The sequence below is a fragment of the Vicia villosa genome, linkage group LG4, assembly GCF_029867415.1.
Source record: "Vicia villosa cultivar HV-30 ecotype Madison, WI linkage group LG4, Vvil1.0, whole genome shotgun sequence".
NCBI classification, from domain to species: Eukaryota; Viridiplantae; Streptophyta; class Magnoliopsida; order Fabales; family Fabaceae; genus Vicia; species Vicia villosa.
In genome coordinates, this window is record NC_081183.1 from 172,626,909 (window position 1) to 172,698,997 (window position 72,089).

Below are 72,089 nucleotides of genomic sequence, written 5' to 3' on the forward strand. Positions count from 1 at the left end.
GGAACTCTTTCCTCGCAATCAGGCTCCACTATCACAGGTAAGACATACGGATAAGGCATGATGAGACGTTGAGCACGAGCGCGTACCCATCTAAGGTAAGGCCCCAAAGGAATGGAGTTTCTTTGTCCCAAGCTTTTGTTATCAATTCTATTTACCATATCCCAAGCTCGTATGAACTTCCGGCGGTGATTCTGAGTGTCATCTTCATAATCGAACACAATCCCTTGTATAAGCATATGGTGAGGACCATCTCTTCGAGCGTAACCAAATTGTCGTAAAGCCAAGCAAGGATTATAAGTGATACCCCCTCGTATGCCAAGTAAAGGCACATTAGGATATTGTCCACAACGGTCGATCATGATGAAACTTTCCTTGGATAAAGACAACCAACGGATGTCAGAATGTGAAAGTGACATTATTCTCTTGTGCCACTTCAACCTTTGGTCGTTCCTCATTACTGAGCGAGGCAAGTGCGAAATAAACCACTTAGATAACAAAGGTATGCAACACATAAGAGTCCCTCGTTTCTTCATAGTACGAGTGTGCAGAGAGTGTAGGATATCTCCAAGCAAGGTAGGAACTGGATTGCGTGTCAGAAATATCTTTATGGCGTGCACATCAATGAACTGATCAGGATTAGGGAACAACACCAAACCATAGATGAGTAATGCTAATATGTCTTCGAAGGCTTGATAACTCATGGACTTCAGAAACATGCGAGCTTTCCCAAGTAAGAACTTAGCGAGGAATCCCTGGACTCCACTTCTGGTTTCCCCAATGGCCCTCAATATCAGACTTTTTAAGATGTAGAGCAGGAGCGATGACTTCCAATTTTGGAGTTTCTTCCAAACCAGTGAACGGAATCTGATCTCGGATAGTGAGTCCAAGTATGTCAGCAAACTCCTCCATGGTAGGTACCAACTGATAATCTGGGAAAGTAAAGCAATGATGCTCGGGATCGAAGAATTGAAATAGTACACTCATCATTTCCTTCGTCAAAACCTGAAGTAACTAAACTGGGCAAGAGACCATGTCTTTCAGAGAATCGGGAACCTCCAGGAATCTCTAATACCAATTCTTTCAGTTCGGAAGGTATCTTCACAAAGTTAACTCGAATGGTGTTTCTAGTCTCCATGACCTACAAAACAGAACAAAGATGAATTCCTTGGTCCTCGAATGGTTAGTCATGATGTTATGATGCTTATGATGTTTATGATGTCATGATGTCAAGTAGATAACAAACACAAACAAGTCACACAATTTTGCCTTAAGGTTAGGCTTGCATGTGGTCTGGGGGCGCGTACCCTCCCCACTGAAGTTTAGTCGGTTCAAACCTGTCCTATATACAGATCAGGTTCTAAGGAGCTCATATCATTGACCTTTCTCGAAGGCGCTTATCTCAGTTCGGCAATCGAATCGCCAACCGAAAAGGTCCTGAAAGTCCAGTCCATATGAGTGTAGCTTCGAGTATCAACCAACTTCAGTCGGAACCAAAGCCGGCCATCTCGCTACTTTCTAATAGGCCAAAGTCAAGTTCGACTAAGGTTCTAAGGGCAAATTAGTGCTTAATGACACCACGCGGCAGCCAAGCATTTCCTCAGGTCGGATCCCGAGGAACACCAGGACAAACCAATGTGTCACACTAACGATGGCCATCAGATCAACCACATCAGTATACGCTGTGCAGTCTCCTTGATCTCATGCCATATACCTAAGGTACTCAGATCCGGGTTAGGATCTTTCACACAACAGAATACCCAAAACAGCCCTGCAAAATTAAATCAAACAAAGCAAACAATAGAAAACATTTAAATGAATCCTAAACTTTTAAGGTAACCCCTCTTTTATCGAAAATTAATCCCCAGCAGAGTCGCCAGTTCTGTAACACGGTGAACTGACTTTTTAATAATCGAAATGTCGCGGTTAAGCATGAGTCGCCACCCGACTTTTATTTTATCCAAACTAAATCAGAAAGGCAAAAAGAAACAGAAAAAAACCTTTTAAAAGAAATCTAAGTTCGGGGGGTAATTTATGCAAAGGGAAGGTGTAAGGCACCCTTTGCATCCATGGTTTTCCATGGGCTCTTAATTGCTTTGCTTGCTCGTTTGTTTAGAAAAAGTAGATGAAAGAGATAGGGACTTTAGCTTGTGAATAAGCGTTGCCCTTTTGAAAAATTATGAGAAAGAATATAATAAAAAGGTTTGAGCATTGCAAGGCAATTAGGGGCAATTACCTTAAACTCAGATGATAGGTCTCTTTTTTGCCTTTCAGAATGAAAGGGTCTATCCTTGCCATAAGAGGGCAGGAAGCCTTTCGTTTGGAGGTTGACGGGTCGTCGAAGCATCCTTTGCCATAAGACTGTCCCATGCCATAGAGGGGCAGGTAGTCTAAGGCAAGGATCAGAATAAGCCATTTTCGTAGGCAGCCAGAAGATACCTCAGCCTTTTCGTAGGCAACATCCGAGGGTCGAGGTCATTTGTGTATCGAAGGCAGCATCATTAGGGTCGTGACCTTTTTATCGAGGCAACATGGCTGAGGTATCTCGAATTCGAGGGACGAGGCTTATTCTGCAAAAACACAAAGGCAACAGGCAACAGGCAACAGGCAACAAGGCAACAGAGAGGTTACCCCCAAAAGAGTGCGTGTGTGCAACAATCACGTGGTTAATTCAGTTATGTTATCTTGTAAATTAGTGATTCTAAATTCAATTCATGGTTGTCACTCCCTATGTTACTAACCACGCAATATAACAAACGCAATATAACAAATACGGGGAAGGGAAATTGCAACCAGCGGAGGAGAGGGGAATTGAAACCAGCGGGATATAAAAATAAAAGGCAACAGGTTTAACACAAGTAATAATTGAAAATAGGGTTTAGGGTTACCAATACTCGTAGCTTTGGCAGTCGACAAACCCTGAAGATTTGGAAAAGAAAGAACAAACAGAGGGGTGAGTGCATTATCGGTTCGGAGGCAAATGAAGTTAACCCTAAAAAACAAAAGAATAAAGAATTTTAAAAAGTAAATGAACGAAGAGTACTTAGCTTGGCATTTGCCCTGACAGGGTTGGTGGGCCAAGGTTTGCCTAAAGCATTGACTCTGACCATTAAGAACTGAAAGAAGAAACATCAAGGCTTGAGTGTATAGGCAGTTCATTGGTATTTAAAAATAAACTCTAATTTTAAAATGGGGAAAATAAACAAACGGAGAGAATAATTTTGCGTTAAATATATAAAATAAATAAATAAAGAGAATTGAATCGGGACTTAGCTTCGTAATAGGGTGTGGCGTGTTATCGGGAGAAACCCTGTTGGTAACCCTGAAAAGGCATAGAAAAGAAATATAAAATCAGTGTATGGCATGATCTCGTAAACCCTGATTAGGGTACGGATTTAAATAAGAAACCACAAATGATTTAATTAATTATTGGTCTTGCGACCTAATTAATTAAATCAGGATCAGAAGATTAAATTGAATGTAAAAATATTTTTTATGAATTTTTATGAATTAAAATAAAATATGTATGAATTTTTGATTATATAAGTGATTAAATGTAATTTAAATGAAAGAAATTAAATAGATATAATTAAAATAAATATTCAGGATTTTAAATACTATATATAAATATAATCTAATAATATAAATAAGGATGATAAAAATAAAAAAAAAATATGTAAATAATATAATTATAAGAAAATAAATAGATATATGAATATAATAATGAGAATTTAGTAAATAATATAAGTAAATAAGTAAAGAAGAAAATAAATGATAAAATAAGAATATATATTAAATAGTACAAAAAGAAATAAGTTTAAATGTTATTATTATAAAAAAACAAAGTTTTTGTAATTTGAAAAGAAAAAAAAATAATAAAATAAAATAATAATAAAAAGAAAAAGAAAAAGAAAACTTAGCGAAATAATCCGGTGTTGCGCCTCTACGGTGGTTCATGGTGCGCCTGCAAGTTTCTGTGCATTGGATCTGCTGGATGATCAGATGGATGGACGTGATGGTGAGGGAGCATCGTACGCGCATACAGGGAACACACTGAATCATAAAAAGCCAAAAAACAGACGGCGCCCGCTTTTCTGTTTGAAAACAGCCAATAGGATGCTGCCACGGTATCATCTTCTTCGCTGAAAAAAACCTAAACGCGTAGCTGCGAATTTGCTACGAATCGGGCTCGTAGCGAATCAACCTGCAAAAACGAAATTCTTGTACACACCATATAAATTTGGCGCGACCTCATGGACGTGATCGTCCAGAGCTCACGAGTTTAATGGTACTCATTATTAGCCCTAATTTTACCTAATATGGAAAGCCCCAATTTCAAGCTTTTGGAGCCCTTCAATGGCGTTAGGCTCAGATCAACATGTAAACCCAATTCAGTTTCCAGAATCCATTAGAACATCATACTAAACACACATATACAATTAAAAGCTATGAATGATGCGTATATTTGATGAATCGAGTTTAAAGAAAATTGAACAAACCGAGAGTTTTTGGGGTCGATTCTGGACTCTACGAATGATGATGATGATCTGAAAAGCTTTGGCAATCTCCACTGAACGTGTAAGGACCTTTGAATCTCTCTGAAAATCCTCCTAACTCCGAAACTGTTTTGAAATTTTCTTCAACCTTGCACTCGGGTTTGTGGCTCTTGAAGGCCGAAATTTCGTAACCCTAACTTCTGAATTGCCTCTATACTTATAAGAGAAGGATTAGGTCTAATAGTTTTGAACTCAATCCAAGTGAATCTTTGATTGGCACTCAAGAAAAATTTGATTTCTTAAACTTTCTAAATTTGGTTCAAATCCAATTTTTCCAAACAATTATCCTTAGAACGAATTTTGTACATTTATGGGATACTATTGATTGTTGAATTGATCAAAAAATATATTTAAACCAAATCTTTTTCAAATTTCTTTGATTTATTGATTTAAACTATATTTTTAATGAAAAAAAATCAATAAAAAATCAGATAATTGTTAGAAATTCGTGGTACTAGGATTAGAAACTCTTGGATACTTGGGAATCATGATTGAGTTAAAATAATTTGGGCAAAATATTTTAAATTCTTTTACATTTTTCTCTCCAAAATAACCCAACTTTGACAAGGCCTATCTCCCTCAATTTTTGAGGTATGGAAGTGTTCTAAGACATTTTAGAAACCTTGGAGAGTCCTCTAACCAATGTCTTTGGTCTTATATCAAAATCCTTTTCCATTCTCATTTTATGTCCTTTTGAAAAAGGTGTCTTTTTGTTGACTTTTGAAAAGGACCTCTAATGTTTAAGGCCATATCTCTTAAACCATTGACCTATGGGCTTTGATTCTTGGACCATTGGATAGAGGAATGAATTCCCTTCAAAATGAGCTTTGGTTGGAATTTTTCTGATGAAGTATGAATACTTGGTGAATTTTCAAAGTTTGGTTGACTTTTTCAGTTCATGCCCAAAATAGTAACCTTTAACTTTTGACTTTTCTGATCTTTTCTTGTATCATCATGATCAACCCTTGATCAAATGATGATTTTAGGGTTATGAGGATGTTGTTGACCAAGTATCTTGAACTTTGACTGTATTTGGACTTGAAATGACTATTTTGCCCTTGGGGATCGACTGTTGACCTAATCACGATTTGAGGGACCAACTTGTTCTGTTTGACTTGAAACTTTACATGGAGATACTTTGGGATATTAGGGACCTTATTGAACCACCTTGAGCCATTGATTCAATGATTTTCCCTTGAATTAGTCAAACCCTAGTTTAGAGTTTCTATGTAGGAGACTGTGTTTTGGAGCTTTGTGTTTTTGAATAGCATGGGCAAATTTTGGGGTATGACAGTATGTAACTCAAAAAGCAATAAAAGGGAGTGTCTTGGCAGAACATCTTGCCCACCAACCACTCGAGGAATACCAATCTATGAAGTTCGACTTCCCAGACGAGGATATTATGCTAGTAAGAGACTATGAAATACCGGGACCCGATGAGGGACCCGAACCGGGTTTGGTATGGAAACTCATGTTCGACGGTGCTTCAAATGCACTAGGACATGGCATAGGGGCAGTATTGACATCTCCCGATGACCGACACTTACCCTTCACTGCAAGACTATGTTTCGACTGTACCAACAACATTGCAGAATACGAAGCATGCATATTGGGGTTAGAAGCTTGCAATCGACCTAAGAATCAAACTCCTTGATGTATACGGAGACTCAGCATTGGTAATCCATCAGGTCAACAAAGAGTGGGACACTCGAGATGTAAAGCTAATCCCATACCGAGACCTTATACTGGAGTTGACAGCTGAATTTGATACTATCACCTTTACTCATATCCCGAGGGAAGAAAATCAAATAGCCGATGCACTAGCAACGCTTTCCTCTATGTTCAAAGTGACCTGGCCAAACCATGAACCACGAATAACCGTTAGGCACTTCGACGAACCTGCCTATTGTCTCACGATCGAGGAGCAGTCTGACAACAAACCATGGTACCCACGACATTAAAGAGTACCTGGAAAAACAAGAATACCCGGAGAATGCCTCAACAATTGATAAAAAGACGCTGAGGAGACTTGCATCCAAGTTCTTCTTAAGCGGAAGCATCCTATACAAAAGGAACTATGATTCAGTGTTATTGAGGTGTGTAGATAAAAACGAGGCCAAGGAAATTATCAGGGAGGTACATGAAGGAACCTTCGGAACTCATGCAAAACAGACATTCAATGGCTAGAAAGATACTGCGGGCAGGGTATTACTGGTTAACGATGGAGGCCGACTGTTTCCAATATGCAAGGACCTGTCACAAGTGCCAAATCTACGCTGACAAGGTGCACGTACCACCAAACCCGTTGAACGTTCTGAGTTCACCATGGCCATTTGCAATGTGGGGAATCGACATGATAGGGATGATAGAACCTAAAGCTTCGAACGGACACCGATTTATATTAGTCGCCATAGACTACTTTACCAAATGGGTCGAAGCTGCCTCTTACACCAACGTAACAAGACAAGTAGTCACTCGGTTCATCAAGCATAATATCATATGTCGGTATGGGATTCCAAGCAGGATTATCACCGATAATGGGTCAAATCTGAACAATAACATGATGAGGGAGCTGTGCGAGGAGTTCAAGATTGAACACCACAATTCTTCACCATACAGGCCTAAAATGAACGGCGCTGTCGAAGCTGCAAACAAAAATATCAAAAAAATAATACAAAAGATGGTGAAAACATACAAGGATTGGCACGAAATGCTGCCCTTCGCCCTACACGGTTACAGAACCTCGGTGCGTACATCTACAGGGGCAACTCCCTTCTCCCTAGTCTACGGTATGGAAGCTGTCCTCCCAATCGAAGTGGAGATCCCGTCATTAAGAGTCATAACTGACACAAAGTTAGAAGAATCGGAATGGGTAAAAACTCGTTTCGATCAGCTTAATCTCATTGAAGAAAAGCGACTGACAGCTTTGTGTCACGGACAACTCTATCAGAAGAGGATGAAAAAAGCGTTCGATAAGAAGGTCCGACCTCGAACCTACAAAGAAGGTGACATTGTCCTCAGGAAGATACTGTTACCTCGACTCGACGCCCGTGGAAAATGGACACCTAACTACGAAGGTCCATACATTGTAAAAACGGTGTTCTCGGGAGGGGCATTAGTCCTCACTACAATGGATGGGGATGAGCTATCGCACCCAATCAATTCAGATGCAGTCAAGAGGTACTATGCCTAGCAGGGATAAGGCTCCAAGCTACGAGCCCAAGACAATTCGTAAAGGATAGGAAATCGAGCAATCATCAACTTCCGAAGTCAGAGGATTACTGGGGCCCTCGATAGCAAAAAAGAGCAATAGCAGTATTAATGTCATTTCTATTTGTCATTTTTCTTTCTCTCATACCCTTTGTACATTCGCCAATTTAAGGCAATAATCAATAAAAGCTTTTCACTTTCATACTTATCTTTTCATCATTTCAATACCAAGTGCAAAGAATAATTTATTTCTCATAAACTTTAAACTTCGAATTTAAAACAGGAAACTTACAAATCATTAGACTGAAATAAAGGGGATAAAACCGCGATACCTCCGGCAGCCAATATACGCCTGATGATCTGATAACCCTAAAAAAAAAAAAAACACCGCCACATTCCAACATACTAGCCCCGGGCGATCTGAGTCAAGACCCGTAAAGTTGCTCGAAAGATCTTAAACAAATTCCAATTGGTGACAAAAGATAGTACCCCAAAGTCATCATACTTACATATTCACTTACATAAACACTCATACACATCGCATTTACATACAAAACATTCACATGACCTGCATTCGCACACAAACATTCATCATACAAATAACAAAATCATGAGCATACACATCTGCAAGATAACCTTTTATACACGTAACTCGCCCGCATCAAGACAAACAACCCTTTTGGGGTTAATCCAACTACGATAGTGAGTAGGTACGGTCAACTGCGACGACTTACTGAAAAGTAAGTGGACCTTACCATCTACGATAAGCTCACTCCAACTACGATAGTAAGCAGGTACGGCTAACTGCGACGACTTACTAGACTGACAGTAAGTGGGCCCTACCATCTACGATAAGCTTACTCTAACTACGATAGTGAGTAGGTACGGTCAACTGCGACGACTTACTGGAAAGTAAGTGGACCTTACCATCTACGATAAACTCACTCCAACTACGATAGTGAGCAGGTACGGCTAACTGCGACGACTTACTAGACTGATAGTAAGTGGGCCCTACCATCTACGATAAGCTTACTCCAACTACGATAGTGAGTAGGTACGGTCAACTGCGACGACTTACTGAAAAGTAAGTGGACCTTACCATCTACGATAAGCTTACTCCAACTACGATAGTAAGCAGGTACGGCTAACTGCGACGACTTACTAGACTGATAGTAAGTGGGCCCTACCATCTACGATAAGCTTACTCCAACTACGATAGTGAGTAGGTACGGTCAACTGCGACGACTTACTGAAAAGTAAGTGGACCTTACCATCTACGATAAGCTCACTCCAACTACGATAGTAAGCAGGTACGGCTAACTGCGACGACTTACTAGACTGATAGTAAGTGGGCCCTACCATCTACGATAAGCTTACTCTAACTACGATAGTGAGTAGGTACGGTCAACTGCGACGACTTACTGAAAAGTAAGTGGACCTTACCATCTACGATAAGCTCACTCCAACTACGATAGTAAGCAGGTACGGCTAACTGCGACGACTTACTAGACTGATAGTAAGTGGGCCCTACCATCTACGATAAGCTTACTCCAACTACGATAGTGAGTAGGTACGGTCAACTGCGACGACTTACTAGACTGACAGTAAGTGGGCCCTACCATCTACGATAAGCTTACTCTAACTACGATAGTGAGTAGGTACGGTCAACTGCGACGACTTACTGGAAAGTAAGTGGACCTTACCATCTGCGACAGACTTATTCCAACTACGATAGTGAATGGGTATACCAACCGCGACGACTTACTAGAACTATAGTAAGTGAGTTACCCATAAGCTGCAAACCCCTGCTAGCGCCATAAGCAAGGTAGCTACTTTAACAAGGCATTCCCTCTCCACTACCGGGTTCAAGGTAAATTTAAGGGTCTTCCAGTATTTAATAACTCTTCGATCGGAACGACGCGAGGTCTACACACCCTCTTGTCACCCAATCCAAGGTAATTAAATAGGGGCAGCTGTCATACCCCAAAATTTACCTCCCACATTTTTCTCATAACAAAAGCAAGGCTCAAATCTCAAAGCATGGCTCATTCACATAATCCAGATAATTCACAGTCAACTGATCCAAATTGAAAGGTCAATCATAATCAAGGCATGATCCAAACTTTAACCATTGGGCAAATATCAAGTATGGGGTGCATAACCATCATTTGATCAAGAATTGATCATGATTCCATTAATAGAAACTCAGAGATGAACAAAGATGGAAAGGTTCAAATTAGGGTTTCTTAGGAGAAAGTCAACCCAACTTTGACTGGGCATAACTTTCACATGGAACATCAGAAATTCCCCACTCAAAGCCTATTATGAAGGAAATTGAATTCTCTACAACTTTGTGTCCCACAAGCCAAGGCTAAAAATGCTTCATTTAAGAGATACAAGGCAAAAGATTACAGGTCATTTTCAGGCATCCTTCAGAAACAGTTTTTTTCCCAAAGAGGATATGGTCAAGATAAAAGCCTCAAATGAAAAATATATTCCAAAGTGGCTTGTAGAGGACCTCTTGAGGTTTCTAAAAAGTATTAGATCTCCCTCATAGCTTAAAAATTGAAGGAGATATGCTTGATCAAAGTCAGGTGATTTTGAGGGACCAAATGTAAAGAAGGAGGGTTCAAATTAAGGAATTTTGCAAATGGGCCTATGGTTTTCTTATGCAAACTTGGTCCACAAGTTATTAACATGCCCAAAATAAGATGTCACGAAATTTAAACATATTATTTAGTTTTTTTAAACATTTATTTCATAAAAAATTGATTTTATGATTTAAATAAGTAAGAAAATTAAATATTTTGTTAGAAAATATATTTTGTTGATTTCCAATCAATGTTAATGACAAAATATATTATTAATTTCGTGGTAATTGGATGAAGGAGAAATAAAATCAAATCTTGACCAAAATAGTAGCTTATCATTCAAGAAAGAAAATCAAATTTCTCAACATGGCAAGATTGGATTCAAGGATTCTTTGGGCTCTTTTCTAAACCTAAATCACTCCCTATAAGTAGAGGAGGTCGTGCACATGAATAGGGGACGAAAATTCTGAACAAAAACGCACTTGCAAGAACCGAAAAAATCACTCAAGAACTTGAAATTGGTTTTTGGAAATTCAGAGGTTTCAACAAGGTTTGAAGGCCTCAAAAGCTTCCTCAAAGGATTTGGAACGTGTTAGGATTGTTTCTCTGCTTCAGCACCCCCAGATCTTTCTCCATTCAGTCAAGGTAAGTCATTCTGCATATTGATTCGATTAGCACGTTATATGCATCCTCATGATGTTTTAGTCATATAATCTGGTTCGTTTTGATGTGTTGATGGTTTCTGGATCACTGGTTTTGAGTTTGCGTGTTTAAATCTAACATTGCCATTAGAGGCCGGTCAAAGGTTTAGGGTTCTTGAATTGGGGTTTTCGTTTGTGGGTTAAATTGGGTTCAATTGAGGGCACCATCGAACTCACGTGGTTGAGACGAGGGGAACGGTAGGGTCGCGAAACATTTATAGTCACACATGAGCTATTCGCTATTTTTCTTATGCAGTTGCTACGAATCCAAAACTATAGCTATTTCGTAGCTATTTTGTCTGAAAACTTGCAGGGTGAGTGGAGAAGACGATGGCGTGTCACCATCACATTGGACCTTTTAAATTTCGCGCGCGTTTCCCTTTCAGTTATTTGATTATTATATGTATTGCAGCGAAAGCGTTTTTTAAACGCGTGAACGTCTTGGTTGGGTTGGTAAGAGTATTGAGTGACCCTGGGGGCGTGGGTTCGATACCCCGTTCCCACATATTTTTTTCTGAAATTCCATCCTTGATCACATGTTGCGCCTCATGTAGTTTCCACCATACACCTCCCAAATCTGAGCCTTAGATCTTCCCCCCAGCCTTAATCAAGCGCTCCAGATCCAGTCCCTATATTATAAGCCATCCAAGTTGCCATACTGAATCATAACCTTGATAAAAACTTAATAATTTTAATTGTTTTATTTGTTTTAATTAAAATATCTATTTTAATGTAATTAAATAATTGTATTATAATATTTTTTTTGTAAAATAAATACATGACAATTAAATTACAAAAAATTATAATTTGTTATTCGTGCCGATTAAATCGATTAATCGCTATGGTTAACAATATTTTTTTAATTAAAATGTTATTTAATTAAATAAAAATTGGTCTTATTATTATTTGGTTAAATGGTTGCAACTATTTTATTAGTTGTGATGATTAACCGTCTTCCCTTCGATTTAATTTGTTATTCTTTTTAATCGAATCAATCGATCACGAGGGGTAACAATGCATATAAAATTCTGTAAAAATTATTAAAATGTACCTTAATTCATCATTAGTAATAATCGAACCAATCGATTAAAATTGGTGGTGCAAATTTCAAATCTTTTAACTATGGTAATTGAATCAATCGATTATCGCGGTTAATTGTGCCAAATCAGGGTTGTACGCCCAAACCCTAAAAATCATTCTAAAATCCATTCAAACTACAATTACAAACCAAACTGCGATAGGCCGACCAAAAAGCCTCTAAAAAACCGTATCAAATCAAATTCCAACTCTAAATGGCGTACAACCCTTCCCGAACTACGTAGACTCTGATCCTCCCTAAGGAGGTACGTAGGCACTTGGCAACAAGGCGAGTCCCCCTCTTCAAAATCTCAATCATGTCTTAAAATTCTGTTTGCCACATTTCTCCCTAATTTTCTGCCATGCAACCCTAATCTTTGATTGTTAGCCTTTAGGAAAGGGCTGAGGGTGCCTCATACCTTCCCTCAGCCTGATTATAATAACTTACCCTCAATCTCTTATCTGTGTAGGGTTTCCTATTCGCCCTTCAGAATAGGTGGCGACTCTCTAAGTATAATTTTTAGGCAGGTTGCTACATAAAGAAGCAGTGACTTCTAGAGACGCTTTTTTTGGAAGGATGCTATCCAAGATGAAATGGATTCAATTATGTCAAACCATACTTGGGAACTAGTTGATCTTCCGAAGGGATCAATACCCATTGGATGCAAATGGGTGTTTAGAAAAAAGTATCACAGCAACGGTACATTAAACACATACAAGGATAGACTAGTAGCAAAAGGTTTTAGACAAAAGTAAGGCATTGATTATTTTGACACATATGCACCAATAGCAAAAACTACGACGATTAGAATATTGTGTGCACTAGCTTCCTTGAACAAATTTATTGTACATCAAATGGATGTTAAAATAGCATTCATAAATGGAGATCTCGACGAGGAAATCTATATGGAGCAACCAGAAGGCTACATGCTTCCAAGAAATGAACAAAAGTTATGAAGGAGTTAAAAACACTTAGAAAGGATGGGATTGAATAAGTGTAACTTCAAAAACTTAGAAGATAAAAACAATGAACACAATTACTTTAATCCTGGTTCGTTGTTAACCAAACTACTCAAGTCCACCCCCTTTAGAGTGATTTACCTCAACTGAGGATTTAATCCACTAATCCAACTGATTACAATGGTTTTCCACTTAGATACCCTCTAAGTCTTCTAGAGTCTACAGATCACAACTTGATCACTCTAGGAATCCTTTTACAATCAATTTAAAATAAAGTTTACAAGAGTTTGAATGCTTCTAATAAAGCTGCAATCACAACTGTGATATTTCTCTTAAGTTCTAAACTTAACACTCACTAAATATTACAAGAGTTTGTGAGGTTGAAGATGGAGTTCGTAAGCTTTTGAATTTGACAGCATTTCAGTATATTTTGCGCAAGTGTTGTATCAAGCTTCTGATTAGAACTTCTATTTATAGGTGTTGAGAGGAAATGACCGTTGGGAGCATTTAATGCTTTACGTGAATAGTACAATGTTGCATTTAATATTTCACACTTTTGTCAATTACCTCGAGCCTTGCTTTTGCTGCTTTTACTGACTTTGCCTTTTGTAGCTTCTAACGTTCCTTTTGTCAGTCAGAGATTTGACGTTACAACCTTTCATCTTGTACTTTCTTCTGGACTCAGATTTTGTAGATAACAACGTTTGAATATCAGAGTCAACGGCTTTGGTGCAGAGCATCTTCTGTCTTCTGACTTTGAAGAGCTTTGAGCGTGACACTATCAAAGCTTCAGAGCTTGTACTTTTGACTTCTGTTCTTCTGATGCTTTACAGTTCATGTTATGATTCTGCATGACCATCTTCTGATGTCTTGCCAGAGCATGTTCTGATGAAGCCATCCAGAACCTTCTGAGTCAGTGCTTCTGAGCGCTGCTTTGTGCATACTCTTTATATATTTCCTAAAATGGAAAATGCAAAGGATTAGAGTACCGCATTGTCTTATACAAAATTCATACATAATGTTATCATCAAAACAAATAATATTGATCAGAACATTTCTTGTTCTAACAAGGTATGCAAACTTGTCAAATCTTTATACGGTTTAAAACAGACACCAAAACAATGGCATCAAAAATTTGACACTGCCATACTTTCAAATGGGTTCATTCCAAACTCTTGTGACAAATGCTTGTACACAAAGGTGTGTGGAAATATTGTAATATTTCTATGTCTATATGTTGATGACATGTTGATTATTAGCAATGAAATGAATGGAATCTTAGAAACAAAAAGATTTCTAACTTCCACATTCAAGATAAAATATCTTGGACTAGTTGACACTATATTAGGGATCAAAGTAAAACAAAATAGTGGGGGGTTATGAACTTAATCAAACACATTATGTTGAAAAAATGTTGGAAAATTTCAAACACCTAAACTTCAAGGAAGTAAACACTCCGTTCGATCCTAGTGTCAGACTTCAAAAGAATAATGGTAGAACTGTGGCACAATTGGAATATGCAAGCGCAATTGGTTGTCTAATGTACTTACTGCAATGTACTAGACCAGACATAACATTTGCAATTAGTAAGATGAGTAGATTTACTATAAATCCAAATGATGACCATTAGAAGGCCATAACAAAGATTTTTGGATATTTGTTAAAGACTACAAATCTTGGCCTTCATTATGGTAAGTTTCCTGCCATACTAGAAGGATATACCGACGCAAGTTGGATATCAGGCGTTGGAGATTATAAATCTATAATTGAGTGGATATTCACATTAGCTGGAGGTGCGATTTCTTGGAAGAGCAAGAAACAAATATGCATTACTCTCTCAACCATGGAATCAGAGTTTGTGGCTCTTGCATCTGCTGGACAAGAAGCAGAATGGTTGAGGGATCTTTTATTAGAGGTTCCATTAGCTAAAGACAATGTTTCAAAAGTATTGATACATTGTGATAGTCAAGTCACCCTGGATAGAGCATTCAATGAAGTATACAATGTAAAGTCTAGTCACATAGGTCTTAGACACTCTCTCGTGAGAAAAATGATAAAGTATGGGATCATTTCACTGACATATATACAAACAAGCTACAATTTGGCTGATCCTTTTACTAAACCACTTGGCAGAGATTTAGTAAAGTCTACCTCGAGAGGTATGGGATTAGAACTCCTTGAATGAGGGTTCCGACAATGATAGCAACCCAATCTGAAGTTAATATATCTTAACCTAAGATTCAATGGGTAACAACAAGTCGTTGATTTGGAAGTTGGTGCAACATTTCGTGACAATGTTGACTATTACATAATTGAGGGTTGAGTTTTAAAGAAACTCTTAATGAAGTTCTACATCGAGTATATGTATCTAAAGAGATACTAATGAAACTTCACCTATATGAATTTCGAGATGGTGTCGTCTCAAAATGAGAGTTGGAGTTTCTCTCATGATAAATTCATGAAAACAGGAAAAGCACATGGCCATAAATAGTGTTAGGCGAGATATGTAGGCGAAGAAACTCTAAAAAGTGGGTGTATAGCAATGTCGGTCTGATCACATGGGATAATGGTTCAAAGCATAGCTACCTAACGTTCTGATTAGGCTTTGCGTTTTCTTTACTAAGGTTAAGTTCAAATCGAAAAATACCTAACTGTATTAACACTTTTTATCTTCTATATTCTGGAATAGGATTTGTCATTATTAGAATAAGTGGGAGATTGTTGTAAAATTATTGAGTAATTTTACAAGTTGTGTTCTAAAATGACAAAATAGTGAAAGTGAGTAAATGCTAATAAATGCATGAAATAAAGTCCAACATTGGAATATTCACTAACTTTGAAAACATTTATAAGAGTTAATATCATTAACTCAACAAAAGGATAAAAGAGGATAAAGTGCCACATTGATAAATGTGGTGGTCCCAATCATTATGCCACTTGTCTCAACCATACAACCACTCGCCGGTGTTGCCACCGGCGACACCGGCTCCGGCTCCGGCTCCGACTTCGGCTCAGGCTCCGCCTCCGGGTCCGGGTGCGAGGCGTAGAGGCGCTAGTGGCGGCTTGTAGACGGCACTTGAGCCTATGATTTGAATTTTGAATTCGGAGAGTGGCCACTGTCCACGAAATGCTGCAGAGTGAAACCATGCAATCACTAGTGAACCATGCTGTGTGCCAACAGTCATAACTTTTGAAAATTATATTGTTTCACCAAGGGTCGCAACCTTATGAAACAATATTATTTTGGTCTATAAAAACATGATTCCGGATTCAGAATGTCACATCACAGAAATCGAAAAATCCTCTAAATAATTCCAGATCACTCTTCGCTGCATTCGAGTTTTTGTCGGTCTGGCGCAAACTCGATAAGGCTGAATTATCCTGGATATTCCTGCATTGAGACTCTAAAACATTCGAGAGTGCTTGAAATACTATAAGAAAAGTGTTCCGTACACGATTCAAGCTGAATTTGTTAAACTTTGAAGCGTTTTCTAACAAGATTTGTAAAGCTAGCTTGACAATAAGTACCTAAACCCTTTCTTGATGAAATTAGATGTAATTTCTTGTACTATCATGTAATGCTTTTGTTCAATGTGTTATGTATTTTCTAGTTATCCATTTGTTTTGATGTTTATTCTTATTTTCACTCCTTATCGTCAATTATAATTCAACATTTAAATTTGAAATGTTATTGAAAAAATTTAGATCTAGATCTAGAGTAATCATTTGTCAAATCCTAAACTTTAGAAATAGATTTAAGTTTAACATTCACATTGTTATTGATAAATAATGTTAGAGAAAACCAAACATGTGCTCTCAGGGCACAAGATAATAAGATATTTATAGAAATATTTTTTTGAAACGCATGCATTCAATGTATCGAAACTTTAAATATGACTTTATTGCATTTAATTACATTTAACTTTTTCTAATTATAGTATCATTAACATTTAACATGTGACTTAGGACACATGTTAGCATGACCCTTAACGTTATTATATTGGTTAATTGGATGAAGAGATCAATAATTACACCCTAAGAATTATTTTAACACATTATTTAATCATAAATAAAGTTTGCCGAGCAATATGTGATTAATATTGAGTTTTAGCTAAAACTAATTATGAGAATACATTTGAAAATTAACAAAATTTAATTCCAATAATTTTTAATCATTGTTAATTTTGTCATCATTTATCATTTTATAGTCTCTTACGATTAAGTTAGAAACTTTTTCACTTAAAATCATCTTAATTGTTATTTTACCATACTATTTCTTATAGATACGATATCAAAATACTTACTTTTGATATATTTTATCAATGTAGGGCTTAAACACATACACTTAAATTCAATAATTTTGTATTAGAGCAACAATACAACTAATACTTCATCAACACAAGAGAAGGAGTTTGGAAATGTCAAAAGCAATTTGATATTAAAGCAACAACTAGACTATTTTACCCATCAGAGTATTTTTAGAGGATGCCTTCCTTTGCCAAATTAAAACACAAAGGGAAAAAATAAAGGTGATCTCTCAACCCCAAATAATTATGTTTGACTCAAAAATTATAAATCATAACTTTTAATTAAAAGAAGTTCTAAAATCAAAATTTATTTTACTTTAGAGCAACTAAATATATCAAAGAATGTTCCAAACATAAAATCAAACTTAGGCTAATAAATCTAGTGGATCAGACAAACACACAATTCAAGTGCATCATGCATACATAAACACAAAACACAATATAAAAGATCATTCAAGTTCTTATTTTACGCTCTCCTATAATTATTGAATGATTTTAATGTGAATTTCACACCAAATCATTTAATTTGTATAGAACACTCACATATAATTTTTTTTTTTTGAGGAAATAATGTAGAATACAGATTAACCAACTTTAACTAAGTTTCCATCAAGATCTCTAACAATATTTATGATAAACTGCTGGTATTTCCTTGGAGGTAGGGTATCATCATTAATCTTCTCATATTCTATTCTCAACTTTAAAATTTGATTCTCCACTTTCACAATGGCCTTGTAGCTTTTGTACAACTCCAACACATTCCCTCCAGCAGCAACATAAGTTATAGTCTTGTTCACTTCATCCACTTCAATTCTTTCCTTGAATATCTCCTCCTTCCCTTCTGCATTAATTTTCAACACAAAAATATTGATGTATGAGTACAATATTTTTGCCGATTGCACGTCTAAATTAAGTTCGAAATCTAATCATACATAATAGTAGTGATAATAATAATTAACAAACCTATGCTAAATTTCCAAATCTTGATTGAACCAGGAGTGTTCCAATCGCCTTTGTGAATCTCAACGCCATGCACGTTTTCGCTCTGTGCTTTATTTGGAATGTGTTGGCTTTGGCTCTTGAGGAAGTTATAGAACTTTTGAGGACATGATTTGAGTTGTACCGTTGTCTCAAGGACACACAATTGAGCCATGACTTCAGAGAAACTCAAATTTACTAAAGATATACTCACTGAAAAATTCAAGCTCTTGAGTTGTGGAATACTCTCTAATCTGCTTGCTACATATTTATAGTTGTAGATAATGTTATTGGATATATACCGTCAGAAATTTAGTTTGATACTATACTACAAAAGAGAATAATTCAATGCTGCATTTTAATTTAGTTCATTGTCTAGAGAATTTGTGCATCTGTCAAAAAGAAGAAAAAAAGAATATGTACTTTGAGAATTTTACTAGTTCCACTTCAACCACTTGCAGAAGAATTTTCCATTTCAGAGCTCGCATACAAAAAAAGGTAACAGTGATCTTATATTCTCAACAACAAAAATGGCAGGCATACGTGGGTGAAGCGCACAATAGATAAAGTTAGTATTTTGATATTCAAATTAAAGTTAGGATTCACAAGAGTCCATAGACAATTATTTTGATGCATTATAAGATTAGTTTTTGAAAAGAGAGTATGTAACAACTTGTTTTTTTTTTTTTTTTAAATAAGCAACTCTTGTATTGATAGAAAAGAGCACTGGGGGTGCTCTGAAAACAAAACAACAACCAATTAACCTACAGATTCACTGACACAAAGCAGGATTATGTAACAACTTGTTGTCATGAGAAATTTGATATTTAGCCGACTAGTTATGAGATACTTGTTTGTTTGTTTGATTTATTGTTTGTTTACTTGATAATATATATAATATGTAGTGTAACTTCAACTTGTAACAATGATCCCTTTTTCACTAAGCATTATGTTAAAAAAAAAATGTTTTGGGTAGATTACCTATTATGGCGTGAATATAAGCTGAGAAATGTAATCCGCTAGACTTTGTGAATCTCATTAACATTTTGCTTGAATGGTTAACTTCTATTGCACTCCTTTATATAAGTTTTGCATGGTCATGCATGGATGTGCATTATCCTCATAGCCATGCATTCTACTTGTATGGCTCTTTCATGTTGTCATGCACACATATATATTATTCTACATACACCTATGGTATTCTACATACATCACATATTTTTTTTTTAATACTCCTACAAAATCAAGAAGGGTTATATGTCACGACTTTGAGTTAGGTCCGCAAATCTTGAAAAGTTGCAGTATCGAGGGGTTTGGTTAGTGTGTCTGCAACTTGAACACTAGGGACATGGTGAATCTTCAGTTTCTTAGCAATAACACGTTTACGAACAAAGTGGATTTTCAATTTAATGTGTTTGGTCCTAACATGGAGAATTGAGTTATAAGAGAGCATCACAGCACTTAAGTTATCATAAAAGAGTGTAGGAGACAGAAAGAAACCGACAACTCAGCTATCCGCAACAATTTAAACGTGGTGTGAGCAAGAGCATAATAATCTGTTTTGGTGTTGGAACGTACAACTATGAGTTGCTTCTTAGAGAGAACTTATTTCTATTGCGGTAAGACCCGACACTAGAAGAGAAACTGTCTAAAGTATCTAGAAGATAAGAAGAATGGAGTGGAGACTTCAACTTCATGTATTTTTGTTATAGAAATAAATTTGCCTACTTCTGCATCATGGATATTGGATACTGAATGGGGTTCTCACATTTGTACTAATCTGCAGGGGCTAAAAAGGAGTAGAGAATTGGCCAAAGGCGAAGTTGATCTACGAGTTGACAATGGAGTAAAGGATGTTGCTTTAGCCGCAGAAATTATGTATTGACTTTACCTAGTGGTTTAATATTTCAGTTAGAGAAGTGCTATTATGTATCTATAGTTTGGATGAATTTTCACTACAAGAAAAGGGCTCCCTAGCGACATATATTTGTGACGTGTTATTCACGTGGGAAGAAAAGGACTGTTCTGACGTGAATAACACGTCGGTATGTTATTTTAATCATTAATATTAACAATTACGTATTCACATGGGGGGTCAGAAAAAAATGAATTTAAAAAAAACTTGTGAAATGCTTTCCACGTCGCAAAAGATAAAACAAAATTTTTAAACTTAGAAATCTGTAAAGTCTTATGGTGGAAAAATAAAAAATTTCAAATTTTTAATTGTGATGTGGTTTTCACGTCGGAAGCCTTTAATGCTGACTTTGAATTGACATGCGCAGGCTTTGGCAGGTGAAGATAGATTGGCAATTCAAAATTTATTACCGTTGGCAGCTTGCGACGTGTCTTCCCAATCAGTAATTAGCGACGTGAATTGAATGACGCTGCCAATTAGACCGTTGGCACCTTGCGACGTGTCTTCCCAATCAGTAATTAGCGACGTGAATTGAATGACGCTGCCAATTGGACCGTTGGCAGCTTGCGACGTGTCCACCACGTCAGTATGTACCGTCTATTTTATCACGTCGCTAAATATTCAATATATTCTGCATAACAGACGCTTCCCCCTTCTTCATTTTCTCTTCCTCTCTTCCTCATTTCTCATTCTTCCTCTCTTCTCTCACACTGTATTTCTCTCTTCCTCTTCTCATTCTCTTCCTCTTCTCATTCCATTCTCACACCATTTTTGAAGGTATTGATTTATTTAGTTTATTTATATTTTATATTTTATATTTAGTTTATTTATAATTTGTATTGATTTATAATTCTAACTTATTTTAATTTTTTTATTCAAGATTTTGAAGATTGGAGGAGATATTATAAGAATTGGACTTGAAGATTGGAGGAGATTAGAAGATTGAGGTATTTTTATAATTTTAAATCTGATATTTTGAAGTATATTTTTGTGTTATATTTGTGTTAATAGATAAATATTATATTTTTTCTGTAATATTTGGATATATTAATTAGATTATTGAATATTATTAGGTTAATGTAGTATGTAATATTTGTGATAATTGTATGTTTTTTCTGGAATTTTTGTGATATATTAATGTAGTATGTAATATTTGTGATAATAGATAAATTGTATGTTTTTTATAGAATTTTTGTGATATAAATTGTAGGTTATGTAGTAATTTATGGTAAATAGATATATTTATGTTTTTAATAAAACATATTATGTTTTTTATTAAAACAAATTTTGTTTAATAGAGATAATTTTTTTGTTTATGGTAATATATATATTTTTAATCGAAATATAATTTAGTAAAAAAGAATATAATTTAGTAAATCGAAATATATTTTGAAATTTATAATATTTAGATATGTTATATTTTTTGTAAATAGATATAATATTATTAAACATAATTTATATATGTAATTTTTATATGTTATTAAACATGATTTATATATGTAAGTAATGATATCTAATTAAACATAATTTATATATGTAAATTATATAGACAACATTTATATTATACAATTTTTTTTTAAAGTTTAATATTTATTATTTAATGAAAAATAGAAGTTTAATATGTATTGGAAAATATAATATATTTTAAAATGGTAAAAAGAAATTTTAATATGTATATAGTATGTTATTATGTTAAAAAATGGTAAAAAAAAATATAATATTATATTAATATATATTGGAAAATAGAATATTTTTTAAAATTGTAAAAATAAAATTTATTATATATTTGTATATGTTAAAAAGGTAAAAAGAAAATTTAATATGTATATAGTATGTTATTATGTTAAGGTAAAAAAAATGTAATATTATATATATAGACAAAAGTTTTATTATATTAGGGTATAAAGACATTTTATATTATATATATTTTTTTTACATTTTATTCATATTTATATTTTTATGTAAGTTATTAAAAACATAATTTATACATTCTATTTTTTTAAAAGAATAAAGTTTATATATTATGTGAGAATATTCTTGTTATATGTTATAGATTTTGTATAATAGTTAATATATATATATATATATATATATATATATATATATATATATATATATATATATATATATATATATATATATATATATATATATATATATATATATATATATATATATATGAGAATATGTTATATATTATGTGAGAATATGTTAAATAAAAAAGTTATATATATAGTTTACATAAATGTTATAGATTAATTAGTGTAATGATTGTACAAATATGTAGTATGGAATATTATCTATACTATCGTAGTTGGATGTACGATAGATTGGAACCAGGAAGACGTGCACTTAAACCAAATTTCGTAGAAGGAGTTGATGGGTTTATCAAGTGGGCATTTGTTCAGGAATGTTGTCGAAGTGAAGGGGGGGTTAGGTGTCCTTGTCTTAAATGTGAATGTAGACGTATAATTAGTGATCCAGAGGAAGTAACACGTCATTTGCATAGAAGGGGTTTTATTAAAAATTATTGGGTGTGGACGTCTAACGGTGAAAATTTGCCGATGAACGTGCCAGAGACTAGTATTACTCATGCTTCAAGCAGTAGACCGACTATGGAATATGAGGAAAACTTTAATATGATCGGTGAGATGGTTGAGGATGCTTTTGGCGTGAACGTGACCTATGATCAACCTGAAGATTTTGATGTGGAAGAGTTGCCAAATGAGGAAGCGCAGAGATTTTATCAGTTGTTGAATGAGATGAATATACCGTTGTTTGAGGGGTTGTCAGATTCAAAATTATCAATGTGTGTGAGATTATTGGCTGCTAAGGAAAATTGGAATGTTCCAGATTAGTGTTTGGAATTTTTCGCAAAAATGATGTTGGACTCAACTCCTATGAAAGACAACTTACCTACAACATTTAAAGATGCAAAGAAGTTGGTGTCGAAGTTGGGTTTAAATGTAAGAAAAATTGATTGTTGCACTAATTGTTGCATGTTGTTTTATGACAATGAGTTTGGTACTAATGATGGATTGTTGGAGGAATGTAAGTTTTGTGAGAGTCCAAGATATCAAATTCAAAGTAAAGCTGTTGACCGTAAGCAAACACGTGTCGCAGTGAAGTCCATGTTTTATCTTCCGATCATACCAAGGTTAAAAAGAATGTTTGCTTCAATGCATAGTGCAAGTCAGATGACATGGCATCATACAAACAAAACAAGTCCGGGCACTATGCGACATTCATCTGATGGCGAGGCTTGGAAGCACTTTGATCGAATACATCCTGATTTTGCCGCTGAACCTAGAAATGTCAGGCTTGGATTATGCTCTGATGGATTTACTCCATATGTCCAAGGGTCGGGAACCGCATATTCTTGTTGGCCAGTTATTGTAACCCCTTACAACCTCCCTCCTGAGATGTGCATGACAAAACCGTATATGTTTCTGACATGTATCATTCCAGGACCGTCGAGTCCAAAAGTTGGAATTGATGTGTACTTACAACCTCTAATTGCTGCCAATTGCGTTTGGTTCTCTACCAAAACATGTGCTTAATCCACTGACTGAAATTAGTCAATTTTTTAGAGATATTTGTGCCTCAACTTTAAGAGTGTATGATATCATTAAGTTGGACCAAAATATTCCAATCATTCTCTGTAAGTTGGAACAAATATTTCCTCCTGGATTTTTTGACTCCATGGAACATCTACCTGTGCATCTTGCATAAGAAGCTTATCTTGGAGGACCTGTTCATTATAGGTGGACGTATCCATTTGAAAGGTTTATGGGTGATTCTAAGAGATCCGTGAAAAATAAAGCTAGAGTTGAAGGATCCATATGTTCGCATTACTTGCATCGGGAGACATCACATTTTTGCAGTCACTATTTCAACAACTTGATGTTAACCCCAAGAATCATAAGGAATCCCGTAAATGTTAACGAAAGAAGCCAATTCACCTTATCAGTCTTTGGGCTTCCAGGTCGTCCATCTGGAAAGAAAGGTGTTCATTGGTTGACCCAACAAGAAATGCAATCCGCACATGTTCATGTGTTGATCAACTGCGTCGAAGTTAAACCGTATCTTGAGTAAGTATACCCAACTATTATTTTATCTATAGTGTGTAAATATTATTACCTTGAAACTTATAGTGTGTTTTTTTATAGGGAATTTAACAATGTCTATTTTCAAAGCACCGGTGTACAACCAACATCCGGTGTCATTCATGCACAATTTCCATCTTGGTTTAAGGATAGATTGTCATGCATTGTTACACCGACACCAGAAATACTCCATTTGAGAAATTTGTGTGAAGGCCCTATTCTAAGCGCAAACGAATGGCACACATACTTCGTGAACGAATATAAATTTCACACTGAGACTTGGACTGAAGGGAAAAAAACAAAAAACAGTGGTGTATTCGTAAAAGGAGTTACAGATGGGGGTGAAGATGATTTCTATGGCTTTGTTAAACATATCTACGAGTTGGTATACAATTACTTGGACTCGGAGAATAAAGTTGTCTTGTTTTACTGCGAATGGTATGATCCAACTAGAGGCACAAAAATAGACACGACATATGGTACTGTTGAGATTCAAATGGAGCGAAGGTACAAAGAGTACGACCCTTTCATAATGTCACATCTTGTTAGGCAAGTTTATTATGTTCCTTATCCTTCATTTGTGCCACATAAGCGAGGGTTATGTGTTGTTATAAAAACAAAACCAATAGGCCATATTGAAACTGACAATCTAGTGGAAGATCTTGCTTACCAAATTGATGAAGTTGGACCAATTAATGATGTCATTGCAGTTGAGAAAATTACCAATTTGTCTGATATAACAAATGAGGGGTATGGAGTTGATGCTTCTATATTGTTGGTTGAAGATAATGTGAATGAAGAGCACGAAGGCGTTGAGTCTGAGGATAGTATCACATCAAATGATGATAATGATATGTATGAAGAGCCTGTAGATTTAGAATAATAAATGTATTTATAAGAGAATGTGTTTTTTGTAATTTTACTTAATGAACCATCTATTGAATGTGTTAATGAATGTATATGAGAAACATGTTTGAATATATTTGTGTGAATGTATATATTTTATTAATTGTGTATTCTCAATAAATAGGTAAAATGTCATCCCGATCTGAGAAGGGTAAGGGTCAGAAGACCCGACGCCCAAGGATAGTACTATGCCAGTCTCCTCAGACAGCAGTGTGCCCCCCCCCCCCCCCACAAAGTCAGTTAGATTACATGTCCAAGGCCAGTACCCAACCTCTTACGTCATTACTCTCCTCTCAGGGGAGGCCTATGTCTGGGTCACCATCTTTTATTCGCCCACTTGTGGACTTTAGTTGTCCGTTTCAGCAGACTGCAGGACCTAGTTTTTCATCATACCAGCAGACTGGAGGATATAGTTTTCCACCTAACACACAGGTGCCCCCAGGATTCCAGCAGACTGGAGGATATAGCTTTCCACCTAACACAGAGGTGCCCCCAGGATTCCAGCAGACTGGAGGATCCCACACTCCATATCCCACACAGGTGCCCTTATCCTTCCAGTAGACACACGTGCCCCCACGCTTCCAGCAGACTGGGGGATCCCACACCCCGCATCCCACTCATATACCTGCACGTGAGGATGATCATGTGGAGCCGGGTGGGGATGATACTGCGCGAGATGAAGATGATGTGCAGTCTGATGGTGACGATGTTCAGGGGGAGGATGATCCGAGGGAGATTCATATCATTGACGGTAGATATTATATTTGGCCCGCTGGAAATTCGTAAGTATCTTATATATTAAATTTTTATTAAGTTTACATTTCCTTTTTTTAATATAAATTTATATTTAATGCATGCTAATTAACATAATTGTTGTTTAGGTTTGGGCCGAGTCGGGCTGCTGCCAGGTGTGTGTACTATGTGATTCAGCAAATGTATAAAGAAGCATGGACGAGTTTTGGAGATGTTTCAAATAAAAATGCTTGGTTTAATTGTTTTAAGGTATAATTAATATATTTTTTCGAGTCATTGTTTTTTTAAAATTTTTTTACTATAGTTTTCTAACAGTTTATTTTAATGTTTTCAGGAAAAGTGTACTTGGGATCCAATGAGCGAGAAACTTGTTAAAAAAATTATTTCAGCAGAACATCAAAAAGACTTTTTGACACGTTGCAAAATATTAGAAAGCGTTGGGAACGTGATGGTAGTCGTCCTGGGTGGCTGGGCCAAGAAGTTCTTGAGAAACTTATTGCATATTGGAATTCAAAGGAATTTAAAGCTAAATATGAAAATGCAAAAAAATGAGGGCATCTGAAAAAGGAGGTCACCTTAATGCAGTTGGAAGTATAAGCACTTACGAACATTCTCGACGCATGGTAATTATTGCCACTTTTTAAAGTTATGTTTTGAATAATTATTTGTTTTTAATTAAAGTTAATTTTATTTTTTAGGCTAAAAGGTTGGGGAGACAATCACTCATGATCGAGTTGGTTAAAGAAACTAGGACAAAAAAATCGGGTGATTTGGTTGACGAGCGTACTCGAAAATATTTGGTAAGTTATTCAATTTTTATTATTATTTTTTTATATTTAATGACAATTTTGTGATGTTATTTTCACGTGGCAATTAAAAAGTTCCGGCGTGATTTTCATGTGGCAACTCTGATGTTGTGTCATGTAAATCACGTGGCAACTAATTTTCAATTTATTATTTAATATAATATAATTTAAGTTATATATACATAATTTTAATTCTATTTTATGTGTAGGAGGATTATCAAACAAGGCTTGTAGAATTTTTGGTCGCTAATCCCAAATATTCTCCTAGAGAAGGAGAGCCGCTTCATCCAGATGTTGATTTTTATATTTGGAATGAAGTCATTGGCGGAAAAGGGCCTAATGGATGTTTTTTTGGTGCTGGAAATTTGTCGGGAAGCTTGAGAAGTGGAGATAGAAATTTATTTCAAAGAGTTAGAGATGGGGAAGGATCGTCACGTCAAACACAATTGGCACTGCAAGTAATGGAAACAATAAGACAGTTGGCTCTAACTGAGGCGAGACACGAGTTAGCGCAACGTGAGGCGGAGCTAAAGGCCCAAATGGATGAACGTGAGGTGGCGCTAAAAGCACAAGTGGAGGGGCAACAACGGCAAATAGAGGCAATGGCGAAGATGTAAGCAGAAATGCAACAACAGTAAATAGAGGCAATGACGAAGATGCAAGTAGAGATGCAACAACAAATGCGGTTATTTATGCAGTTTCAACAAAGTGGTGGTCAACCGTCTAGAGAAAATGTGGGGGTAGCTGACACTGAGCAAGAGAATGATGATGATTTCAACCTTGATAATTATCCCGATCCAGATGATGATTTTTTAGGATGAATTTTATTTTTATTTTAATTTGAAATTGTATGGGATAACAAAATTTTACTTATTATATGTTAGTATTTTGGATATTATATTATAAATTTAATATATTTTAGTAGTTTAATATATTTTTGTATTTAGTTTATTATTATTATTAATTTAACTAAATAAATATTTTTATTAATATTTATTAATTTCCAACAAATAATATTAATAATATAACTTTTTTTATAATAATAAAAATCAGATTTTTTTTTTTTAAAAACATTTTAATGTTTGTGGCGTGTTTTACATATCACTGATTTGTGACATGTAAATCACGTCGCAACTTTCAAATTTAATTTCAAAATTAGCGACGTGTTTTACATGTCACAAATCAGTGACATGTAAAACACGCCACAACCATTCTTCGTGTCCTGTGTCATACTACTTTTTGCAGTCCTTGTCTGTCCCAATTGCAGATGGAGGCTTGGTAATTGTGCAACATTAGCGACGTGCTTTCCATGTCACAAAGTTGTGACGTGATAAACACAACACAATAAAGTTCCCACGCACTCCCAGGCGATGTATATGACCATGTCGCTAATCTTTTTTCTGATGTGATTTTCCATGTTGTGTCATGGAATTCACGTCGCTACAGACGTGATTTTTTGTACTGTTTATTTTTTGTTTCTTGTTTGGATAAGTTTGGTTTTTTCATTCATAATAAAGAACAATTGTTGCTCTACTTATTTGAATGATATATTATATGCTACTACACAAATGACAATGAATTATATGTCCATGATCTTGAAATGCCAATTTATATAACACTAATACTAAAAGGATGAAACTTAACGAGTTAAATCCAACTTACATTTGGTATTGTCGTTTAGACCACATAAATGAGAAACGCATTTCCAAACTCCATAGATATGACTCTTTGACTCTCTTGATTATGAATCATATAAAACATACAAATTTTGTTAATTAGAAAAATGACAAAGTCCCCATTCACAGGAAAATGTGAAAAGGCTAATGATCTTTTGGCCCTCATACATACTGATGTATGTGGACCACTAAACACACCAGTCAGAGGAGGTTTTCAGTATTCCATTGCATTTACTGATGATTATTGTAGATATGGTTATGTTTATTTAATGAAACACAAATCTGAAACCTTTGAAAAGTTCAAGGAGTTTAAAAATGAAGTACAAAATCAACTAGGCAAGAATATTAAAACCCTTCGATCGTATCAAGGTGGTGAATATTTAACCTTAGAGTTTGATGACCATCTAAAAGAGTGGGGGATTCTATCCCAACTAAATCCTCTTGGAACACCATAATAGAATGGTGTATTTGAGAGAAGAAACCTAACCTTACTTGACATGGTTCAATCCATGATGAGTACCGTTGATCTTCCAAACTCCTTTCGGGGACATGCTTTATTGACAATAGCTCACACACTTAACCTTGTTCCATCCAAAAATGAGAAGATGTCATATGAGATATAGAGTGGTAAGAAACCACATATGTGTTACATGAAGATTTGAAATTGCGAAGTTTATGTGAAACAATAAATTTTAACTAAGCTTGAGCCAAAATCTAACAAGTGCTTATTCGTGGGGTATCTTAAAGAAACAAAAGGGTATTACTTCTGCAATCCTTATGAGGGCAATGTGTTTATCTCTTAAAATGAGGGTAAGGTGGTGAATATTTAAGCGTAGAGTTTGATGACCATCTAAAAGAATGGGTGGCTAAAATGTGTTTCGAAACCAAATGCGGTGGTACAATTATTTGGATCATGGCGCACTAAAAATCAAATATATTTAATACACATTAGACACGAACACAATAGGAATGCAATAATCAACTAAATATAAGAATTATTCACCATGAGATGTCATCATACCTTTGCATCAATCAAAACCATTTTCAAATGCTCTTTATTAGAGGCACTTGTGACAGACTACAAATGTTTACACCTCACAACAATCTTCTACGAATCTTTGAAGTTGCTTGTATCCCTAACATCTTCAATTGATTGTGCCATTAGCTTGGTATGTAAAGCTGAAACGACAACAAAGATAGAAAAACGTTAAACAAATTTCAATTACTCTTATTTATTGTGTTTTGATCCATTTAACTAATCAACTATCTAATATTAATAAGGTTATTTTAGTAAATATCATTTATTTTATCATTGAAATCAACATAATTAATTACTATCTTAAAAAGTGTGAAAAATTCAAAGAAGACGTCTATCGTGAGACACGGAGGGAGTAAATAGATATTAGATTCCAGAGTATATTCTTTTGATAAATAGATTTATTAGATTAAATGAATGAACATTTTGGTTAATAAAATTTGATGGATTTTATATTGATAAATGATATCTTTACACCAATTCATAGACATGTAGGTTACACCCAATACACTGTTCACTAATACGTGAACAATATATTTTTTTATTTTAACTTTTTTATTTATTTTTATTTTAAAATTACGTTGGTTAATGAAATATCAAAACTTTGGTTAATATAGTTTAGAGTTTGGTAGATATATATTCTGACATAAAAAATAGTTATAAGTTATAAAGTAAAGTTGATTAATTGAGTGTTATAAATTGGTTAATATACTTTATAGTTCAATTATCGAGTGTTCTGATATCAAATATTAAATCTTACGTAGTAAATCAATTTTGGTTAATATTATGTATAAAGTTGGTTAATATTGTTCATAATTTGGTTAATGAGTTCTCAAACATAAAATAAATAATTAAATAATAAAATAAAGTAGGTTAATGAAGTCTAAAAGTTGTTAATACATTTATAATTTAGTGTCAGAATATAGTTAATAATATGTATTTTATTAGTTAATGTAGTAGTGAAAGTGATTAATAAATTATAAGTAAAAATAAGTGGTTAATGACGTACACTTTTGTGGTTAATATAGTTGTGAAGTTGGTTAATGACGCAACTTTATATTTGTGTTATAAAAGTAAATTTTAAAATTCTTTTTTTTTAAAAAGTAAACAATTTTTAAAAATAATATTATTTTAATAAAAAAACACTATATTTACCATGAATTATATATATAGTGTATGTATTTGATGTAAGAAAGAGTGTAAGAATATATTTTGTATGAATATCCAATTGTCACCTTTAACCGCAAGTACCCCCAACAAAAAAATATCAGTTCCATTTTCCACTTTTAAAATATCTAAACACAACCAAAATTTACAATCTTATCACAGAAACGGTGATTCACTTGGTGTAAGTAATTGACCCTTGTTGTAGTACTTAGAAGAAGAAGAAAAAATAAAGAATTGCTAGTCCCATAGCTGTTAATGATTGGTGCGTCAAATATGAGTCATCCCAAAAAACCCGAATATGCGTCTTTCTATACAGGAAGATTCTCGACTTAACAAAGCATCTTCCCCTCTCTTATTCTATTCCCTTTTCCCCTTTTTTGTTTTTTTATTCTAAAAATTTTCATTCAAAAACCGCTTCTTCGTAATTTCTCCTTGCATTTTACCACTACGAATACTTCTCAACATTAATTAATTCTCCATCAGGTTCTCTCTCTACACACTCCAACGAATTAGAATCATATTTTTAATTTTGCGTCACTTCAGATTTTTATCATTGTTTATTCTGATTTGATTATGCTGAAGATTAAGCTTGGTAGTTGGTACATTAATTGGATAGCATATGTGTGGTATTTAGGTGCATTATGATTTGATTATTGTTTTCTTGCAGTTACTTGTGATTATGCTAATTTTTATACGGTTAGAACTTAAAACTACATACATGCTTTAGATTTTGTTATGAATTAATTAAGGTATTCTATTTTTATCAGAATTATTGGGTATTATACTCTACAGCACTCTCCAACCAAGTGTTTGTGCCAGCAAGAAATTGCTGGCACACAACACAAATTGAATTGCCATGAGTCACAGTAGAGCCCTTGAAGGTGTCCATGGAGTCCAAGTGGTGCCTCATTCACCGTTTTCTCTGACGGAAACTAATCAAAGTCGGGATCTTCATCCATCATCTGGTGGTACTTCAACTACCAGAGAAAATCAGTTGATGATAATGCAGTGAGTGAAATTTATATATTCGTCAAAACGGCGTATAACTTTTAATTTATTGTTATTTTTTGCGATTGTAAATTTATGAAATTGTGTATGCTAACTGACTTCGAATATGTTGTGTAGACGGGCATGGCAACAAAGACCAGCATGCTTGAGACCTATCCACTGCAGTATTAGTTGTCATGGTAACGTTAAGAAAATTTCTTTCCGTTAATGTTGCTCTTGTTTTACTTCGAATAATCTAATCGTGATATACTGTTATGTCCACTTATCAGGTGATCAGCATGTTGCTGAAACAATTGCTAATGTGCTCACTTCGATTCCTTTTATAGCTCTTGGAATGACTGCTCCCAGGTAATATTTTTCTCCGAGCATCTTGAATTCCTTTGGCTAGAAAGACGCCGTAGTTGTCTTATGAGAATTTTTGCAATGTAGGAAGAATTTCAGTTCTAAAATGTATGCCAATTCGTTAATTGGAGTTGGAGTGGCCTCAAGTATGTACCATTGCTCAAGAGGAAAATTGAGGAAATTTATGAGATGGGTTGATTACACAATGATAGCTACAACAACTGTTGTAAGTAGCATATTCATAGATAGTCGTAAATAACTAAAGGCTTATTCAATGATATGCAGAATCTCATATATCTGTTATATTCTAAACTTCGAGTATAATCCATGTTTTTGTAAAATGTATCGATGGATAGAACATTATGACGAAAGTTGATTTATGTAGCCGACTCCACTTAGTGGGATAAGGCTTGGTTGTTGTTATTGTTTGTGTCGGTGCAACCAATCTATCCGGCTTTGTTAGGAGAACCATGAGACTTTAGGTTTTTTCTGTCTTGAATTGTTCTAAGCAGAAGATGCCTTGTTAGTTTTTACATAAACTCAATGGTTTTGTATCCCACCTTTCATCTTTCATATTTAAATTTTGCAATTCATATAATTGATTTTGCAATTCATATAGTTGACTGGTCAGGAAGTTATTTCGTAGTCCTTTATTTTCCGGTTAAGTAAACATATTGAACTTTGGCCTGCCTGCGTTTTCTTCTGATTGCAACTCCGTCCCCTCCAATAACGTAATATGAAATGTTCCCTACATTACAAGTTTTTTATTTTCTTTATTGCCTAAAATGTTACTATTTTAGACTGCGAGTAAATCACTTTGATACCGTCTTTTCTATAAAATCATACTGCAGTGTCTGTCAAGGGCCCTCAGAAACGAGAACCCAAAGTTGCTGATGGCGGCATCTGCAGCCTTTCTTCCCGTTAATCCATTAATGGTTTCAGTTATTCATACTGGGATGATGGAGGTAAATCGCTTGAAAATTCAAATATTTACAAATGGCAATTTAGTGTCTTTTGCTTTAATAGATAATCATGCTGCTCCATTGAGGGAGTAATAGTTGCAGAAACAAGAACCCGACAAATATGCACAAGCATACGTTTATACTAAACATTTTATAATCATGTTATTCTTGTCTAAATGTTGTTTATTCAGGTAGCATTTGCTAAAAGGGCATTGAAAGATCCCGACTTGAGAATGGCTCACACAGTGCACAAAATGTCATCATTAATGGGCGGTATACTTTTTATAGCCGATGATTTATTCCCTAAAACTCCATACCTTCATGCTGCATGGCATCTTGCTGCTGCTGTTGGTGTAGGCACCTGCAATAAGCTTCTTGAGTAGATTTGCATACTCTGATCAAAATATGGAAGCATCCATTCTGTGCAGAGTATGAATAGCATCATCTACATAATTCGCCGGATTTACATTGTAATCAGCAATGGTTATTATTATAAAGTAGTTCATTATCCTTATAGATCATGTTTATATTGTATTGTAGCTGGGCTTAAATCAGATTAGTTTGCCCAATTTATTTTACCTTATTAAGTTGTTGTTGGAAACTTGGATGTTCATTGTTAGTAAAATTTATTAGAGGAAGGGATTTGTCAGAAAAAATATTGCTGTTATTAACTTATTATTGTTGCTCAATTATAAAACAGTATGCATTATAATTTTTATCTTAATGTATATTGTTTGTTTCTATGGATACTTCAGTTTTTCTTTTCAAGAGAATTTGATTTTGGTTAGTGTCTAAATATATTGTATGATGCATTTTATTTTGGTGGTGTATATACTTGACTAATTTATAAGTGAACAATTTTAGACAAAATAAATACAGCTATTGATACTCATTTTTTAATCAGATTTGGTATCTTGACACTCACTATTAGTATTACACCTACGCCTTATATATTATTTTCAAATATCGGTTTTTATGTAATTCAGTTAAAAAGTAAGTGCAATTTAGTTATTTCGATTTGAGTGCTAGCTTAATCTAAAAGAAAACTTCTCTTACATTTTCAAGTTCGTACCTCTTTTCTCTCTCATCGACGACACAAGCTTTCTCTCATCAAATAGAGTCGTGATGCCTCTTCCTCTCTCAACATACAAATTTGTGGCACCCCTTCTTCTCTCAACTGCCAAAGATGCGACGCTTTTCTCAAGAAGGACGCAGATTTTGTGATGATTGACATAAGTGATGATGGAAAGAAAATGAGATGTACCATGTTATGCACTTCAAGTTTTATCCAAAATGCTTAAGTTGAAAACTTGACCTTTAGGCCATTTTCATGTCACAAAGCACAAATAATGCACATAACACAATAGTTCTAGAATGACTTTTTGGTGTGAACTTCTAAAAATGATTAAATAGAACGTGTGTGAGACATCAAAGATAGGTAAACCAAATAATTAGAAAAATAATGAGAAATTGGTAATATGCTGAAAATGTCATAAATTTAATTTTGTTGGAATTTTTATTTCAAATGGTATCTAACTAGAGGCATTGGCTAATATGCATAAGGATTTTCCTTATGCACCATGCATAAGTCAATCTAAGCCATTGAATCATATTTTTAATCCAATATTGAGTATTGAGTATTGAGTACTGAGTATTGAGTATTGATTATTGAGTAGTGAGTATTGAGTATTGAGTAATAATTATAATTTGATCTAATGATCCAATGGTCAATAATACTCTATGCACGGTGCATAGATTTTTATCTATGCACCGTAACTGCACCCCTAGCTAGATAGCTTACAAAGAAGTTCAAAGAAAAAAGAGATCTCGTATTGAAGTAGGATCGAGATCTTGAGGCCCAAGATTTTGACTCCAAAGCAACATTCTCTTACCCAAGATTTAGACTCCAAACCAAATTTCATTAAGAGAAATTTCCAACGATTAAGGACCGCAAGATTAGAGAATCTCTTAATTAATAATATATAATATAAAATTAAACCAAATTTTAAAATTATTTAGTTTTTGTCTTAATTAAAGAATCTCTTAAGTATATAGTTAATAAATAATATAATAATATAATATTTCTTCTGGTCTTTATTATAAGAGAAAGTTCACTTTTTAGATTGACTAGATTACCGACCCGTGCTTCGCACGGGTATATTAGAAATAATTTTTTACAATAATTGATATTTATTTGTTATTTGCATATAAAATTATTTTGTAGGTCATATAGTCTATATATGCAATTATACTTTTAATTATTTAATGTGAAAGTTAATAAATTAAAAAATAAAATTTTATGATAATTTAAAATGTATAAATTTGAAGAAATAAAAATTAAGTAACTAAATAATATTATTAAATATTTTTTTTAAACTACATTTGATGTTGTATCTATATCTTCACATTCATCATTAGTCCCCAATATCTTCAATTTTTTTTAAAGTAACCATTGATAGACAATATATAGTTGTCCATGAGCGAACATTGGTTGTGGTAGATATACTCCAATATGTTTGAGTGACTGCCCTTACTTTTATTGATAGTCATTGCAAATAAAACAACTAAAGGAAATTGGTGCAGTTAGAATTTGAAAGGGATTCTTTTATCAGAAGGTGTCAATGATAAACTTGCGATATAATTTTTTTTACCAATATTGCTTCCCAAAATAACCTTTGCTTCAGCCGCGTATTTTCCCATTTTTTATAATTAACTGTGTTACATTACACAAACCTAAAGACATGTCAATATTTCTCTATAACATTACTCGTACTATGATTGTGTCAATATTTCCCATTATTATTATTATTTAAATTATTTACATTTTAAAAACCTAAAAGATTTTATCTGAGTTTCTATTTGATTAATTTATAAAGAAAATCCAAATAATTGTGATTAATTTTATTTTATCATTGGTGATAAATTGAAATAAAGAAAATTTTATAAGTGTATGATTGGAAATAAATTAAAATAAAGAAAAATTCATGCTAATTTTTATTATTAATTAATAAAAGTGATGTGATGGACAAATCTATCATATTTGGGCGTTATTATTACATATATTAAAAAAACGTAAACACAATAAATTAAAAAGACATTGAATCATTCAGATTCTTTAGTTTTCAAGTATGGAAATTTTGGATCTTTAATGATTGATACATTGTCACCCTCAAGATTAATTGTTTAAATGTGAATTATATAAAAATCCGCGCGTTGCATTGGTTTGATTATAATCATTGCCTCAAATATTATTTTAAAAAATATATTTTTGCAAATATAATTATATATAATCTTATAATTGAATGTATTTTAAAATTATATTTAATATAAAAAATGTTTTATAATATAAATATCTTTATTAATTTATATTATAATTTTACTTTATTATTTTAGTTATATTCTTTAATTTTGAAATATATATCATATTTACGTGAATAATTTTATCATTTGTGTATATTATTTTTAATTAATCAAGAAATTCATAATACATATAAATGTATATTAATGTATACTTGTATAATTTAAGGAACCTAACAAATACGTAAAATTATCAAACCTTCATATAATAATAAAATAATAATTAGAATTGACCTTAAATTTCCAGTAATTCGGCTAATAGTGGCCAACCTTCGATTTATTAATGGTAAAAAATTACCATACCCAAAAAAGAAAATAATGACAAAAGAAAAGAAAAAAACTATCATAAACATATTTTAAACCATTTATTTGTAAGTCCTTTTATTTTTTACATACGACTTAAAAAGTATCATACGTATATTTAATTTTCTTGCAAATAAAATTTATTTTTATGGCAATGTTTAATTTTTGTACTATTCAATTTGTTTCTAAACATTGTTCCAATAATTTAATCCAAAATAAAATAAACAAAAAAAATTGGCATATTTTTTAATCTTAATTTTGTAAAATACATATTAAGATATGTATTTTTTAATTTTCTTTATAAGGAATTTTAAAAATAGTTTTATGTCATTGTGGAAACCAAAACGATAAGAATGATTATTAAATAAATCAATAATATAAAATAAAAAGAATGTGACCTTTAATTCAGATGTGTGATATTTAATTATTGTAAATAAATTGATTGATACTTTCTTTTAAACAATAATAATAATAATAATAATAATAATAATAATAATAATAATAATAATAATAATGTTGTTAATAAGAAAAATTAATATAATTCATCATCTCATTTTATATGGATGTGTGAAGGGAGATAAACTCAACTAAAAATAAAGTGATAAGAATGAGAGAGAAAAATTATAAGAGAGAAACATATAGAGTTGTGGCGTGAGAGAGGGCTCCAAAGAACACGTCAACCAATAATATAATAATAATAATAATAATAATAATAATAATAATAATAATAATAATAATAATAATAATAATAATAATAATAATAATAATAATAATAATAGTAATAATAATAACTTTTTGTAAAATTTTACAAATTATAAGTTACTGTGAAAATCAATATAATTAACATTCATAGATACCTGCTCAAAGAGAAAATTAAACACAAATAACTTTAGAGGTGTTAACCCCTAATACTTTAGAGAGCAAAAGTAAAAGATTAGTTGGACACTTCTTGATACAAATTAGTAATTTAGACTTCGTGATATTTATTAATCAAATATTTGATTGTTGAAGAAGACCCCAACCAACACCTAATCTTGGACTGCTGAGTAATATAAAATTAAAAAGTATATACGTATCATATATGAGATGTTAGGAGGCAAGCCAAATATGAAGACCTACAATCAAATCAAATTGTGTACAATAACTCTACAAAATCCATACAACAAATTATGTATTTATATATGTGATTTTACCTATTAATAGGATAATAAATCTGATTAGAAAGTGTGACCATAATTTTAGTAATTAAAAACAGTCATTAAAAACTATAACGTTTTGTAACTACAATAAAAATGAAGTCACATCCAAGAGTTAAAAACAACCTCCGACATACATTCGATAAAAATAAATATAATAAATATTAGAGTTTATATTAATACATGAAATTAATTAAAAAAATATGATACAATATTATAATAAAATATGAAACATTTCTAAAAGCTCCAAAAACTCCAAATAATTATCTATCAATTCTAATCATAAACTTATAATCGGTGAGTATTAGAAATTTTGAATTTATATTTCTTACTTATTATTAATAGAAATTTTAATGACAATCAAACAAATGTTATTTTATATATTAATATTCATTCATTAAATTTTTAAGATACAAACTTACTTATAAAATTTAATCTAATTCCCATATTATTTATATTACATCGATCTTTTTTTATTACTTCTTAAAATTTAAATATTCTCAAATATTATAATAAACTCATTCTATATGATAATAATAATATTAATAATTATAATAATTATATTATAATTATTAATATTATTATTATATTTATTATTATTATTATTTGATAATTAAAAATTGTTTTTGTATAAAAAAAATGAGAATTAGGATAATAAGATATAATAGTGTTGGTTGAATATATTATTTTATTATTATTATTATTATTATTATTATTATTATTATTAATTGTGGTAGTTAGTTATTATATTATATTATTGTTATTATTATTATTATTATTATTTTAATATTTTTATTAGTTAGATATTAATTATTTTTATTATTATTTTTATTATTATTATTATTATTATTTTTATTATTATTATTAATAATAATAGTGATGATTTAGTTTAGTATTATATTGTTATTTATTATTATAGAGTTTGTATAATTAGGATTCGTATTTAAAATTATTATCAAATGACAATTATCTATTTATTATTATTTTAATATTTTTATTAGTTAGATATTATATATATTTTTTATTATTATTATTATTATTATTATTATTATTAATAATGATGGTTTAGTTTAGTATTATATTATTATTATTATTTATTTTAATATATATATAGTTTGTATAATTAGGGTTTTATTTAGAATTATTATCAATTGACATGTGGCGAGGATTATTACCAAGAAGACATGTGGCTAAGGTTGCCATCATGACTTCTTTACATTTTTATTAAGTAGGTTTTATTATTTTTATTATTATTATTATTATTATTATTATTATTATTATTATTATTATTATTATTATTATTAATAGTGATGATTTAGTTTAGTATTATATTGTTATTTATTATTATAGAGTTTGTATAATTAGGATTCGTATTTAAAATTATTATTAAATGACAATTATCTACTTATTATTATTTTAATATTTTTATTAGTTAGATATTATATATTTTATTATTATTATTATTATTAATAATAATGATGGTTTAGTTTAGTATTATATTATTATTATTTATTTTAATATATATAGTTTGTATAATTAGGGTTTTATTTAGAATTATTATCAATTGACATGTGGCGAGGATTATTACCAAGAAGACATGTGGCTAGGGTTGCCATCATGACTTCTTTACATTTATATTAAGTAGATAGAATGGTTAATGTATTTTTTTTATATATGTATTAGATATATTAACCACTGAATGAATCTAAACATAAATTTTCTCTTATATTAAAGACCATAGTAAATATAGAGGTGTACATGAGTTGGGTTGGACCGAGTTTAGTCTAACCCGTTACCCAACCCGTTTAAACTTTAATGGGTTGAGTTCGCCGTCCAACCCGCAATTTCATTATCAAAACGAACCCGAACCGACCCATTCATTTATGAGTTGAGTTCATGGGTTGTGTTTCAAATTAAAAAATAATAATTTTTTTCAATTTAAAAATATTGTAACAGAATTCTATACATTTATACTCATTTCTAAGACACAAAATGGATGAAGCACATCAAATATCTAATAACACTCATCAACATGACATAACACTGTATAATAGTATAAAATTCCACAAGACACATTATTTTAATAAAATACGTAAGTTGGAAATGATACAAAAAAAAACGATATTTAGTCTTAGAATTACGTAAACTCATTGATCTAGTAGTATTATTGGTGAAGAATAAAGTTTTTTTGAAAAAATTATGGTTAGTATTGAGATAATGTTTTATATTTTTATTTAAAATAATAATAAAAAAGAAGAAGTTACTAATGTCACATAAAAGGATTGGGTCAACGGGTCCGCTGGTCGTAAAACTCAAACTCGATATCCGAACCAAAACTATATGAGTTGTTGCGGGTTGAATTAGATATACCCGTAAATGAACGAGTTCGGATAATTTACGGGTTAGTGGGTAGATCCACACCCATGGACACATATAATATAAAATTGGCTTAATAACACTTTTGGTCCTCGTGTTTTGACCAAGTCACGAATCTGGTCCTTCATTTTTAAAACAGAACAAAGCAGTCTCTAAACTTGACTAAAGTATCTAAAACTGGTCCTAACCCCATTTCCACTCCAAAAAAGCTGATGTGTCCAAATTAAGGTGTTGACTAGGCATTTACACGTCATTAAAAACTGAATATTGTATTTAATAATATTTGATTTAACATTTCAGAAAATAAAGAAAAAAAATTAAAACAAAAAATCAATTTTAAGTGACTTCTTTGCATTAATCCCAAATCCCAATCTTCCAAACTTCTCCCACCAATGATCCCCTCTTCACTTCTATCAAACTTCATCAGTTCTCTCAATCTTCTTCGCTTCTCAACATGTCTGAATCATATGCTGTGTTCAGTAACAATTGTGTGTCACGAAGAAGACACATCCGCTGCTTCTGTGACCTTGATTCGCCGCTCACTACCTCGTGGACGAAGGAGAATCCTGGGTGGAGGTTTAATGGCCGTGGGTTATACAAGGTAAACACCAGTTTCTATATAAATGTATGAATTTCTGGTATGAAGAACAAACACCAGAAATTGAAAATCTTAAATCTGTTTGTGATTTCAGTTGCAGGGACGAAAGGGATGTAACTTCTTGAACTGGTACCATGAAGAAATGCCGATTCGTGCAAAGGAAGTGATATTGTCACTAAGGAAGAGAATTTGTGAAGATAAGAAGAAGGACAATTTGAAGATGAAACAAGATGAGGATTTGAAAAAGAAGCTAAAGTTATGCCAAAGAGTAGTTGTTTTAGTTGTAGTGGTCATTATGGGATTGATATCTACTGTCATGTTGAAAAAGTGGTGAATTAGTTGTTTAGAAGCTGAATTAAGTTGTTCAATTAGTTGTTAAGTGTTGTAGCAGCTGAATTAGTTGTTTAGAAGTTGAATTATGTTGATGATGTATGCTGTAGTTTTCAAATGAATGTTAATGTAATTTTAAAATGTTGATTGCCACCTAGTAATGTGTTGATTGCAAATATGAATCGTGTTAATCTTCAAAATTTAAACCATAACAGAAAAAAGAAGGTTAATTGTCATTACATAATTTCCATTACATAGCAGCAATACTTGATTGACATTACACCAAAACATTACTTAATTGTCATAACAGCAATATATGAAGAATTGTCATTACACCAAAACATTAGATACTTGTCATTACACCAAAATATGGTCTCCATGTTCTCCTTATCTTCATCAATTCAATCTTGTTCTCCATGTTCTCCTTTCAAAAAGCAAGCATCCAATCCAATTAATGGTCTACAAGTGTGAGCAAAAGCAGCCTTACAAGTTGCCAAGCAAATATAAATCCTTGCAAAGACAGGACCTAATTCAGATGTCCCACATTTGATTATGACAGTGCTATTAGGATTTGACCTTCTCAACTCTTTAGCATAGCTCCTTAAGTGTGCATATTGCTCACTACTAGCACATTCTATTAACTCTAATGCTCTCTTTTTTGCCCTATATGCTTGAAAATGGTTGAGCTTAACATTCCACCTATGAAATGCCTCATCAACCAATCCACTAGGTTTGATATGAGGGGTGTGCCTAATCAAAGGTATAAACTTCTTTGCTAGCCACTTAGTCTTAGCTTGTTTATTCCCAACTGATCTAACACACTCATGATCCTTAGTCAAACTTGTTATTTGCCAGTACTGACTTGCACTCCTTTTAGCAACTAACATATGATATGGATAATTTGTTTGACATGTCACAACAACCCTAATAACATCATTTTTGTAGAACCATAAATTTGTCTTTGTTTCCATAACATGATCCCTAACAGCATCCATGACTATTTCCTTTGAAGCAAACTGTATACCAATCTCAAACCTAACAGCTTCATCATTTTCAAGAACTTTGAATGTAGTGTGTAAGTCACTTTCATCTTGGTCAAACTCTTCATCAATAGTTTGTGTTTCATTCATGGTTCCACCCCCAACAAGTATTTCACTAGTCCAATTTCATTCTGCTCCATCAACACCTATATAAGAGTCATCCTCACTTTCTTCATCACTTGCAACATAGTTCTCATCTTCTTCACTAACATAACCATCTTCAACATCAACCCTAACACCTTCATCCCTAACCCCTTCATTCTCAGCATCAACCCTAACACCTTCATTCCTAACCCTTTCATTCTCAGCATCAACCCTAACACCTTCATCCCTAACCCATTCATTTTCAGCATTAACCCTAACACCTTCATCCCTAAACCTTTCATTCTCAACATCAACCTTGACACCTTCATCCTTAACCTCCTCCATAACAACTTCTTCAACATCTGAATTGCCTTCAACTTCATCATTCCTAATCTCATCCCCCAACGGTCCGTCATCACCAAATTCAACTATATCATGAATATCAACTACATGTTCAACAAAAATGTCTACTACATTATACACTTTAGCATCTGCAAATAACTCTAAAACGTCACCATCAGTGTTTAGAGGCTTAAGTTCACTCTGAAATGATAGCTTTGGATGCTGGTACCACAAACACTTGAAGTTCGCATACCCAAGATGCAGCACTTTTGCTCTAAAGTCTTTATAGTTCGCAAAATCAACGTCAAATGCTTCATCCATCTCATAAACTAGACCCTCAACATACAATTTGACAGGGAAGAATATAAATCTACCCCCATGGTTGAAACATAACTTCAACTTCTGGGGTTCACTTGGCCTATGCATATCACAACCACAACAAAAAAACCTTAATTTATAAGGCTTTTATGGCAAAAATTAAATTTCAAAATAACTAACCTAATTTATGAGACATACCTGAAACAGTACTTTGGATTTCCTTTCGCTGCCATTGTAAGCCTCGATGGAAGAAGGAATACGCACAGAGCATGAATAAGAAAGACTGAGCACAAGAAGGGTCAGAAGAGGAACACTAGCAAGATTGATTCTATTTGAGGAGATTAGGGTAGATATTATACCTGTGAATTAATAAATTAATTACATCAATTATTTAAATGAATTAATAATTTAAATTTCCAGATATGCAATGCCACATAATCAAACATTTGGCCACATCACTTAAAATTTAGACACATCAACTTTTTTGGAGTAAAAATAGGGTTAGGATCATTCTTATATACTTTAGTCAAGTTTAGGATCTGCTTTATTCTGTTTTAAAAATGAAGGACCAAATTCGTGAGTTGGTCAAAACACAATTGACAAAAAATGTTATTAATATTAGGCCTATAAAATTAAGCCAATAAACCAAAAGTAATAAAAAAATTAAACGATTGTCCATCATCAATCAAACCCCACTCCGGTAAGGAAAAAAAGAAGAATTACACCCACTCCCTCAGCACGTGCGCTCTCTCTGTCCCTCTCTTTGTTCTCCAGCACGCCTTCTTTCTCTCTCTAAAAACGTTACCTGCTATCATAAATTAAATAAACGCAACCTGATATTCTCTCTGGTTCCTTCCGTGCCTCTCTCGCTCTCTCCTTTTTTTTCCTGAAAAAAAGGGTCAGAGAGGGAGAGAGAGAGCGCGCGCCGCACACACACCGTAACTATCATGTGACACCGTCACATTCAATCATCCAATGCACCCTTACAACCGGCTACCGTCCAGTGGCCATTCATCGCCGTCTCCTCCCGCCTCGCCTCTCCGTTCACCTCGTCTCCGTCACACCCGTTCCAAAACCGGCCGCTTCTCTCCGGCTCAACCTGCTCCACGAACCTACGCTCAACGCCTCGCTTGGCTTTTCCTCTCGGTTCTCCTCCGTCGTCAAGGCATTTTCCTCTTTGCGCCTCTCATCTATATCTCCGGGATGCTTCTCTACTTCGGGACCTTCTCGTTCGATGTTGTTCCCATCATTAAGCACCGTCCTGCTCCTGGTTCTCTCTACCGTAGTCCTCAACTCTATGCTAAGCTTCGACACGAAATGGATGCGGATAATTCTTCCGCCGATGCGGTTCGTTTTTAATTTCTTTTCAGTTTTATTTTTTTCTGGATTTTGTTTGTTGTTTATTTACATGGTGGAGAATGAAGATCTCGTGCTTTTTGGTTCTAATTAGGAATAAATCACGGAAAATAGAAATGTGAAATTTGTGATGTATTGTTAGGGGAAGACTTTTATTAAGATGGATACAATAGAGGATGGATGAATAGATTGTTGGTTCCTTGGATGTTATGTTATTTGATTTCTGGTGAAATTTGAATATTGAGGATCTTGTGATTGGGATCTCAATATATATGCTTAATGCAGTTGTTCTAGTCTTGATTTTATGTTTGAGCTGTACTTGTTGAAAATTGTGATTTGTGGAACAATAGCAATTTGTCGTTTCTAATCTTATCCTGTCTAGTTTTAATTTCCGAACAATAGCAGTTTGTTTAAGTTATGCTATGCTGTAGCTGCTATTTAACAATTCTACTATGATCCACTGTACAACTTCTATGTTTATTATATATGGCTTTACTATTATTTACTTTTTGTCATTCTCTGGTTTTTGGTTAGAGTTCTGATGGCTAGTTAATGGAATTTTGCTAGTCAAATTGTTTGATGAGTATCTATTGGTACTGTGTTGTACAGTAACATGTGATAGTAGAAGAAAAATGATTTCAGTTGCTCTCTTGTTTGTGATAATGCACTCACTTGTCGTACTAGGTATTGATAATATGAGGGTATTGCCTTATAGGAGCTTGTTATTTGAGAAACCTTTGCTTGTGTATTGATTGACCTGCTATTTGGAGATGTAGAAGGGGGGTTAAAGATTTTGACCACATTGATGTATAGAATCTTGCTCTTTATTTTGATTTTTATGATTACTAGGGAGGTCCTAACTCTTAAGATCTGTCATCTAGAGTTTCGGTAGAAAAGGTCAGGCTAAGTATCATACGAATACAATGAGAATTTGAGACTTATTGAACATCAAATGTAAGATTAGGTGTTTAGTAAGGAAGTTGGGTGCTGCTAGAATACAAATCACTGGCAGAAGCATTGAAGATTTTCTTGACAGCTGTTCATGGCTCATGGCTGTATACTGTAAATCCTGTGAATTATGTATAGTTAGTGAAATCTGGCACCTTGCTGTTGTCAAATGTCAGTTCTGTTAGCAAGCTTCAGTCCTTTAGTGATAAATAGGGACTGTTAGAATCTGTCACGAGTCATAATCAAGATAGTCAAAATTGAACTTTTACTCAAGGTCGGAAATGGGAATAAAGATTGTACATCGTGCCATTGTAACATGAATCATAAGATTCTATGAAATTGATGTAAATATGTAATTCATATATATGTGTGTAGGAAAAGCTTGGTAACTTTCATACTTTATTGGAAATAGTAGGGAGAAGTTTCCCATATTATAGATCATAATGCACTTCAGGTCTTCGTGAGTTTGCACCTCTTTTTTGTAGGGTTCTAAGTCTCTCCCAAAAGACTAGCTAGTCTTTCTCTCAACTTTTCCTTTTATTGATGAACAACATAGCCTACCTCTTTAACTATCTCAGTCACAGCTACTCCTGGATTAATCTAACTCTGTCAACTAATAGACCTAATACAAAGATAATTGCAGTGTTTCTGGTTGTATAATTCAAAAGTTTTGGACTGGAGCCTAAAATACGGGCTGTATTTTAATTAGCATACATATGTTAGGGATCATCATTGAAATCATTCATACCATGATTCTTGATGCTTATCATCAGTTGCTACATATGAATTTTCCATGTGTCTTTTTCTACTTCAATTTAACAATACTTCTGTCAGATATCAACAATTTATTCATACCTTTTATTGGATATTTCTAGTGACCAAAGCAATTAAATTCCTTTCAGATATCAACAATATGGAAGATTCCATATAGAGGTGGTGAATGGAAACCATGCGTACACAAATCTTCAGAAGGTATAATTTGAGTAATGTTGATACACAGTATGATCAAAAATTTTGCTCTCTTTTTTCCCATTATGCTTATTTGAGTTGTTTGATTTCACCAATGTAGTTGTATACTTGACCTGTAAGAGTAGTAATATCTAATGCATAAGTACATCTTAGTGTTACTTTTAATAAAACTTCACCAACTTAGTTGTATACTTGACCTGTACATTCATTGGGCTTACTGTTTCCTATTCATATTCTTTTTGAGTAAATTTCTCCGTGTAAATAGAATTAAGGAAGTCTACCTAATATTCATTACAAGTAGGTTTATGAACAAAACCTGAACAACTAACCTTAATACTCTAATTCAGGGGCAATATATTAGATTTTTGTTTGTATGTGATGTGATTGTGTGGTTTATTTTCAATTTAATCATGGAAATTCTTATTACCCACTCTGAAAAGAATAGTAGCTTATTGTCAAATTTTTAGATGGAATGTATGTAAAGGTATGCTTTTATGATATGCGAGGCCTTTATTGCTAAACTTTAATGCTTTATACAAAGTTTAAAGGAGATAGATAATGATTGGGTGATTATGCGGTCTTTAGATGACTTAACATGCCTATATCTAACATATTTATAGATGGTTAACTCCCCTTTTGATCTTACTCATCAAGATGCGTGGGATCCGAGTCGTGTCAGTTATGTTGTAGGTCTTAAGTACTTTTTTACTTTCATTGATGATTTTTCTAGATGTACTCAAATTTTTTTTAATGAAAGAAATTCAGAGTTATTTACTATGTTTCAAAATTTTTCATATATCTGCAAAACTAGTCATAAACAAAAGGCCCAGTTTTGAATGGCAAAAGGCTCAATAAACTAAGGGCACAAAGGCCCAATAACTCCACCTAATGCTATCCCGAAATGGTAAACAAAATTAAATAAAGTTGTTGCAGATCAATGCAAGAAAAGACGAGAACTAATAAAAGAGTTAATCTTACAGGAGGCCCTCCTTGGTTTTCAAAGGGATATATCAAGGTGGAACATTTCTCTTTTCAGTGAAGGAGTATATATTTTGTAAGCAAAAGTTGCACGAAATGACCCTGGGAGTATCATAGAGAGCAAAATGAACAAAGGAACAAAGTCGAGAGTATCCAAAATAACCTTACATATAAAGTATTCCCTGTCATTGATGTTATGAAATCCCAATAAATAATTGAATTTTGAATACAATGAAAGCAGACAATAGAGCCTATGGAAAACCAAAATCATATTTGATGAAATGAATGTACTGAATATCTGGTTAACGTATGAATTGGATTGTTCTTGCAATACCTGACATTAATCTTATTGCAGTATATTGCTTACTGTTATATGGGGGAAATTATGTATGAACTTCTGACAATTTCCTGTATTCTATTAAATAATGTAAATTTCTTATGAATCCCACAGGCCTTCCTGAATCAAATGGATACATTTATGTAGAGGCTAATGGTGGCTTAAATCAGCAAAGGACATCGGTTAGTGTTCTTTATATGTCTGGTCTTTTTGTTTGTTATATGTTGGCTAAATTTAGCATTACTTTCAACATTTTCATTTAATGAATGTGGTGCTTATAGATATGCAATGCTGTTGCTGTGGCTGGCTATCTTAATGCTACTCTTGTGATCCCAAATTTTCATTATCACAGCATATGGAAGGATCCTAGGTATGTTTATTTTTCTATCTTTTAATTTGATTTTTCAGTAAGAGAGAAGCCTAGTAATATATGTTGGCATTGCACCCACTATCTACTTTAGCAGTCACTCCATGATCCACTATTGCATTTCTGGTATTGGGTGCTCTGCACTAATAAATTTTATGGTTCTTATAAAATTACGCTGTTGTATTGACTGACAAGTTTTTTGTATTGACTGACAAGTTTATTGGTAGATGTTCCAATAATAGTCAAGGTGTTAAAGACTAAATTGTTTCATAATGTTTCAATATTTCAGCAAGTTCAGCGACATTTATGATGAAGAATATTTTGGCAATATCTTGAAAAATGATGTACGGGTGGTTGATAAGATTCCCGAGCACATGATGGAAAGATTTGGCAGCAACATGACAAATGTTTTCAATTTCAGGATCAAGGCATGGTCATCCATTCAGTATTACAGAGACGTGGTACTCCCAAAGTTACTTGAAGAACGGTGAGTTACGATCTTCTTTTATGAAGCTATTGCTTATTGTCATTGATCTCTAATGGTTATACAGTTTGGACCAAGAGTCTGGTGTCTGGTGTTTGTTTGCAAGTTATATGTTTTATTACATTCTAATTTTTTTAAGTTCAGAATTATTGATGTTTAAAAATTCCAATGTGTATTTAAATATTTTTTTTTTAACTCTATCCCTATTTGGAGAGAGAATTCAGAAACTGTAAAGATATTAATGACCTATTAGATAATAAAATAGTGAAACTTTTAGTTTAAATGCCTTTTTAATCTATGTGCCTCAACAACCTCAAGAGCTATGGAATAGAGGGATATTATCGTTTAACTTATATTTATCAATTCAACACTTATTTTTGCTTTTTTGTCTTGCAGGAGATATTATACAATTATTTTATTCTAATTTAAAATTTCACTGAACATGATTGGCTTTGTTTATTTTATGATGCACAACTTATGCCCGTATACATTTGGAAATACACAAGGGCCTTTGTTAATAATGTAATATCAATTGATAGCCAATTTATCAGTTAGTTATTGTACTATTCATGTCTTGTCAATGTATGTGAAATTCAGACTATTAGTTTTCAGATGAATTTTTATGTTATAATGTTTAGTGATCTCTTATGGGTTAAATTTGGCAAGAGTAAAACTATTGTGTTTGCTGTTTACAAATTTTCCTATTCAATCACACAGGGTTATACGGATTTCACCTTTTGCAAATAGATTGTCATTTGATGCTCCTCCTGCTGTCCAGCGTCTCAGATGCTTAGCAAATTACGAGGCTTTACGATTTTCCAGTCCCATATTGTCCCTGAGTGAATCTTTGGTTGCAAGAATGAGGAAGCAAAGCATAGTGAATGGCGGTAAATATGTCTCCATTCATCTTCGTTTTGAAGAGGTTGGTTTGATTAGATGTGAATGTTGTTCTGAATCATGAAGGCGGACAGACGACATTACATGTTGGTCTTTGCTGAATCACTTTCTACTTGCTTCTCATGTGCAGGATATGGTTGCTTTCTCTTGTTGTGTTTTTGATGGTGGGAAACAGGAGAGAGACGACATGGTTGCAGCAAGAGAAAGAGGTTGGAAAGGGAAATTTACAAAACCTGGACGAGTTATACGTCCTGGAGCAATCAGGATCAATGGGAAGTGTCCCCTCACTCCATTAGAGGTATTATCTTCTCAAATTTCCAGTTATCTTGGTCTGTACGAAGTGTGTTGAGGTTATTGGTTTAGTTTTTGTTTTATTGGGCGTGGAAGGAAGAAAAGGAGTATCTAGACTAACAAAATTATATATGATGCAAATGACTGATGGATATTATACACAACACGAAAACACCATTCCTTAAGTGTTTATGCTAATACTAGACTCTTGATCCCAATAAAATAAGGAAATAAACAATGAGAGTAAAGAAATATGGAAACTACAGTGATAATCTTGGTAGTGTTAACATATTTTTGAAAGAATATTGATGTGGTGAGATATTTTTCCGATATTCTAACAAAGAGGAATACAATTAAAGGGAATAATTTTTATAACTTGTTAATATAGCTAAGAGGTTCAAATGTTTCCTGCAAAGTGATGTTTTGCTTTTGTTGAGAGTCCCACATTGGGTGTGATATAATTTGAAAAAAATGCTTATGGCTAAGAGGTATCTCTCACTGTACAAGTCGTTTTTATTGAGTTGAGTTAGGTTTATCTCAGATCTGTTGAGTGTTGACAATCAGACTTGGATGTGACATGGCTTAAAGAATCACCTTACAAGTTAGTTTTATGGGTTCAATCCAAATTCTAAGAGCTTCAAGACTTTTTATCTGCTACTCATTTTTTAAACGGAAAACATTATAACTTTATATTAGTTTCTTTATATATATGATGGTCAATGTTTTTATATATGTCTTCAGGTTGGCCTTATGCTTAGGGGAATGGGTTTTACAAAGAACACCTCCATCTATTTGGCATCTGGAAAAATATATAATGCCGAGATAACAATGGCCCCTCTAAGGGAAATGTTTCCTAATTTGCACACCAAGGAAACTTTAGCATCTGAGGAGGAACTTGCCCCATTTAAGGTATATATTAGTATTCTATCCCACTTTATTATGCTCTTGAAAGATTGCGTACTGTAATTTTAACTTGAGTTTCTTCTAGAATTATTCTTCCAGGATGGCTGCTATAGACTACACAGTTTGTCTTCATAGCGAGGTGTTTGTCACAACACAGGGCGGTAACTTCCCTCATTTTCTACTGGGCCACCGGAGATACTTGTATGGTGGACACTCTAAGACAATCAAGCCTGATAAGCGGAAGTTGGCATTACTCTTTGACAGTAGCAATATTGGGTATGTATTGTCTGTGCTGTAGTATATATTTCTTTCAGTTCAGTTTTGTGATGATAATTGAGACATGAATACAATTAGAAGGCAAATACCCAGGCAATTGTTTTCTCGGGTATAATATAACTATTATTATTATTATAGACATTGATTGCACGGAATGGAATTTACTTCCAAATATCTCGTATAAAAAGAATGCTATTTGTAGCACTCCTCGTTATAAAATGATGATCCTTGTTGTTTTAGCATTATGCATGTAAGATTTATCTTATTATTTGTAGAAAGAATCTGACTCTAATTTGACTACTTTACAGATGGAGAAGTCTCAAGCGTCAATTGCTGAGCATGAGGTCACACAGTGACTCCAAGGGAGTTGAGCTCAAAAGGCCTAGTGACTCCATATATAGCTTTCCATGCCCAGATTGCATGTGCCACGCAAATAGAACCGTTGATTCTAAATCTTTATCAGCAACTTGATCTACTGACAAAATTTTATGGGTGTTTCTGTTTCCTTTGACTTTAAGAATGTGCCTTGCTGCATTTTAAGAATGTGCCTCGCCACATTTCCCCCCTTTCCATATGATGAGAGGGGCATCCAGAATTTGGAGGTTAACAAGATTTTGTTAGAGGTTTTGTAGTCCTGGTTATTTCTTGTGACTGGATTTCAAGCAAGTGGCATCTTTTTTTCACATGATGCAAGTTGAGAACAGAGTAAAAATTGTGCAATTGCAAGAGTGTTGACTGAGCTTTCTTTAATATATGGAAGATTGAATTAGCAGCTGATGTATCTGACAAGCTATGAAAGAACTAACATCCTACCACACCCTGCATGTAAATTACCTGAAGATTGTTCACCGCGGGTTTAAGGCTGTAGCAACAGATTTTGTGTACATTAGCAAATTCAACTTCGACATTGAGGCTTTGTATTTTGTTTTTTGTTTTCCCTTGTATTGAGGGGGCCCATTGTTAGTTGTAAGTCTGTATCGGAGTACATTTGTTATTCTTTTACATTGGTACTCCATTGTTTTAGTGATGATACCAGTGAATGTAATTACTTTAACATTAATGAGTAGCAATTGCAAAAGATGTTTTTGAGTTCGGTTGTCAGTGCATAATATAGATGCATACAATATGGTGATTTATACATAGTTTTGTCAATCTCCTACACGAGGTTTGGTTCCATGCAGTGTAGGAATTTCTGCATGAGAAGAAGCATGCCGATTTCAGTCCAAGAGTTATTAATTATTTACAAATCTTTAGTAATTGTTTTGCAATGTTTAGTTTGTCCAATACACTATATATTTCTCTCCAAAATCCTATAGAAATAGCGGGTTGTTCAATACACCACAATATTTATCAAATACCTATATAAAGAGTGGGATTATTCTATTTATTTAAATACTAAAGTCAATTTGAAGACATAAATGGAACAAAAGAAAGTAAAGATAAAGTAACACATTTCATAATTGCAGCTCATTCTAACTCTTCAATTACATCTAAATCTTGTGTTAGTTGTCTGGTAATTGCAATTGAACCATTTCTCCCAGTTCGTCTAGATTGAGAAGCAAAAGGATTGGGAGGTATTGGAGTTTTGTCTTCCTCTCCCTCCAACATTTGAACCACCATTTGCATTGATGGTCGATCCATAGCATGCCATTGAATGCACCAAAGTCCTACAATGGCCATTTTTCTTGCAGTTTTTTCATCCTCTTCGTCATCAACATGAATTCTCATTTCCTCTTGATCATCTAAAAGATTATGAATCCATTCCGGATAGTGAACATGACTAGTGTTTTTCTCTAAATCCTCCGTGATCTTCTTTCCTCCTATTGTTTCAAGCAACATCATTCCATAACTATAAACATCTGATTTGTAAGACACATTTCCAAAGTTTCTTGAAAAAACTTCGGGAGCAATGTAGCCCAAAGTTCCTCTAGCCGTAGTCATCGATACTATGCTCTGATCTCTAGAACACAACTTAGCTAGACCAAAATCAGATATTTTTGGAATGAAGTTATGGTCAAGTAACACGTTTTGTGGTTTGATATCGAAATGGAGGATCCGTTGATCACACCCTTGATGAAGATACTCAATTCCTTTAGCTATTCCTAAAGCAATTTCATGCATCTTTTTCCAACCAAGAAAGTTTTTCTTATTGTCTGGTGAATTTATGAACTTTTGCAATGAACCATTTGGCAAAAATTCATACACAAGCGCTCTTTTAAACCCATCGGCGCAAAAACCTATCAATCGAGCAATATTAACATGGTGAATTCTACCCATTGTACCAACTTCATTGAGAAAATCCTGCCCATTTCCTTGAGAAAAGTTTAGTATTTTCACAGCAACACTAATCTCTTTTGAAATGCTTCCTTTATAGACACTTCCATAGGCTCCTTCTCCTAACTTGTCTCCAAAGTTATTTGTGATTCTCTTAATTTCTACATAAGAGTATCTTGTAGGCTTAAGAGCTCTATAGTCTTCCAAAAACCTTTCTATAATCGCTTGTTTTGCTTTCTTTAGTATGTAAATGTCATAAATATGGTAAACTGCACCAGTCAACAAGATGAAAAACAACGATCCAAGAATTGACCCTGTGGTGAGTAAAGCCGTTGATGAATCTGCAAAACCATACTAGCAAAACTGAGTTTATCTATTTAGACACGATTACCTCAAAACAAATACAACAGGCAAATTAAATTACCTTTGGGGAAACAAGCATATTCCTTGGAGTGTGTAGCATTATTCCAGCCACATATATTTCCTTTTGATTCACAGTGTTTACAATCAGGCCGAGACCACATCAAACGAACATAATCCGAACGTTTGAATGAAACATTATACATTTTGGTGCAAAAAGAGAGGGGAAGGTAATCAATGAGACTATCAGAAGGGATAGCATATGTTTGAGAGGTTGAAGTGCTTAGACATGAAACCAAGTAGGATTCTAACTCATTTCTAATCAAAGGTGAACAATTGAAAAAGTAATAGTCCTGAAAATCATCATAGTCACGTTTCAAGTAGTTGAAATGAGAAGATGAAAGATTGAGGCTGTGGATGTGTTTGTAAAGACAAGTTTGTGGATCGGAAAGTTGAATTGTTTGGCGCTTGTAGTCAATGAAATCGACTTTGAGTTTCAATTTATGAGGAAGTTGAATCATGGTTTGGTTTGATGAACAAGTTAAATCAAAGCCAGGGTAGCCACAGGAAAGTGGTTGTTGGTTTTTGATTCTGAAAGGGAATCTGATAACAAGATTTCCGCATGAGGGATTTTCTGAACAGTTAGTTGCAGTGGATGTTGTTGTTCCAACAAGAAAGGAAATAATGAACAACAACAATCCCATAACATAATAACAACTGTTCATTGTCTTGATTCTTGAGCAGTAGTAGTATTCTGTTTGTATTTCAAACTCACTTTGAATCTATAGCTTCTTAATAAATCTTAATATATTACTAATGTTTGCAGTGAAAATTAATAATTAGAAAAGGAAGGATAGACGTTATTTGAAGTCAACCTCACAAGTCAACTAGGTAGCTTCCGCGACACTGCGTTTGTCTTTGTTGTAAATTGGAAAGAACTATTATGGTGTAGATATGACAAAGTTTAGTGGTCCACTTTGAAAATGAGTACATGCTTCAAAGTTCAAATACCACTTACGTCGCCTCTAAGAAGCAGTGTTTTAAAAACCGGATCGGACCGGCCGGTCGGACCGGGAACCGGCCAGGTAACCGGTCTGGTTCAATAGTCAGATCGGGTATGCCATCAAACCGGTGGAAACCGGTGAAAACCGGGAAAACCGGAAAAACCGGAAAACCGGCGGTTTAATTGTTTTTTTTTTTTAACATTTCTTTTAAACTTTTTTTTTTAATTTTTTTTAAATATATTTAGTAGTGTATTACTTAAATAGCATTCTCACATAGTTTTTTTTCGTTAGTGACAAATTAAAAACTTTATTGTCTATTTGTTATCTTTGCTAATAAATTTTCTTAAATAGCATAAACATATTGAATTTTATTTGATTTTCTTTTTAGGAGGATCCTATTTTGAATTAAATTTGGAGTTATTTTGTTATAAACTATTAATTAGATTATGTTGTAATTAGACTTTGTTTGCAATTAGACTTTGTAATTTTTTACTATTTTGTTATGTGTGATACATTTGTTTAAAATTTGAATTTAAGTTATGAAATTGTGAATTTATGATATGATATTTTTAAAAAATTTAAAAGCTAGTTATATTTTTTTAGAGACTGAATCATCCGGTTCGACCGGTTTTATACCTATATAATGACAGGTCTATTCAACCGAGTTATCCGGTTTAATCCGGTTTGGTCGTGCGGTTCGACCAGTGACCCAGTGGTTCGACCGATAAACCAGTGACCCAGTACTCTCACCGGTTCGATGACCGGTCCGGTTTTTAAAACACTGCTAAGAAGTGAACTTCACGGTACTACTAATTACTAGCGGGTCCGGCCCGTTGGGCATGTCCGTTTTAGACGCACTTTTGTGCGGGGCGAGCTAAAGTTTTAGGCCCTGATCAGTGCATTTTGATGCACATTCCTCTACGGTTGTACTTATACATTTCCATGGTTTGCTTGTCTTATTTTTGTATTTTATAATGTTTTTATATTTTAATTTATTTTTATTGTTATTTGATTTTCGTATTTAATTTTCAGCTTTAACAGTCTGCACGGAAACGGTCATAACTGGAGTTCCAGGAGTCCGATTGAGGCGTTCTAATAATCGACGGAAAGCTAAGAGAAAGAGCTACAATTCTTATGTTGGAGTCGAAGTCAGAATCGGACTGTAGAAGAGCCAGAAAATTCGTTGAAGTTGCAGCACTAGTTATAGTTAAGTTTCGGGTCAATTAGTTTTGGGCCTGGGTCGTCTGTTTGACCCAGCTGGATTGTAAAACGGGTTGTGCTATTGTCCCTTAGGTTAGCAGCCGAGGTACAGTAGCAACCATCTTCCATTCACGAAATTTTCCAAGCTTTTGACGATCCTGTAATGGAGAACTAATCCGAAGGGCTAATCTGCCGAATTCGAATTCCACAAAACTTTGAGGTTATTATTACTTTCAATTTAATTCAGTTCCTTTCCAATTTGTTATATGATTTCGTTTGCTTAATTCGTTCTTATAGAATATATTGGATTTAATTCGATTGATGCATGTTCCTTACTTTAATCGCGTTTAAACTTAGCTTATTCGTTAATTCGCGCTATCGATAACCGTTTGCTTAATTCGGTGAACCGTTTGCTTAATTCGGTGATTAGGAACATAACTCGTGTAGTATTGTCGACGCTTGTTTCATCAAAATTGCAATCGAATAGGAATTGGTACCGCTTAGGGAATTGAAATTGTAATAATCAATGATAAGTTGGAAGTAGAACCGGTAGATTAACCTGTTATAATCACTTATTTCATAACAGCTTATTTCAATAATCACTTATTTTGACTTTTGTCAATTCGATTCTAAACCAACCAAAACCCCCATTAATCGTTTCAGTAATTAGTTAATAAGAATAAGAATCCTTGAGAGACGATATTCGAGTCACTTGTCGCTATCTACGGTTTTTTTCAAAACTACTCGTTTTTGATCCGCGCGCGACAGCGGATCAAATTGGCGCCGTTGCCGGGGATTCTTGTTATTATTAATTTATTTTAGAGTCTTAGGTTTAGTGTTCGTGCGTTTAGGCCGTAGTTTCCTCACGGTTTAGGTCAGTCCGCGTTTAGAGTCGAAAAAGCCAGTTTTTACAAAAATTGTATTCGATTGTAAAACTTTTTTGCCTACTGGAAGTAGAAAAATCGTGCGATCAATACTCCCTTACTCTAGAAGAGTAAGGGAATTCGACCCAAAATTGCCAAATTCATCGTTTTTCTATTTTTAATGAATTTTTTACTGTTTTCATAGAGTCGAAAAAATCCAAAAAAATTTCCATAATTCTTATTTTGTCTAATTAGATGAAATTTTGTGTTTTTATATTTTTCTGAACTTATTTTAATCGTTTTCCTTCTTTCTATTTGTTTCTGCCTGTTTGGGACATAATTGGTATTTCTGTGTTTGTTGATAACATGACTGAACAAAGAACTTTGACGCAGTTGGCTGTCCCTAATGTGAACTATAATGGTTTATATATTGACTATCCTGCGGCTGATGCACCTTTTGAATTGGAATATGGTTTAACACATTTGTTGCCTAGGTTTAATGGTTTTGCAGGTGAGGATCCGCATAAGCATTTGAATGAATTTCAGGTTGTGTGCTATGCACCTTCCGAACCTTCACTAGAGGATATTATCAAACAAATGGCTGCAAATAATCTTCAGTATCAACAACAAATAGATTCTACTCTTCAAACTTTACAAACACAAATTGGACAGCTTGCCACTTTGGTGAATGTCATGCAGCAAGCTCAAGGATCAAACCAACAATCCTTGGAAGAGCATTCTATTTTTCAAATAGAGTTGCCTTCTGAAACTGTTGATAATACTTTTACTGATTTGTTTGCAGATGATTTTCCATCATTGTCTGGTTTTGATGATGTTTACTCTTGTGATGTTTGTACTAACACTAAAATTTGCTCTGTTTGTGCTGAAATTGAGGTTGCCTTGCAAGTTGATATTCTTACTACAGATGAGGTTGCAAATGAAGTTGTTCATGTAGATGAAGCTCTCGACACCCCGGCTGCCCGGATCAAACCATCCATTGAACAACCACCTTCCCGGGAGCTGAAACCAATTCCTCAAAATCTTAAATTTACTTATTTAGAGATGAATGAAAAACTTCCGGTTATAATTTCTTCTAAACTTTATTTTGATCAAGAAAGTAAGTTTTTGCAGGTTTTGAAGAAGCATAACAAAGGAATTGGATGGACCTTGGATGACATTTATGATATTAGTTCGTCCATGTGTGTGCATAGGATCTCACTTGAACATGCAGCAAAAGTAGCGAGGCAGCCCCATAACCTTTGGTTCCTTGATGTTGTGAAAGATGAGAGCACCTTCACGTGCCCATTTGACACTTTTACTTTTAGAAGAACATTCTTTGATCCTGGAATAAAAGGCGAAGGAGCTAAACCACTTTTTAAGGACGATGAGAATTATCGAAAGCTACTCCATGAGAGCCCCACTTTGGAAGAAGAGAATATAGAAGATCTCTCTTTGGGAAAGGCAGCTTATGTGATCACTTATCCTCCTTGACTACTCGGGTGTGTTCTTTCCTTTCTCTCACTCTTATTTTATATTAATGTTCTTTCATTGAGGACAATGTATGTCTTAAGTGTGGGGGAGAGAATCATTTATTTGTTTTGTTTTCTTTCAATTTTTTTGTTTTGTTTTTGTTTTAATTTCAACCAATAAAAAAATGCATCTTCTTGAAAGTTTTAGGCTATAGACTGATTTGAGTCGAGTTTGCGGAGACGTGGGAAAAATTCACAAGATCGGTATCGTTCTAACACCGTACGTCTCCTGCATATGGAAATCGATTTGAATTTTTTATTACGTTTTAGCCTTAAATTCTCATTCTCTGACAGCTCTTGAGTAGTTTATTTCAGCAGTCGGCACCATCTCTCACACACTTTACGCAGGGAAGCCGATGAATATAAGTGAATGTTCCGAAAAGAAAAAAAAGAAAAGAAAAAGGTAATACACCTTCTAAGTTTGGTGATCCTCATCCGGTCACTTAACCCAACGGTTGTGTAATCTTAAAAAAAAAAAAAGTTTTCAAAACTCTTTGTTAGTTGGTTCAGCGGTTTCTGGTGCTGAACTTGGTAGGGAGGATTACAGTCCGATCCCCCGCAACTACATCTGAGTAAGCAAAGGGTTATGCCACGCAAGTACCGGAACCCCGTGCAAAAGGATCATAGTCACTAACCGGTCGTCCTGCTATAATTGTGTGGAGATAACGGGCTTAATGTGATTGCGCCTGAATGAAAAAGAGCAAAAAGGATGAGTAAGTTAGGCTATGGTATAATAATATGATTTGAATTGGTTTGTGTATTTAGGAGGCTTATGTCTGCATATCTGTGGTTAGTGTTCTTACGATATCCTTAGTGTGCAAGATTAGTACCTGTCGATGCAAACTTACCCAAAGAAGATTTGTAGCCTAGGATGAATAACTGTTGATGTATTTGTGCTTTCTTTGTTTTGTTTTTCATTTTGCTCGGAGTGCAAAAGTTCAAGTGTGGGGGAATTTGATCAGTGCATTTTGATGCACATTCCTCTACGGTTGTACTTATACATTTCCATGGTTTGCTTGTCTTATTTTTGTATTTTATAATGTTTTTATATTTTAATTTATTTTTATTGTTATTTGATTTTCGTATTTAATTTTCAGCTTTAACAGTCTGCACGGAAACGGTCATAACTGGAGTTTCAGAAGTCCGATTGAGGCGTTCTAATAATCGACGGAAAGCTAAGAGAAAGAGCTACAATTCTTATGTTGGAGTCGAAGTCAGAATCGGACTGTAGAAGAGCCAGAAAATTCGTTGAAGTTGCAGCACTAGTTATAGTTAAGTTTCGGGTCAATTAGTTTTGGGCCTGGGTCGTCTGTTTGACCCAGCTGGATTGTAAAACGGGTTGTGCTATTGTCCCTTAGGTTAGCAGCCGAGGTACAGTAGCAACCATCTTCCATTCACGAAAATTTCCAAGCTTTTGACGATCCTGTAATGGAGAACTAATCCGAAGGGCTAATCTGCCGAATTCGAATTCCACAAAACTTTGAGGTTATTATTACTTTCAATTTAATTCAGTTCCTTTCCAATTTGTTATATGATTTCGTTTGCTTAATTCGTTCTTATAGAATATATTGGATTTAATTCGATTGATGCATGTTCCTTACTTTAATCGCGTTTAAACTTAGCTTATTCGTTAATTCGCGCTATCGATAACCGTTTGCTTAATTCGGTGAACCGTTTGCTTAATTCGGTGATTAGGAACATAACTCGTGTAGTATTGTCGACGCTTGTTTCATCAAAATTGCAATCGAATAGGAATTGGTACCGCTTAGGGAATTGAAATTGTAATAATCAATGATAAGTTGGAAGTAGAACCGGTAGATTAACCTGTTATAATCACTTATTTCATAACAGCTTATTTCAATAATCACTTATTTTGACTTTTGTCAATTCGATTCTAAACCAACCAAAATCCCCATTAATCGTTTCAGTAATTAGTTAATAAGAATAAGAATCCTTGAGAGACGATATTCGAGTCACTTGTCGCTATCTACGGTTTTTTTCAAAACTACTCGTTTTTGATCCGCGCGCGACAGCGGATCAGGCCCTCACCCTCTAATATGACCGTTCTGTTCCGCCCCATTTATTATGCGGGCTTTTGCGGACACGTGTATTAACATAAATTTTGTATTTTTAGGCTTAAAAAATGCAGTGCTCATGGGCTTAACCCGCCCCGCCCTCACTTTTTTGTGGGACGGACCAAAGTTTTAGGTCCCCGCCCTCAATTAAGACCGTCCCGCCCTGCCCTATTTTCTTGCAGACTTTTGCGGGGCGGACATGCTCGTTTGCCACCCTATTGATTACTATATCTAAATTAAGTATTTAAAATAAGGGTTAATAATATGTGTTGAAGTATGCCTTAAAGCCTTTGTTGATAAAGAGAAATAAATTATATTTTGAGATTGTCTGAAATCAGAAAGTCGAAAAGTAATCTAGTTCGGACGAGTTACGAGTATCGGGTTCGGTCGGTTCGGTTCATTGATCCATTCATTAATGTTAGAATATTTTATATTAATTTGGAGATCATATAAATTAATATAAAAAGATATTATAAGATATTTATAATATTCTAAGATATATATTTATGATATTCTAAAAGATATTATAAGATATTTATTTATAATACTCTAGACATTATAAGATATTCATAATATTTAACAGATATTATAAGATTATAATCTTTTAACTCTAACAATTAAGGAGATGTGTTTTGGGATTTGTTGGATTTTGGCTATTATAAATATGTATCTCTTCTATTATTACAGTGTGACAATCTTAGAGCTTATAACAACAAGGGAGAATAAGGGTTTAGGGAATTCCAAGGGAAAACTTAGAAAGACAAAAGTTTTTGGAAAACCTTTGGAGTTGTCTAAGGGGATTAAGAAATACTTCTAAACACTTTGAGTTTGAGTGATTCTTAAATTGAGAGTTGGAGAGGTTGAGAAACACTTGATTAGAAAATAGGGTTTGTTCTTTGGGAGCTGTGAAAGCTATTTTCTTGTAACTCATTTGTAATCTCTTGTAACAACTTTCTGAGTATAGTGAATTGGAGAGCTGCTCTCTCCCCTAGAGTAGATCGTTTGATCGAATTGGATGAATAAAACTTCGTCTTTTTCTTACCTTATTCTGTTATATTATTTGTGTACGAATTATTATTATTGTAGACCATTTATTTTGGTTGCTACTTTTCTTTGTCTCATTAACAACAAGATTCACAACAATATGCTTTATTCCTGTAATATTTGTGAATTCTGATTCACTCTTTTTAAAGAATAATTTAGATTATAATATTGTAATACTGTTATTATTAGAAAATTGAATTGAAATGAAGGAGTGAATGAAATACATCGATTTTCATTAGATTGGCAAAGTGAATTACAAGTTATATATACATCATCGCATACCATTAGGTAGTTATAAAAAAATAACTAAAATAACTAAACCCTAACACATGTGCATGGAAAAAACTAAGAAGCTTCAGAAGAAAGTAACAACACAACATGCATTAACGCATGTATGCATTCTCTTCTATTCTTGTTAGCCCTCCACAAGCTGGTGGGTGTAAGATATTCACCAATCCAAGCTTGATGATGATGGCATGGAAATGTCTAGGATTAGAAGCTTTGGTGAAGACATGTGCAACTTGCAAAGCAGAAGCAACAAGAAGCAATCTCATCAATCCTTCTTGTACTTTCAACCTCACAATGTAGCAAATACCAAAATGCCCCGTTCTCTCATGGAACATAGGATTGGCATTTATGTGCACCGCGCTTTGACTATCACAATAGAGCACAACTTGTCTAGTGCATTATTGACTAAGATCGCATAAAAGAAAGCTGATCCATTTTAATTCTCTGGTTGCTGCAGCAAGGGCCCTGTATTCAGCCTCAACAGAAGAGCATGAGACATATTGTTTTGTTTCTTAGACTTCCACGAAATGAGTGAATGTCCAAGGAAGAAGCAATATCTAGAGACGAATCTCCTAGTATCATGGCAGCCTCCCCGGTGAGCGTCACTGAATCCTTGCACTTGAAGTGCTGAATTTCGAGGAAAAATGAGTCCACAAATAGGTGTATTTTTTAGACACCTCAAAACTCAAGGTTTCTTTGTAATGATTGACATTAGGTGCAAACATGTAATGACTTAACTGCTGTATATATAACATGAGCAATATCAGGTCTGGTATTAGTTAAGGAGATGAGTTTACCTATAAGTCTTCTATATGGTCCAACATCTTCCAATGGAGAGCTATCATCACTCATGAACTTGATGGCTGAATCAAGAGGGATGCTTGCAAATTTATAGTTGCTTATGCTTGAAGTCCAAAGAAATTCAAGGCAATATTTCCTCTGACGATTGGAAATACCTTTTTTAGAGTGTGCCACTTCTTACCCTAGGAAGAATTTCAACTCTCCCAGATTTTTAATGCAGAATTTTAAATTCATAGCCTTCTTGAGTGAATCAAATTCTGTCATGTTTGGTCCACCTAGTATTATGTCATCAACATATACCAGTAGGGCCAAGAAAGAATCAGTTGTGGACTTGATGAAGAGAGTATGATCTGCATGTGCTTGGATGAAACCATAGTCCAGAAGAAAGCAAGTAAGCTTGTCAAACCATTTCCTGCTAGCCTGTTTCAGGCCATAAAGTGATTTGGTCAGTCTACAAGCTTGGCCTGACTTTGGTGGATTAATTCCTTGAGGAACCTTCATGTATATTTTATTATATTCTTTGTTTGATATTTATTTTAATTTATGCATCAACAAAAAAAACAAAATATTATTTATTTATAAATTTTATTGCTTTTATTTGAAATGAGATTATTATATATTTATTTTAAATTTCATTTTAAATTTGTTGATGTTGATATGTATAAAATTAAAATAAAAAAAAGGAGTACATACACGCACTTGCTTATAAGATACAATTCATATTTATTTATCAAGTTATAAATATATTTTGACAATTAAAAACTTATTTTATGAAAATATATAAATTATTAAACATAATTATTATATTGACCTCTATATGTATGCTTCAATAAGGTTTTTGTAAAAAAACTAAATCAGCGGAATCAATCTAAACCATATTAATTTAGTTTAATTTTACTTTTAAAACAGAAAATCTCAATAATTCCCTTATCTCTAATTATAATGACATAAGAGCTTAGGTCAAGTGTATATATTGATTTGATGATATTCCAACATATGTGGTGCTAGTAACACCTATTTGTTCCAATAGTCAATCAACATTCATGCGAAACAAGACTTTGAAAAGTAAATCTTATACCGTGCCAAATGCTAGCTGTTTTTTAGAAAGGGATAATTTCTCTATCCATCTCAAAAAAAGTTGAGATCACAAGATACAATTTAATTTTAATATATTTATTTATTTATTAAATAATACAATTATTTGTTGTTTCTAAGACATTTTACACTGAATGTAATTCTACCTAACTTCTTGGGTTGGGTAGATAAGAATTCAATTTTTTTTTAAAATTTATATGTATGCTTCTCGTCCATTACAAAATTGTGAGTGTTTTCTATTTGCTATCAGAAAACCAAAAATGGCATCATCCATAACCCTTGTTATGGTGGCAGTGTTACTAATACTCATATTTCCTCACAACAAATCTTATGGCAGTGATGAACAACAACAGTTGTGTTCTCGAAGGTGCGGTGTCCATAACATCAGCTCTCCTTTCCGATTGAAAGACAGTCCAGAAAACTGCGGTGACACGAGATACAACCTATCATGTGAAGACAACAACCAATTGATTTTGTACAATGGATCATATGGAAGATACTATGTACAATCAATTAATTACAACAACTTCACTATCCGACTGTTGGATTTCAATCTTGTTTACTCTAATTATTCTCTCCCTCCTGATTATTCATTAGGACTCTATAACCTCAGTTACACCTTTCCCTACCTTGATTATTATCAATACAAAAATGGGAGTTATTATACATTGGCTAAATCAATATTATTTGTGAGCTGTCCAAATCATCGGATGGAATATTCGTATGTTGGTAACTGTATGAATATTAGTTCATACTCACAGTATGGGAATCCTTTCTATGTTGGTGCTTATAGCAAATCTATTTCAGAATTGGGGCTGGGAGACGGATGTCGTATAGAGTTTAAGTATGTCACATCTTGGGATTTACAAGATGGAAACAACAACAACACTTCTTGCACGGACTTCCGCCGTATGATGCTTTATGGATTTGAACTTTCTTGGCTCAACAGTCTTTGTAAACATGGATGGTTTTCACACCTCGATGAGAATAGCCATGTTATCTGTCATCGAGTCAGTAAGTTGCTCAAAAATACCCCACCATTTTCTTTTTTCCTAACATTTGATTTTGGAACCCACCATGCGTGAGTTTTCTCAAATATACAAACAGGAGTTTGATGACACCTATATTTTAATATAATTATATTTCTTTAAAAATATTTTATTTATTTATTTATTTATTTAGTTTTTAAAATTATAAATTTATTTATTATCAACTATAGTAATTTGAAATGCACTGCAAATATAGATGCAATTTTTGGACATAATCACTAAACTAGATAAAGGGACATTTAGTTTGCAATTTGGGGATATAAGACAATTATTATCTCGCGTGAATTGCAACTGTGTAATTTTGTTACTCCATTTTTTATTTTGGATTATTTGATTTTTCTGTTACTTAAAATTCAGTTTCTATAAATACCCTACTTAAGTGTTAGAGATATTCAATCTAGTTTGTCTTTTTTATGCTCACTCCTTTTTTTTTTTTTTATCACGTGTAGTGTATGTTCTTGCAGGATGGGTCATTACGCCTCGTTCTATTATGCTTTTATTTGTGTACACAGGTAAGGCCTCACATTATCTTTAAGTGCAAGACATCCCATGCAAAATATATATATATATATATATATATATATATATATATATATATATATATATATATATATATATATATATATATATATATATATATATATATATATGACATATCATATATCATATGAGAATGACATTTTTATGTGAGAATATGAGAATAAATCTGAACCATTACATTTTAAAATAAATAATGGAGATTAATTTTCAAAATACGTTAATATACAGCAGTCCTAGCTAGATACAATTTTCAAGAACATAAAATGTTGTTTTGGTTTTTGAAAAGATTGTTACGGAAGAAGTTATCGGCTGCGTCGCGGAACAATACGCTTCCTTTAAGAAGTTTCGCGGTACTGCCAAAATTATGCAAAACAGCTCTTAATAACTACGACGCCTCCATGATAAAACAGTCCGTTCAAAAAATATGATTACCACTTGCACTATGATGGATCGTTCGAAAAGATACACCTTCAAATGATATAACAATAAGTCGTAGTATCTGGAATTAATCCAGTCGAAAACAGAAAAAGAAAATATTTATATGAAGCAGAGTATGGAGAGAGAAGAGAGAATTCAAATGTGAATTATGGTGTGAGTTCCAAAAGAACTGAATAACTATATTTATAGGCAAATGATCCAACTGAGTGGAGTAAACACGTGGGAGAAAATCATGGGAGAGTGGAACCAACCCAGTCAAAACTATCCATTTTTTACTTGGTCAGCAAGTCACACGTATGACTCTTGGTGGACAAGCAAACCAGTCAAAAATTAGGTTTAAACTTGGTCTGAGTAAGACACGTCACCATTTCGTAATTAATTAATATTAAATAATAATTAATTTCCACTAATTCAGGTTCCAAAAAAATTAATTCATCTAGACCGGACCGAACCGAGCCGAGGCGAGCCGGCCGGCTAGACTGACGGCGGCGGCGCGTGCGTGTGTTGATGGCTTATGGGTGTGTACTCACTCCTTTACAAAATTGGAGTATCCCTTGGGGCCCAACCCACTTGTCAAAGTTGGAATATATATACTACTAATATTTATATTCCCTCCTATGTGGGACTAAAATGAATCCTTTCAAATTCATCTCCATATTAGTTCTTACTTATGCTCATTTATTGCCCATTTGATGTCAATAAATCATTCCAATTTCAACACCAAGTTAACATCATACCAATATTTCCAACAATCTCCCACTTGAATTTAAAAGGTGATTTTAGAAGTACATCAAACGTTTCTAAGATTGTGCATAAGTAAAGGTGTCTACAACTTGAACCTTTGCGTATCAAGTAGGATTTCGATTCGTTAAGAGTGACACTATTGTCTTGAACTCTATCTCAGACATCAGAGCCTCACACAACCTTTTCTTAAGGTGTATTCTTAATAGTCTGTGCTTTTAATGACCCTACACGTGTGTCCCGGTTTAGTGAAGGCTATAGGAATTCTGCCTCGAAATTTTGTAGGAACCGGTCTCAGTTCCACAATCACATAGCATGATCTCATTAAGAGTTTCTATTATCTCATCCTCTTATCGTTTCAGGATTCATGCTTTTCTTATTCACTCTAGCATGATCGCCTCATATTACTCACAACTTGTTATTACCCATTGAACCTATTTCTTAGGATCTCCAGTCATTTAGGTCGGGTTACCATCATGAGAAACTCATATTCCTATAGGCCTTAGTCCCATCTTATATGATGTATTATAAACTTTCTCTCTAGCTAATCCTTTCGCCAAAGGATCCGCTAAATTTTTATCAGTGCGTACATGATCAACTCTTACAACTCCTTTAGAGATACAGTCTCTAACAGTGCTGTGCTTTCTTCTAATTTGACGTCTTTTACAATTATAATAATGGTTCTCGATTTTTGGAATAGTCGCGGTACTATCGCAGTGGATCAACACAGCTGGCATAAGTTTTTCTTATAAGGGAATCTCAGCTAGCAGGCATCTTAAACAACTTGCTTCTTCACTAGCATTTGCTAATGCTATCATTTCAGACTCCATTGTGGACTGAGCCAGGATAGTCTGTTTCTTTGATTTCCAAGATACAACTCCTTCAGCTATGTTGAATACATAGCTACTAGTAGCTTTAGAATCATCTGATAATACAAACCGAGGTTCATTGTCTTTTTAAGGTACCACATGACTCGCTCAATAGCTTGTCAATGCTCATTACTCGGTCTACTCGTAAACCTGCACAACAATCCTACAATATATGCAATGTCCGGTCTAGTACAATCAGTGACATACCTAAGATTGCCAATGATGCTTGCATATTCTGTCTGTCTAACACTTTCACGAGTGTTCTTAAACATTTTCATGCTTGGATCGTATGATGTGCTTGTTGGTTTACAATCAAAGTAATTATATTTATTTAAGATCTTTTCCACTTAATGTGATTGATCCAAAGAAATTCCTTGTTCAAATCTTGTGATCTTGATATCAAGAATCACACTCGCTTCTCCGAGGTCTTTTATATCAAAGTTGTTGCACAACAATGATTTCATAGCATTAACGGCCTGAATGTTTGATCCAAATATGAGTAGATCGTCTACATATAGACATATGATAGTGCAGATGCGATTCTCAGATTTGTATTAAACACATTTGTCACTTTCATTCACTTTGTACCCATTCGATATCATTAAGTTATCAAAATTTTCACGCCATTTCTTAGGAGCTTGTTTTAGTCCATACAGAGACTTATATAACTTACATACCTTGTTTTCTAGTCCATGGATCACAAAACCTTCCGGTTGTTCCATATATATTTCTTCTTCTAAGTCACTGTTTAAAAAAGCTGTTTTAACATCCATTTGGTGTACTATTAAGTTATAAATTGCAGCAATTGAAATAATTACCATAATGGATGTAATTCTAGTGACTGGAGAAAAGGTGTCGAAGAAATCTATATTTTCTCTTTGTCTAAAACCCTTGGCTACAAGGCGAGCCTTGTATTTATCAATAGTTCCATTAGGTTTTAGGTTCTTTTTCAAAACACATTTACAACCGATTGGTTTCCAACCAGGAGGCAAGTCTACTAGGTGTCAGGTCTTGTTAGGCTTTAGAGAATCTATCTCATCATTGATAGCTTCTTGCCATAAATCTGCATCCAGAGATGACAGTGCTTCTTAAATATTTATTGGATCTTGCTCTACATTATAAGCTGCATAATCGGGCGCATAGTCTTTAGCAATTCTTACTCTTTTACTTCTTCGAAGTTCGATTTCTATATTGTCGTTGCTTTCTGTACTTCTTATCACATGAATGTGACTCGATTGGGTGCCCCCACTATTTCTCGATTTGAAAGGAAATTTGTCTTCATAGAATTCAACATCATTAGATTCTATGATCACTTTTTCATTTAGGTCATAAAACCTGTAAGCTTTACTGTTTGATACATACCCAATTAATACACATTCATAGGCTTTACTAGCGAGTTTAACTCGTTTCGGATTTGGAATCCTGACATAAGCCAGACAGCCCCAAATTCTCAAATAATACAAGTTTGGTTGTCTTTTCTTTAATATCTCACAAGGTGAGATCTTACATTTTGACTTGGGAATTCTTTTTAGGACATAACAAACAATCAATAAAATTTCCTCCACCAGTGAGATGCAGCACCAAAATTCATCATAATTGCAACAACAAGTTCAGTAAGAGTTCTATTCTTTCTTTCTGCTTTATCATTCATTTCAGGAGAGTATGGAGTCGTGGTTTCATGTATAATTCTATGTTTAATATAAAAATCATTGAATAACCCAGAATCGTATTCAGTCCCCCTATCACTACGGAGTCTCTTAGTCTTCTTACTAAATTGATTCTCAACTTCAGTTATATACATCTTAAACATGTCAAGCGCTTCACTTTTATTCTTCATTAAGTATACATAAGTATAATAAGAGCAATTGTCAATAAAAGGGATAAAATAACATTTACTATTTCTAATTAGAGTTCCATCTAATTCACATATATCAGAGTGTATGAGATCTAGGGGATACGACTCTTTAATAATCGATTTATGTGAAGTCTTAGTTATATTAGCTTGACTACAATATTCACATTTATTTGAATCATTGACATTTAATTTAGGGATTATGCCTAAGTTGCTTGCATTAGAAATAACTCGCTTATTAACGTGACAAAGTCTAACATGCCAAATATTCAAATCACACAAAGATATACAAATCTGCCCCTGTAGTTTAACTATACCCTGCATTATTTAAAAGAAAACCAGAAACAAGATTCTTCCTAATTTCGGGAACGTGCATGACGTCCTTCAAGATCAAAGTCTTTGCTGAGGTGAATTTTAGCTCAACATCTCCAATTCCAGCAACATTAGTGGTGTGAGCATCTCCCAACAACACTTTCTTATCTTCAGTATTAGTGTATGTCTTGAACATATCATGATCGTAGCAGAATGACAAGAGGCGCCAGTGTCTATCCGCCAACCCTAAACCTCCATCAACCATGTTGACTTCAGTGATCATAGAAACGAATGGCTCATTAGTCATGTTAACTTGAGCATTTGAGCCAGCAACAGGTTTAGGCCTGCTCTTTCATTTTTTTGCCATATGACCCGGTTTCCCACAATTGTAGCAAGTGAAAACCAGAGCGTCATTTCTTTGAGGTGGTGGTTGCTGCCTAGAAAATATAGCAGACAGGGCCCTGAAGGGATTCCCATTCATAATTCAACTCACAACATTGCAGTTCGGATTCTTTAATTGTTTGCCTATAGGCTTCAGAATTGCACCGAATCTCTTTAGTTGTTAGAAACAACTAAGACTTCATCTTTCTGATCTTTTCTCCGAGCTTCCTCTTCAATTCGGAGGCAAGTAATCAAACTCTCGATTGAAAACTCTTTTGTTTTATGGCGAAGCACGTTTTTGAAATCTTTCTAACCAGGGGGCAGATTGTCAATAATAACAGCAATTTGAAATTGTTCATTGAGGGGCATACCTTATGTAATTCGGCTTTAAGCTTCCACCGAATTTTCATCCACCATCTCGTAGTTTAAGTAGGGGCTGATAACATATTTCTTTGCACCTGCTTCTTCTATATCATGGTTCTTATGCAGAGCTTCCCAAACCTGTTCAGAATGTAATTTTTGCATAGGTAGTCATACTCTTACCATAGGGCAATTTATTTCCGGACCTGTAAATTATCTGCTCTGGCTTTAGCTTTTTCACCAGAGTCTAATTCAGACGCTTTTGAAGTCCCGTCTGATTCAACAGTTGACTTACCATTAGTTAACTCGATTGATCCAGAAGGAGCAACAAGGATATCCTCAGTCAGAACATGGGAAACCTTTTTCAAATTTAAGAAAATTTCATCTTAGCTTGCCAACATTTGAAATTAGATCCCTCAAACTTAAATGGTTTGTCATTCACAGTAGCGGCCGCAGTATTACCGATAATTTCCTCAGTAGACATGGCAGTTACAGAAAACGTCTTAAAATTGTTGTTTTGGTTTTTGAAAAGATTGCCACGTAGGAAGTTATCGGCTAAGTCGCGGAACAATACGCTTTCTTTAAGACGTTTTGTGGTACTGCCAAAATTATGCAAAACGACTCTTAATAACCACGATGCCTCCATGATAAAATAGCCCGCTCAAAAATACGATTATCACTTGTATTTTGATGGATCGTTCAAAAAGATACACCTTCAGATGGTATAAAAACCACTTGTAGTATCTGGAATTAATCCATTCAAAAACAGAAAAAGAAAATATTTAGATGAAGTAGAGTAGGGAGAGAGAAGAGAGAATTCGAATGTGAATTCTGGATTGAGTTGCAAATGAACTGAAGAACTCTATTTATAGGCAAAGGATCTAACTGAGTGGAGTAAAAATGTGGGAGAAAATCATGGGAGAGTGGAACTGGCCCAGTCAAAACTAGTTGTTTTTTACTTGGTCAGCAAGTCACACATATGACTCTTGGTGGACAAGCAAACTAGTAAAAAATTAGGTTAAAACTTGGTCTGAGTAGGACACGTCACCATTTCTTAATTAATTAATATTAAATATTAATTAATTTTCTACTATTAAATATTATTATTTAATTTCCAACGAAGTAATTAATTAATTAATGATAATTAATTTTCACTAATTCAGGTTCCAAAAAAATTAACTCATCTAGCTCGGACTGGACCGAGTCGAGCTGACCGGACGACTACGGCGGCACACACGTGTGTGTCTTGATGGCATATGGATTTGTCCTCACTTCTTTACAAAATTGGGGTATCCCTTGGGGCCCAACCCACTTGTCCAAGTTGGAATATATATACACTACTAATATTTATATTTCCTCTTATGTAAAACTAAAATGAATCCTTTCAAATTCATCTCCATATTAGTTCTTACTTGTGCTCATTTATTGCCTATTTAATGTCTATAAATCATTTCAATTCCAACTCCAAGTTAACATCATATCAAAATTTCCAACCTAAAATACTATTGTATTCTAAATCCTCCATGATTAGAGACATGTGAAAAAATTAGCATCGTTCAAAGATTTCTAATATGATGAAACAACACAAGTTCAGATTATAGCTAGATATTTTATAATCATTTATAAATCATTCAACAATATAAAAACCCCAAAAAACAAAGAAATATCCTAATGAAGGACAAATGAAAACCGAAACAATCTAAAAATCATATACTACTGTTATCTCTTCTTTTCAACACAAGGTTTCAGAGTTTGGATATTAGAATCGATTTTAAGAAATAAGTCGATCTTCAAATCAAAATGGCCAGTCACGGCCATTTTTGTAATTTGTCCCGTCAAATGGAGAAAATGATTTTGGTCGAACTCTTAGTACTATAAAGATCAAAAGATATAAGTTTTTAACTGAGAGAATGTTTGAGGTTTCCAAGTGACAAAATAATTGCGTATAGTCGAATAAGGCTATAGTGGATAAGATCAGACTTTTTTTACACGTGTAAAGGTTACATAAATAAGCTTGCATGGATTTGGGAACGTGACAAAGTTAGCTAAGTCGACCGTTGTAGACGGTTAAATTAGAACTAGTATATAAGCAATGCTTGCTTATAGTTTTAAAGGTTCTGTGTTGAGAGAAACGAGAGATCTAACAATGTATAAGTTTGCGTTCCATCTAATGAATTAAGTTCTTTATTTTTCACTCATTTATTGCATTC

At 33.8% G+C, this 72,089-nt stretch overlaps 6 protein-coding genes across 6 annotated transcripts in view; 4 read left to right on the forward strand and 2 right to left on the reverse strand.

The window, feature by feature from the left end:
- Positions 1-17,843: 17,843 nt before the first annotated feature.
- LOC131600315 (MLP-like protein 28) lies at positions 17,844-18,647 on the reverse strand. The gene is made up of 2 exons (XM_058872498.1): positions 18,363-18,647; positions 17,844-18,240 (listed from the first exon to the last, which is right to left on the reverse strand). Exons 1-2 carry the CDS (start codon positions 18,550-18,552, stop codon positions 17,984-17,986), a joined length of 447 nt encoding a protein of 148 aa, XP_058728481.1. The 5' UTR covers positions 18,553-18,647; the 3' UTR covers positions 17,844-17,983.
- A 12,324-nt stretch (positions 18,648-30,971) lies between these two features.
- On the forward strand, positions 30,972-33,717 carry LOC131600316 (uncharacterized). Its single transcript, XM_058872499.1, has 7 exons — positions 30,972-31,225; positions 31,510-31,750; positions 31,868-31,929; positions 32,020-32,098; positions 32,180-32,318; positions 32,944-33,057; positions 33,246-33,717. The coding sequence occupies exons 2-7, from the start codon at positions 31,599-31,601 to the stop codon at positions 33,435-33,437; spliced, it is 738 nt and encodes a 245-aa protein (XP_058728482.1). The 5' UTR covers positions 30,972-31,225; positions 31,510-31,598; the 3' UTR covers positions 33,438-33,717.
- A 7,023-nt stretch (positions 33,718-40,740) lies between these two features.
- Positions 40,741-41,218, forward strand: LOC131598329 (uncharacterized). The gene is made up of 2 exons (XM_058870944.1): positions 40,741-40,887; positions 40,985-41,218. Exons 1-2 carry the CDS (start codon positions 40,741-40,743, stop codon positions 41,216-41,218), a joined length of 381 nt encoding a protein of 126 aa, XP_058726927.1.
- Positions 41,219-43,754: 2,536 nt separating this feature from the next.
- Positions 43,755-51,893, forward strand: LOC131595966 (protein ESMERALDA 1-like). Its single transcript, XM_058868507.1, has 10 exons — positions 43,755-44,345; positions 46,205-46,274; positions 47,701-47,768; positions 47,868-47,956; positions 48,243-48,440; positions 49,155-49,359; positions 49,465-49,632; positions 50,367-50,534; positions 50,614-50,804; positions 51,113-51,893. The coding sequence occupies exons 1-10, from the start codon at positions 43,974-43,976 to the stop codon at positions 51,273-51,275; spliced, it is 1,692 nt and encodes a 563-aa protein (XP_058724490.1). The 5' UTR covers positions 43,755-43,973; the 3' UTR covers positions 51,276-51,893.
- A 131-nt stretch (positions 51,894-52,024) lies between these two features.
- LOC131595965 (rust resistance kinase Lr10-like) lies at positions 52,025-54,239 on the reverse strand. The gene is made up of 2 exons (XM_058868505.1): positions 53,503-54,239; positions 52,025-53,419 (listed from the first exon to the last, which is right to left on the reverse strand). Exons 1-2 carry the CDS (start codon positions 54,161-54,163, stop codon positions 52,272-52,274), a joined length of 1,809 nt encoding a protein of 602 aa, XP_058724488.1. The 5' UTR covers positions 54,164-54,239; the 3' UTR covers positions 52,025-52,271.
- Positions 54,240-63,549: 9,310 nt separating this feature from the next.
- LOC131595967 (rust resistance kinase Lr10-like) overlaps positions 63,550-72,089 on the forward strand; it is a 14,754-nt gene continuing 6,214 nt past the window's right edge. Inside the window, exons 1-2 of the mRNA XM_058868508.1 lie at positions 63,550-64,351; positions 64,836-64,898. Of these exons, the coding sequence (XP_058724491.1) occupies positions 63,598-64,351; positions 64,836-64,898 (817 nt within the window). The 5' untranslated portion in view covers positions 63,550-63,597. The remainder of the gene's footprint in view (positions 64,352-64,835; positions 64,899-72,089) is intronic.

Bases quoted from the DNA above. Each gene is read 5' to 3' on its own strand.
- LOC131600315 (XM_058872498.1), bottom strand. From the start codon at position 18,552: ATGGCTCAATTGTGTGTCCTTGAGACAACGGTACAACTCAAATCATGT. The intron at 18,241-18,362 runs GTTTGTTAATTA...AAATTAATGCAG, and splicing joins GATTTGGAAATTTAGCATAG to AAGGGAAGGAGGAGATATTC.
- LOC131600316 (XM_058872499.1), top strand. From the start codon at position 31,599: ATGAGTCACAGTAGAGCCCTTGAAGGTGTCCATGGAGTCCAAGTGGTG. The intron at 31,930-32,019 runs GTAACGTTAAGA...TCCACTTATCAG, and splicing joins CTGCAGTATTAGTTGTCATG to GTGATCAGCATGTTGCTGAA. The intron at 33,058-33,245 runs GTAAATCGCTTG...TTGTTTATTCAG, and splicing joins TTCATACTGGGATGATGGAG to GTAGCATTTGCTAAAAGGGC.
- LOC131598329 (XM_058870944.1), top strand. From the start codon at position 40,741: ATGTCTGAATCATATGCTGTGTTCAGTAACAATTGTGTGTCACGAAGA. The intron at 40,888-40,984 runs GTAAACACCAGT...TTTCAGTTGCAG, and splicing joins ATGGCCGTGGGTTATACAAG to GGACGAAAGGGATGTAACTT.
- LOC131595966 (XM_058868507.1), top strand. From the start codon at position 43,974: ATGCACCCTTACAACCGGCTACCGTCCAGTGGCCATTCATCGCCGTCT. The intron at 46,275-47,700 runs GTATAATTTGAG...TGAATCCCACAG, and splicing joins CGTACACAAATCTTCAGAAG to GCCTTCCTGAATCAAATGGA. The intron at 47,957-48,242 runs GTATGTTTATTT...TCAATATTTCAG, and splicing joins AGCATATGGAAGGATCCTAG to CAAGTTCAGCGACATTTATG.
- LOC131595965 (XM_058868505.1), bottom strand. From the start codon at position 54,163: ATGAACAGTTGTTATTATGTTATGGGATTGTTGTTGTTCATTATTTCC. The intron at 53,420-53,502 runs GTAATTTAATTT...ATGGTTTTGCAG, and splicing joins ATATGCTTGTTTCCCCAAAG to ATTCATCAACGGCTTTACTC.